This window comes from Zingiber officinale, chromosome 6A, assembly GCF_018446385.1.
Source record: "Zingiber officinale cultivar Zhangliang chromosome 6A, Zo_v1.1, whole genome shotgun sequence".
NCBI classification, from domain to species: Eukaryota; Viridiplantae; Streptophyta; class Magnoliopsida; order Zingiberales; family Zingiberaceae; genus Zingiber; species Zingiber officinale.
Genome location: NC_055997.1, coordinates 35,323,127 through 35,395,215, shown reverse-complemented (window position 1 = coordinate 35,395,215; position 72,089 = coordinate 35,323,127). Strand labels below are relative to the sequence as shown.

At 38.1% G+C, this 72,089-nt stretch overlaps 1 protein-coding gene and 1 pseudogene across 9 annotated transcripts; one reads left to right on the top strand and one right to left on the bottom strand.

Annotated features, from left to right (window-relative positions):
• The first annotated feature begins 35,031 nt into the window (after nt 1-35,031).
• LOC121999042 lies at nt 35,032-35,149 on the top strand (annotated as a pseudogene).
• A 4,367-nt stretch (nt 35,150-39,516) lies between these two features.
• On the bottom strand, nt 39,517-43,197 carry LOC121996274. Of its 9 annotated transcripts, XR_006116010.1 has the most exons (8): nt 43,124-43,192; nt 42,644-43,047; nt 42,493-42,562; nt 41,900-42,313; nt 41,722-41,811; nt 41,325-41,513; nt 41,226-41,257; nt 39,517-41,092 (listed from the first exon to the last, which is right to left on the bottom strand). XR_006116010.1 is itself a non-coding variant. In XM_042550188.1 (5 exons), exons 3-5 carry the CDS (start codon nt 42,069-42,071, stop codon nt 41,425-41,427), a joined length of 351 nt encoding a protein of 116 aa, XP_042406122.1. In that variant the 5' UTR covers nt 42,072-42,313; nt 42,426-42,562; nt 42,644-42,867; the 3' UTR covers nt 41,324-41,424. The 9 variants fall into 9 exon arrangements, 3 of the variants coding, with proteins under 3 accessions (XP_042406122.1, XP_042406121.1, XP_042406120.1); XR_006116011.1 differs by lacking the exon at nt 41,226-41,257 and having other exon boundaries at nt 43,124-43,191; XR_006116008.1 differs by having other exon boundaries at nt 39,517-41,257; nt 43,124-43,190.
• Nucleotides 43,198-72,089: the final 28,892 nt, after the last annotated feature.

Sequence of the window (72,089 nt, the reverse complement as noted above, 5' to 3'; positions counted from 1 at the left end):
TGCCAAAGTATGAATGAGGGTTTCCTTCATTCTCCCCCTTTCGTAGAGGGTAATTCCCTCTTTGGGTAATGAAGGCCTAACTTAACCCTACATTCTCCCCCTATTGGCACACATCAAAAACTCTCTCCCCCTGAAGAGTTACTCACCGTTGTTCACAACTTCACTCGTTGTTCACAGCACCACAATGAATGTCTCATACCCTTCATTATCTTCAATGCTAACTTGTGAGCATTAAATCTCTTCACAAACACAATGAAGGTCTCATAACCTTCATTGCATCCAATGCTCATCCTTGAGCATTTTTTAAGCGAAGGATATACCACCTTCCATGGTTTTGGAAAATAATTTCCATGTCCTCTGTGAGTGACTCCCCCTAAAGACATGCTTCAAACTTCTGTCATTGCACCAACAATGACTTGGGATCCCTAAACCTTTAGGAACCCAAAAATTAGAAGTCTTGAGGTTTAAGTATCAATATTTGAATGCAAATCTCAACCTAAACTTCAACTTAGTCTTCTTTAACCAATCCATCTATGTTTTCATCATGAAAACTTCTCCTAAATGTATACAAATGTGTGTTAAGGGGTTAGGAATGGTTACCTATACTAAAATGGTTTAAAATGTTGAAATCAGACTTTCCCACCCAAAATCAGCATTTTCAATCGATTGAAGTTGGGTCTCAATCGATTGAACCCATTTCAATCAATCCACTGATCGATTCCGTGAGCTTCTGTTCGTGAAAATTACCCTTAAATCGATCGGTTGATTGATCCAGCCTCGGTCAATCGATCGGTGGATCGATTATGCAGCACTCTGTTCACAGAAAAAATCCATTCTCAATCGATCGCCCAATCAATTGGCACACTCCAATTGATAGGGTGATCGATTGAAGCTCTGATTTCCTGAAATTTGATTTCAATGAAATTCAAAAACTCTCTAAAAATTCTATAAAATTCTAAAAATCATGAAAATTATTATAGTCATTATTTAGGGTATTTACTTTCATGGAAAAATAGTTTTTTAAAAAAATACTTCCTATTTTCAAAGATTGACACAAATTTGAAAACTTCTAAAAATTGTAAGGAACTAGAGCGCTCAACACGCTTATGTGCAGCGGAAATTATCTAGTTCCTTCCAGGAGATCCATGCGAAGGGAAAGAAAAATATACTAAATTTTTCATAAGATTATAAGAGGGTTATACCTTTGGTGCATGCTCATAGACTCCAGACAGCTTGGATCTCAGCATGATCACACGTTCGCGCCTCTACAGTATCCACACGAATAAGCATTCGTTTGTCTCACAAACTCACGAAATGGAGATAGGTTGTGCTAGCAACCTAGAGAAAGGATTTCAGCCAAGAGAGGAGAAGAGCAAGGAGAATGAAGAACTCTCTCAAAAAAAAATGAAGAGAAATTGCTTAAGTATTTTCATCCAATGAAAACACTTAATTAGCATTAATAACCTTAATGAGCATTTACACTCCATTAAGGACCACACTTAAACTCCTCATTTCAAGTTCAATTTTGAAAATTGAATGAAATGAATCATCAAATTTTGAAATTCAATAAATCTCTCCATTAATCCTCACTTGAGTCAAACTCAAGTCTCCTTACTTGAGTCTAACTCAAGTCTAATTCATTTGAGTCTAACTCAAGTCTAATTCAATCGAGTCTTACTTAATTAATCTCATGCAATTTTAAATTCAATGAATCACATTTCATTAATTTGAATTGACTCCTTGAGTCTAGTTTGAATTGGACTTAATCCAATAATTAGATCCAATTGAGTCTAACTCAATAAGTCCAATTCGGATAATACTTAATCCAATGATTCATCATATGAACCCATCTTCAAATCTACTTGTTCTTTATGTGTGACTCAATAGGTTCTCGTAATGTTGGCAATGTACCCAAATCAATATTTAGATACATAAGCAATGAGTGGCATCTAGCAAGGCATCATTGCTACCCAAGTGACGAGAAAGTCGAGATCCGACCTAACCTGTTCGTGGTTATTATTTTGTATGACTTTATCACTCTATCCTTGATATCTAGATTGATCAATGAGGCATAGACCGTGTCATTCTCTTATCAACCTTTGTGTTTCTTGATCTCTAATTAGATACACTCAATCAAATAAGCTCAATATCTCATATTGACTCATTTGTGCATGGTCATGCTTTATTGTGTCCTACTAATCAAGGGGCCCACAGATATCGCTTCCGTCATATGGAAGGGATAGATTCTATCTACATCACTCACATCTCCTCATAATTCATTGCATACCCAGTGATCAACTTTATTGCCCACCTTGTTACAGGTGACGTTTGCCTATACCAAAGTACGCAACTCCTTATGTAGGGAACTATAGTGACTTCAGGTCTAAGAACTATTCATACCAATAGTCACATGAGAATGTTTATGACACTCATATAACGATCCATGAAACATTCTCATGGCGGGTCATTCAATATATATTCTCTAATATATACCCATTGTCAATCTGATATCTCATATCCATGACTTGTGAGATTAAGTCATCTGTTGACCTATATGTTAGTCTCAACGCAATAATATTGTCCTTGTATATTAATGCTCGACTAGGAATAGTTAAGAGTAGTATTTTATGTATATCTACAATATCTCACTATTAATTCAACCAATTGATATGCTATAAATAAGAACCTATTACCCAAGGACATTATTATACTTATTCAATCAACACTAAACTGAAATAAATATAATAACCAACTTTGTCTTTTATTGTTACGCCCCTAGAGGAGTCCCTACCGATAAAATTTCGGCAGCATCTCCCCTGTACCGGTGACAATATGAAGCATAAGTACATATAACCACAGACATACTCATCAACAGTATATAACAACCCACACGGCTGGATAAATAACACAACCACGTAGTTTTAATATGCAACCCATACGGCTGAAACATAATACAGTGAAAATCATAACATGAGAAACATAAAACAACAGAACAACTAACTGTGAGCTGGCTTGGCTTGACACAATATTAATAAACCAAATACAAGATACCATAAACGATACTCCAAATAACAAAATACACAAGTACAAGAACAAGTACAAAACTAAATACAAATAGTGTAAGGAATACCAAAATCATAAGATCATCCTCAAATGTGACGTGGGACTGGCGAACAGGTTCTCCAGGTGACTTCATAAATCCTTTACCTGCTACCTGGTGAAATAACCAGTTTACGGGGTGGTGAGTATAAAGACTCAGCGAGTAATAGACAAATAGTGCATGAGTATAGTAAAGAACTAGAGATACAATGATATACAGTCTCATAGGGAAATAGCAGATACTACAGGGATATCATAATAAGCGTTCATACCTGAAACCATATCCTAGGCTAGTAATAGAAGGTCACAAGTAGCAAAGATCTGCTACAGTACTACCCATAACTACAAGGGTAGTATGTGAGGTATATACATAATACCAATAAGTGAGTCAGTGTCTAAATACATACAACAGATGTATATCTCAACATATGTAAACATAACAGTATCAGCAACAGCAGCATAAACTAGCAATAACAGCATAAGTGAGCAGCAACAACATAAGTGAGCAGCAGCAGCATAAGTATAATAATAACAGCGTATGCACAGATAGTCACCCCGCCCACCTCTCCACACCACGACCCCTGTATGGTCGAGAGCCCGGATCAATGGCAACTATACAACACTCCAACTGCCACTACTCTCGAGTGACCAAATGGACAGTTTGCATAGTAGCTATCTAACTACGTAGCAATAGGGTCCTTGCTGCTCACAACTCCAGCCACCACTACCCATGAGTGGCTGAGTATGACACAACAGGACAAGCGACACACTCCAGCCGTCACTACCCATGAGTGGCCGAGCGTGCGGCCCAGACCAATGACCCTCTCAACCACAAGGGAGACATGGTCTCCGACATGCATGCAATGACATGATGCCTAAAATATAGTAGTCATTATATATATATATATATATATATATATATATATATATATATATATATATATATATATATATATATATAAACAAAGAATTAGGTATGCTACATGAAGCCAACATGCTCAATAAGAAACATGTATAAATAGCAGTCAAAGCAAGTAAGCATGGTATTCGATATCTATAAATCCAATAACTAGTATCTGGTGTCTAGTATCTGCTAAATATCATAGATAGCAATGAGAAATTGTATAGATACAGAAATGAGTAGCTCAAAGATTGAGTGGAAGTATCAAATGCAGGAAAAATACAAGTGGAGTCAAGATAAATACAGGAACTATCCGAAGGTATAACTCATGCACTATAAACAATGTACTAAAGAGATAAAGCAAGAAGTACCCGCCTTAAATGTAAATTGTGCCAAATAATTCCACGTACGTCTGTCTTGAATCAAAGTCCTGCACCAAATCATAAGATCACAACCAAATTCCTTCATAGATCAAATAGCTAACCTAAATCCAAATCCAATTAGGTAACCCTAATTGGATCCATCATAAATCCTTCAAATTCCACCAATCACTAATTAACTCCCAACATCAATTTAGTGATTCTGATAATACTCATGAACTCATTTAACTCAATCCATCAACTACCACACTACAACCAAAAATGAAATCCAATCTCATCCTGTATCAACTGATTCCGAATCTGATATAAATCCAAATCAATCGTTAACTAACCTAATAAACCAATCTCCTAACTGGAAATTTAGAATCTGATTAGGCTCATACCTAATCCTTACCTTTACATCAGCGCCGGAATAGCGACGACCCCTCTGGTGAACGAACCATAGTGGATCACATCACTGAAGAGGGTGTCGACTCCCATAGTAATCAACCATGTCACCCCTCCCGATAGCCTTGGTTGCAACATCGTCGAGCTGACCTTACCCCAAGGGTGGCAGCATCAAGCTGGAATCATCCTGTACAAGGACCATTGTGACTCGATCAAGCTAGGGCTCAGGCTAGGGTGATGGCGAAGTCGAGCACAGATCGGACCCGATCGGTGACTTCCAACAGATATCTAGCATGCTCGGCCGGTTGTGAATCGACGGCTAGGGTTCAGTTGAAGCGGTGTAATCAGATGCGATGAAGTGACCTCATAGCTCCTCTTCCCATCGGTGAGCAAGGAGAAAGGACGACAACGACTCCTTGCTTCTAGTCGAAGGCGATGGTGGCAGATCTGGAAGAGAGGAGCGCACCGGCGGTAGTGAATCGGGAGAAGGGATCAGCGAGTCGGCTTGATTGGGACCAAGAGAAGGCGACGGAGAAGGAGGCACGGGAAAGAGGGGAACCGTGTGTGGCTGTGAGAGAGCCCGCGGCAAGGATTCCCGCGCCAACGCCCAGCAATGCGGTCTCAGGTGTGGTAGCCAGCGAGAGAAGGGCGACGTCGACGACATTGTGTAGAGACGAGACGAAGAAGAAATGGGGAGAGGAGATGAATCGGGAGGTGTTCGGCGCATAAGAGGGAGAGGAGGAGAGGAATAATATTATATACCTAGGTTGAGTTAATTAAACCCTAAGTCCATTCCTCAATTAACTCCCACTTTTTGAGTATTCTAAACAGGTTTTTCCTAAGCCTATGAACGTATCCCCTTCAAGTACGTCGTACGAACTCCGATTAAATCCCAAAAAATTTCTAAAAATTCCTGAAAATCTAATAAGACTATTTGTCAAATAACCTTATTTTTTAATTATTATTTGGGTACCATATTTTACATTTATTAATAATGATTTATGATACAAAATGAGCCCTTACAATCATCTCATAATTGGTACTAGGGCTAATACTAATAAAAACTTCAATATTTTCTTCTAGTTTGTGTCTAACTTTTTAATGATGATTACTATTAAAAGATAGTCTTTATCAAGGTTTTCCAAAGTATATTTAAAATTGTAGGACCGTTAGATTCGATAGAGGGGGGGTGAATATCGATTCAAAAACTTAGAGTATAAACGCAGCGGAAAAGTAAAATAGACACAAATGTTTTTTACTTCGTTCGGAGCCTGTGACGACTCCTACTCGAATGCCCGTAGTCCTTGACCACTTTCGTTGGGCAATCACTAACAAATCGAAATATGATTACAGAATGAATACAGGAAATGCTAGTGAAAATAAAGCAATACCGACAAGGAAATTAAATAAAAATTGAAGGAGCACTTTGTCGGAGCGTTGTTGGCGTCGCACTGAACGTCGAGCAGCAAGACCAGTAGTAGAAGAGTTCTCAGATGAATTGTTGATGAAGCTCCTGCCTGGGGCTTCTTTTATATGCTGTTCCGGGCGCCTGGATCCCTTCCGGGCGCCTGGAATGCGACGTAGCTGCACAAACCGTGATGCTCCACGTGGCGACGACTCGGCTGGATATAATTTGCCTTCCGGGCGCCCGGACCTCCGGGCGCCCGGATCCCCTCCGGGCGCCCGGACCACCTTGTTCCAGAAATCTCCTTTTTCCTGCAAAACAAAGTTAGTCCGAGGCAATATATATCCTGCAAAACAGATTATTAGCACATTTATAATAGTATGAATTAGCATAAGTTAGTATGACTTAGATTCCGTCTTTCCGAGACCGGAATCTAGTCACGATCTCGACTTAGACATCCGAAATGGATCTAAGCCGGATCGACGCCTAATGTTCCCTTCCCGGGAACGCGTCCTCGCAGTCACTCCCCTCCAGTGACTTACCTCATACCTGTCGTCAGCCCTTCGACCCATCCGGACTTCTTGCCAGTTAGCCCGTCGACCTAGTGGACTTCTCCTATCAGGCCAGCCCATCGACCTAGCTAGACTTCTTGCTAGCTATCCGGTCACCGTCGACCTAGCTAGACTTCTCGCCAAGCGTCCGGCCAGCCCGTCAACCCGCTGCCAGATATCCGGCCGGCCCGTCGACCTAGCTGGACTTATCCTGCACACTCAATCAGAGTGTTAGATAACGACGAACCTAATTTAACCTGATTTGTCATTCATCAAAACCTGAGTTAGACCGTTAGTGCTAACCGCACCAACAATCTCCCCTTTTTTGATGGAATGACAACATGGTTAAGTTAGTGATAAATATATGCAAAAATCAAGCATGATTTTCGAGGTTTTTAAGTTAGTTTTTCAAGTTTGCATTTAGTTGCTCTAACTTAACCACCTAACCCTCCCCCTTTGACATTCATAAAAAAAAACAAGGGTACACATAGTGTAGAGTTACTGTAAAACAGCTGATCTTGAAAAATATCTGAGTTCGGTTAAAAAATTCAAGAAAAAATCCAAGTAAATTTTTTTTTTAAATCAGGTTTTTTAACTTTTCAACAAAAAATTTTGGTTTAAGTAACATTTACTTTTACTTTTCACTTTTTCAAAACAAAGCAAAAATTAAGTGAGATTAAATTTTGCCAAAAAAACTTTTAAGGCTAATTTGATAAAAGCTAAATTTGTAAAGTTTAATAGTCAACTTTTTAAATCAGGTTTGGAAATTAGGTGGAATTAATCTTCCAAGTTTTTCAAACACTTAGTTAAGTTTAACTTTTTGTAAACATAAAACATTTTTCAAACACACAAATTTTAGTTAACTCCCCCCTGAACTTGATACTTAAATTTAACCAGCTGTCTAACCAATTAGGTACTAACTGACTATCAGAAGATAGTAGCTTTCACTTGGTTAGTCAGATTAAGTTGACTTGACTGATCAACTTAATTTGATTAATATCTGAGTTGTATTTAACGTCCAGACTTATTCTGATGCACTGAAATAAGCATCTTAAGTCCAGACAATTGGCCTATGCATCTCACCCTTTTCTATGTTTGTCAAACACAAGCAAGGTAAACCTAAGGTGTTGGTGAGATGCTCAAAAACTAGTCCTATGGGTACATGCTTTCTAAGGATTCAAAACTAGTCTAAGGCCAAAACTGTTTTTGAAATCTAAAAATGGAAAGTTTTGAAAACTTACAGTTTTAACTTATAAATTAAAAAAAAATTATTTTAAAAGTAGTTTTAAAAAAAATCCTAGTCTATTAGGCACATCCCTAATTGTCGCCGTAAGTTGCTAAATTCACTTTCAGGGAGTGGTTTTGTAAAAATGTCAGCTAAATTTGATTTGGGCTCAATGTATTTGAGTTCAATATCACCTTTAGTAACATGATCCCTGATGAAGTGGTGTCTAATTTCAATATGTTTGGTTCTTGAATGATGCACAGGATTCTTGGTTAAGTTAATTGAACTTATATTGTCAATTAATACTTTTACATTTGTGATATTTAAGTTGAAATCTTTTAGAGTATGCATCATCCATAATAATTGTGCAACACATTCGCCTATAGCTATGTATTCTGACTCAGTTGTAGATAGAGCAACACAATGTTACTTTCTACTAAACCAGCTAACAAGTGATGAACCTAATAATTGGCATCCACCACTTGTGCTTTTGCGGTCTAATTTGCATCCAGCATAATCTGAGTCAGAATACCCTATTAGTTCAAAATTATTTATCCTAGGATACCAGATTCCTACATTTGTTGTTCCTTTAAGATATCTAAAAATTCTTTTGACTTGTGTCAAATGGGATTCCTTAGCACAGGTTTGGTATCTAGCACACATACTAATTGCAAATAAAATATCAGGTCTAAGTACAGTAGGCTACCTATTGCACTTCTATAATGTTTTAAATCAATTGGTTTTCCATTTGGGTCACTGTCTAAGATTGTGTTTACTACCATAGGTGTCTTTATTTCTTTTGTATTTTCCATTCCGAATTTTTTAAGTAATTCTTTGGTGTATTTATGTTGATAAATATAATTTCCTTCATTTGTTTGTTTGATTTGTAATCCTAAGAAATAGGTTAATTTTCCCACTAAGCTCATTTCAAATTCTTTTTCCATTAGATTAATAAATTCTTCTAAAAATTTTGAATTTGTTGAGCCAAATATTATATTATCTACATATATTTGTGCAATAAATATGTCTGTATTTAATGATTTAACAAACAAGGTTGGGTCAATTTGACCTTGTTTAAATCCTTTAGATGTTAAGTAAGATGTTAGCCTCTTATACCATGCCCTGGGTGCTTGTTTAAGTCCATATAGTGCTTTCTTTAATTTAAAAACATAATCAGGATGTTCTACACTTTCAAACCCAGGAGGCTGACCTACATAAACTTCTTCTTTAATTGGTCCATTAAGAAAGGCAGACTTAACATCCATTTGGTATAGTTTGAATCCCTTATGGGCTGCATAACTTAGTAACATTCTGATGGACTCTAATCTGGCTACTGGGGCATATGTTTCATCATAGTCAAGTCCTTCAACTTGACTAAATCCTTTGGCAACCAGCCTAGCCTTATTTCTAGTAATTTCCCCAGTTTCACATAGTTTGTTTCTGAATACCCATTTTGTTTCTATTATTTTCTTATTCTTAGGTGGTGGGACTAGGTCCCAAACCTCATTACGCTCAAATTGGGCTAGTTCTTCTTGTATAGCTATAATCCAATCTGGGTCTAGTAAGGATTCATCCACAGTTTTGGGTTCAATTTTTGAAATTAATGAAATTTGACTTAGGTTTCGAAAAGATGATCTGGTTTGAACTCTTAAGTCTGGGTCACCGATTATTTGATCAAATGGATGATTTGGGTTGACCCTTATTGTTCTAGGGGGTTGACTCTCTTGATGTTGTTCCTCCTCTTCATGACTTAGAGTTTGGTTGGTTTTTGGAACAAACTTAGGTATTTGTGTAGGTTCTATGTCTTGTTTAGTTTCTTCAAATTTTACATTAGTAGTTTCTTCAATTTTTAAGGTAACCTTATTGTAAATTCTGTAGCCTCTACTATTTAGGGAATATCCTACAAAAATTCCATTTTCAATTTTAGAGGTGAATTTTCCTAAGTGTTCTCTTGTATTTAAGATAAAGACTGGGCACCCAAATACTTTAAAATATTTTATATTAGGTTGTTTATTATAAAACATTTCGAAGAATGTTTTGTTAAGAGTTTTATTTATTGTTGTTCTGTTCTGTACATAGCAGGCTGTACTAACGGCTTCTGCCCAAAAGTATTTAGGTAGGTTATACTCATTTAACATTGTTCTAGAAGCTTCAAGTAAGGTTCTATTTTTTCTTTCTACAATTCCATTTTGTTGGGGGGTTTTAGGGCATGAGAACTCATGATAGTAACCGTTTTCTAGACAAAAACTGTTAAGGTTGTGATTTTTAAATTGTTTAGATTTTGAATTTGATTTAGGTTTGTATTTTGGATTTTGGTTTGGTTTATTTGATTTTATATAATGTATTTTTTCTTTAGATATATAATATTGATTGAGTCCTACTTGCGTGGTTAAGCACGCTTTCGAAACCCACGCTTGATTAGTTGATTTGTATTGAGTTATTAATGACTTAAAAGTTTTATTTGAGTTTGACTTGTATCCGAGTCCGGTTTTATTATAACATGCTTTTTGATTGTTCAGGATTAAGTCAAGATTTTTTGATCTTGTTGTGAATTTTTCAAACATTCCTTTTAAACTGTTGATCTCATTTTTTAGTGATAAATTCTCCTCCTCAAGTGTTAGATCTTCAGTTGGATTTGAATTTTTGATTTGTTCCTTGAGGTTTTGATTTTCCTCAAGAAGTGATTTGTTTTCATTTTCTATTTTGGTTAATTTACTATTTAAACAGGAAATAATTCTAAAAAATTTTTTGTTTAAATTAAAATATACCTCATTCAGGCCTTTGAGTATGGACTCGTGGCTTGTTTCGGGTTCAGACCCGTCTTCATCTTCCGACTCGTCTTCTGTTTCGTCTTCGCGAGCCATCAGTACGAGGTGGCTCTGATGTTTCTGCTCTTCTTCCTCTGATTCGTCCGAGGAGTCGTCCCACGTTGCTTTGAGTGCCTTCTTTCTGGTTGGCTTTGGTTTGTCGAACTTCAGTTTTGGGCATTCGTTCTTGTAGTGTCCCTTTTTATTGCAGCCGTAGCAAGTCACGTTCTTTTGTTCTGAAGGAGAACTGATCTTTTGAAGATCCTTTTTGCTGAAGCTCCTCTTTCTCCTGGTGAACATTTTTCTTACCAAGTTCACCAGGTGTTCTTCGTCTTCGGAGTCTTGGTCGGAGTCTTCTTCAAATTCAGGCTTGCTTTTCTTTTCTTTGGAGGAACCTGCAAATAAAGCTACACCTTTCTCGGCTCCAACATTAGTTTGTTCGTGTAATTCTAATTCACAGAAAAGCTCATCTAATTTTAATTTAGAAAGATTCTTAGAAATTTTGTAGGCATCCACTATTGATGCCCACAAACTATAACGTGGAAAGGCGTTTAATGCGTACCTTATTAAGTCTCTATTATCCATCTGGTGGTCTATCGCATGAAGCCCGTTGAGGATATCCTTGATCCTCGCGTGGAGCTGATTCGCCGTTTCACCTTCCTGCATTTTTATATTAAAAATTTTATTCAAGAGCAAGTCTCATTTGGTTACCTTGGCGTCGCTCGTTCCCTCGTGCAGCTCGATCAATTTGTCCCACAGCTCTTTAGCGTTTTTGTGTGGACCGACTCTGTTTAGTTCTTCTCTTGTTAATCCGCACTGTAGAGTGTTGATTGCTTTATTTTCTGTTGATGCTTTCTTCTTCAAATCAGCTGTCCAGTCTTCAGGATCCAGTATATTCCCGGAAGTGTCTGCTGGAATTTTGTCGGGCCTCGTAACGCTCATCCACTGGTCGAAGTATGTTTTGAGGTAGACCTCCATGCGCTTCTTCCAGTACGGAAAATCATCCCCATTGAAAAGTGGAGGTCGTACTGTGCTGAAGCCTTCTTGTTGGGACATCCTGTACACAGATAAATAACCAAAAAAAATCCCAAGACTTGGTCTTGGATTAGTAGTGCGGGAGGAGAAAATAAAAATAAAAAACCTAGATTGGTGTTGCACCAATTTAGCAAGAAAAAATTATAGAAAATTATAAACTAGTTTGGAGTTTTGAGTGTAAAACTGAAGACCGGAAAAAGAAAGAATTTCACCCCCAGTCTGATTGGTGGTTGCACCAAATCAGAGCGGTACCTGCTCTGATACCACTTGTAGGACCGTTAGATTCGATAGAGGGGGGGGGGGTGAATATCGATTCAAAAACTTAGAGTATAAACGCAGCGGAAAAGTAAAATAGACACAAATGTTTTTTACTTCGTTCGGAGCCTGTGACGACTCCTACTCGAAGGTCCGTGGTCCTTGACCACTTTCGTTGGGCAATCACTAACAAATCGAAATATGATTACAGAATGAATATAGGAAATGCTAGTGAAAATAAAGCAATACCGACAAGGAAATTAAATAAAAACTGAAGGAGCACTTTGTCGGAGCGTTGTTGGCGTCGCACTAAACGTCGAGCAGCAAGACCAGTAGTAGAAGAGTTCTCAGATGAATTGTTGATAAAACTCCTGCCTGGGGCTTCTTTTATATGCTGTTCCGGGCGCCTAGAATGCGACGTAGTTGCACAAACCGTGATGCTCCACATGGCGACGACTCGGCTGGATATAATTTACCTTCCGGGCGCCCGGATCCCTTCCGGGCGCTCGGACCTCCGGGCGCCCGGATCCCCTCCGGGCGCCCGGACCACCTTGTTCCAGAAATCTCCTTTTTCCTGCAAAACAAAGTTAGTCCGAGGCAATATATATCCTGCAAAACAGATTATTAGCACATTTATAATAGTATGAATTAGCATAAGTTAGTATGACTTAGATTCCGTCTTTCCGAGACCGGAATCTAGTCACGATCTCGACTTAGACATCCGAAATGGATCTAAGCCGGATCGACGCCTAATGTTCCCTTCCCGGGAACGCGTCCTCGCAGTCACTCCCCTCCAGTGACTTACCTCACTTACCTGCCAGACGTCCGGTCAGCCCTTCGACCCGTCTGGACTTCTTGCCAGCTATCCGGTCAGCCCGTCGACCTAGCTGGACTTCTTGCTAGCTATCCGGTCAGCCCATCGACCTAGCTAGACTTCTTGCTAGCTATCCGGTCAGCCCGTCGACCTAGCTAGACTTCTCGCCAAGCGTCCGGTCAGCCCGTCGACCCGCTTGGACTTCTCGCCAGCTATCCGGTCAGCCCGTCGACCTAGCTGGACTTATCCTGCACACTCGATCAGAGTGTTAGATAACGACGAACCTAACTTAACCTGATTTGTCATTCATCAAAACCTGAGTTAGACCGTTAGTGCTAACCGCATCAACAAAAATCATTGTCAAAGCCAATATCCAACCATGTTCTTTGGGCTCAATGCACATGACTTGTACATTAGCTTTTCCAATGATTGGAAAATACATAACTATGTGTTTTGATGAACCTAAAACTAAAAAAAATTCACTAAATCAATATCTTGAGTTTTGGTCATCATCCTAACATCTCACTTGTATCTAATGTGTACTAAAACATATACAAGTTACCTTATAGTTCTTTGTGAGATGTAAAGTTTGGTTATACCTTAAACTAGGGATCATGCATATCTATTTAGACATTTTAGATTATGAACATCCTCCTAGGATGTTACTTGTTAGTAAATGTCATTATCCTTAATTGCAAGGAATTAAAAATAATGCATGATGAGTTATGACAGACATCAAAATGAATAATTTTCAAAAGAAAATTTACTATAACTACATGATGTATGTATGAGATAACATGGTATTTTTGTATTCTTCATAATAAGCATGAATGCAAAATATGATGTCATGGCATATGATGGGCAAACAATCATGGCAAATTATCATAAATAAAATATACCTAGATTATCTATCTACGTATTCTTAAATCCTAGATTGGCTACTTTTTCTCAAGAAAATGTCAAACCCCCAATTTTAACATTTATTTTACTTTTCTTAATTTGTGTTAATTTAAATTAAGCATAATTCCTCAAGGTTTGACATACTTTACTTTTTCAAAGAATAATCATTTTAAATTAAGGTCTAACTTGCCCTTAACTTCCTAAGAAAATATCAAAATCCCAACTTGGCATTTCTTATCCTTTTCTCAAATGTGTCAAATTAAATTAAGTCCAATTCCTCAAATTTTGACACATTTTACTCTTCCAAAGAGTAAACAATTTATCCTTTACATTTTCAAAGGTTAACAAAAACCTTGAAAATGCCTCCAAGTGTCAACTTTATTAAAGTTGGGTTAACCACCCTTCCAAATAAAGTTGACACTCTCTAACCTATTTAGGGGTAGAAAAAATGCTCCTAGGAACTCAAAACCTATTTGTGCTCCTTGGATGCTCTAGGTATTCACTAGGGATGACTTCCCTAGATACCTTCCTAGTGACCTTGTTAGGCTTCTTAGAAGCCTTGATCACTTTCTCTAGGTCAACTCTAGGGATAGTTTCCCTTGTGACCTTCTTAGTGACTTTGTTAGCCTTCTTAGAAGTCTTAGTCACTTTTGTCTTTTGCAAAAACACTTCTAGGGATAGCTTCCCTTGTGTTTTTGACTTAACCACTAGACCTAGGGTTGGTTCCATAGCTATGTAGAACCTTATGATAAGAAGGAACATCCTTCTTGGCTTGAGGTTTGTATCCCAAACGTCTCCTACCATTGGATGGTCCTTGTCTGACTCTTCCTAACTAGATTATGCTCATTTTGACCCTTAAGAATGTTTTCCATTTTCTTTATGGTCTTTTCCATTTTATCAAGCCTTGACCTCAAGACTTGATTTTCTCTCCATAAATCCCTAGATTTTGGTTTGTTATTAAATCTTTGAACATTTCTATTTTGGGGTTTGTATATATTATCCTTAGTGTTCTTGCCCAAGTAGTTATCTACCTTCCTAACCTTAGGTGAGGTAGTTTTAGCATGAAGAGTTACATGTTTTCCTTAATGCTATCATGCTTTCTATTTGTATGGTAAATGACATTAAAATGATATAAACTAGAATTAGCATGCTCTTTACCATTTTTAAGAGGAATTACATTAATAAATGTTACCTTGGGTTTGCTCTTAAGAGCTCCCCCTTGACTTGTGCTTCCTCTTTTGGGTTTGACCGACTTCTTCCTCTTTGGGCATTGGCTCCGGTAATGCCCTTTTTGATTACACAAGAAGCAAACTATGTGCTCCTCGCTCTTCTTTGTTGTGGGGGCAGACTCCTTGGGCTTCTCCTTGCCCTTTGGTGCCACTTGGCCCTTCTTCTTGGCCAATTTAGGGCACTTACTCTTGTACTGCCCATGTTCCCTACACTCAAAATAGATAAATATGATTTTTATTTTTAATTGAACTAATTATACCTTCACGTGTAGGGATGACACTCGATCCTCCATTTGATTCTTCATGACTTTTGGAGGTTGCATCATCTTCTTCTTCTCTTGACCCGGAAGTAGAAGCTTCTCCTTCTTCTCGATCTGGTGTTAATGAAGGTCGCTCCCCTCAATTCTCGAGGTGGAGGCCTCTTCATCTTCATCCTCTACATGGAACAAAGAGTATGCTCCCTCTTTGCCCTTCTCGTTGCATTCCATTAAAGATGAGGCTTCTTGGACTTTTTCTTTGGGTGTTGAGCATTTCTCAACTTCTGAGTCCTCTTCTTCTTCCTTTTGGTCTTGATCCAATGAATCACACTTTTTTGATTCTTCTTGGTTTGGTATAGTGGAGGGTTCTTCATGAAGCTTGGCCAATTTGTTCCAAAACTCCTTGGCATCCTTAAATTCTTCAATTTACTCCAAGATGTTGCTCAGCAATAGATTGACCAATAGCTTGGTTACTTTATCATTGGCCTCACATCTTTGGATTTGCTTTTGGCTCCACTTGCTCATCTTGAGAATTTTGCCCTTTGAATTTGTTGGAGCTTCAAAGCCTTCCATTAGAGCAAACCATTGCTCTATCTCCATCATAAGAAAATTTTCGATCCATGATTTCCAAGAATCGAAGCTTGTGGGTATGAATGGTGGAGGCATCCTCGTGTCAAATCCGAATCCATCTCCGAATTCCATTTGAAGTTGAGCTTTTTGAATTCTTTGACTTTGATGAACTTGCTTCAACATCTTCACCCTCTAGCCTTGTTGCTCCTTCCAGCGATGATTCCAGTAAAGAGCGACCTCGCGCTCTGATACCAGTTGTTAGGGTTGTTCGGTGCTAAGGGGGGGTGAATAGCTCATCATGCTTGATTGCCTGCTTCTTTGATGATGATATGTAATAGAATGAACTCAAAGCAAACTTACAACTCTAACACAAAGGATTTACTTGGTATCTACCTCAAGAAAAGAAGACTAATCCAAGGATCCACATACGACACACTCTCCACTAACAGAAACACTTCTTCTCAGTCATAGCCGGAGGCAAAGAAGCCTCGTACAAACTCACACAACAATATATAACACCCACAAGAAGAAAATATAAAAGATACAAATGGAAACTCTTTCTTCTTGCTTACTTGTTGCTTGTTATTGCCTCTTGAATCTTGGAAGTGTAACTACACTTGTCTCCAAGAGCCTTCAAGAACTGACTATGAAAGTATGGAGAAGCTCGTGAATCGTCGCTGAGATCGCACTATAGTTGCTGGAGAGAGATCCACGAAGACGACACTCACCAGAAGCTATAACCTGCGCAACGGTCGGATCCCAATCGATTGAATGGGTCTCAATCGATTGGGGAGGTTTTGAATCGATCGACTGATCGATTCAGAGTGCCTCTGTGCTCTCTGGAAAATGCCTGAATCGACTGCCCGATCGATCAATTCAGGCTTTCTTGCGATCGCGCAAGAGCAACCATCTCCCAATCGATCGAGCGATCGATTGGAGGTGCCCAATCGATTAGTGAATCGATTGGGAATCATTTTGTGCCTATGACAAAGGTGCCCAATCGATCGATCGATCAATTGGGCCGCTGCTTGTCATAGCACAGTGACAATCGATCAGCTGATTGATTGAACTACTGATCAATCGATTGGTCTCCCCTTGACTTGCTTAAACTAAGTCTAGGGCCCCCAAATCCAACATCCGGTCAACCGTGACATGTTGAAACCTCATGCGTAGCATCTGTTCAACCTTGACTTACTAGGACTTCTTCACCAAGTGCCCAGTTAATCCCTTTGACCCACTTGGATTTTTCTCCTCGTGCTAAGTGTTCGGTCAACCTTGACCCATTGGACTTACCGTCTCGTGCCAAGTGTTCGGTCCTTTATAACCCACTTGGACTTACTTCCACCAGATGTTCGGTCACCCTTGACCCATCTGAATTTCCTTGTGCCAAGTATCCGGTTAATCCTTTTACCTACTTGGACTTTTAAATATCAGGTGTCTAGTCAATCTTGACCCACCTGGATTTTCACGTGCTTGACTTCACTCACCAGGTCTTTCCATCTGCCTAGCTTCACTCACTAGGACTTCCCATCTGCCTGGCTTAACTCACCAGGTCTTTCACCTAGCTTTACTCATTAGGATTTTCACCTGCCTTTACTCACCAGGATTTTTCTACTGCCCGGCTTCACTCACTGGGACTTGCACCTGTCTGGCTTCACTCACCAGGACTTTCACCTAGCTTAACTCACTAGGATTTTTAAATTGTCTAGCTTCACTCACTAGGTCTTTCACTTGACTTCACTCACTAAGATTTTATAACTACATGGCTTTACTCACCAGGACTTTGAACTGCCTAACCTCCAGTTAGGACTTTACCAGTCAAGTATTCGGCCAACCCTTTGACCTACTTGATTCTTCTTCACATCTAACTAGTCAACCTTGATCAGAGGGGAATTGTATCAACAATCTCCCCAAACGGACGATTGCATCTGTAATTTCCATGTATTGTCAAACATCGAAACCTAAACATCAAGACTCAAGCTTGAGCCAACTTAAGCTTAGTCAACCAGGTCAACCTTGACCTAGGGATATTGCACCAACAACCTCGAACCTTTTGGATCTAGCTTTCTCATCAAATAGCTCATGAAGATGATAGACAATATCATAAACATCCAAATGCTCATGTGGTTTATGTAGTTCAGGAGTCATAGCAACTAGCATGATATAACTTGCAAGTACAAAATCATCCTTATATTTCAAAAGGGTCAACAATTGGTCTACAGTTGTATCGACATCAAGACTTATGGGAAGAGGCTGATCAAGGACATAAGCTAGTTTCTCAACTTTGAGAACAATTCTCAAATTTTGAAACTAGTCCAAGAATTTCGTGTAGGTGCAGCGGAGGCCGGCAAGAGAGGGGGTGAATTGCTTCTGAAAAATTAAAACTATACCCTCCTCATACTTTTAACTCAAATAATGCAATAGTAAATAAAATAATGAAGCGATAAAGAAACAAGAAGACAGGAATTTAACCTGGTTACAACCAAGAGGGTTGTTAATCCAGGACAGTAAGAAAAGCGCAGTAGAAAATCTCCTTTGCTAAAGGCGAAGAAGCTTTTTACACACTAACGGCTCAGAACTATTGCTAGGAAGTTGTTATAGAGTTGAATACTCAATTGATTTCTAATTCCTAGTTCCAGAGGCCTTTATATAGCCTCTGGAAATCCTATCTCGGATGTCGGAGGCGCCTCCAATAGGGGTCTAAGGTGCCTCCATCGAGGGAGTGGATAAAACTTTATCCAAAAAGCCAACGTTCACTTCTGCCAGGTCCGAGGCACCTTCAACAGGGGTTGAAGGCGCCCTCAAGCTGGAGGCACCTCCAAGCCTGATGGAGGCACCTCCAAGCTGGCTGGCAGCTTTTCCAGCTTGCTTTGCTTCTTTGCTTCGTCTTCCGAAGTCTCGTTCTTTTGGGTGATTCCGGCCAACCGAAATAGGGCTCACCCGAACCCAATTTCCGGCCTTCTCCTCGAGCAGTCTTCCTCCCGGCTTAACGTCCCTCGAATGTCGTGCATGTTCTTCTCGCCCACCGGTGTACTCTTCCGCACCTCTCTCGTCCTTCGAACGTACCGATCCCGTCGACTCCCATCCCGTGCCGTCCTTCTAGCTGTGTCTTCCACTCGACTTCCTGCGCTCCTAAGCTCCTGCACACTCAGACACAGGGATCAAACACAAAGCAGGACCTAACCAACTTGGTTGATCACATCAAAACACCCGCGGGGTCCAACAATCTCCCCCTTTTTGATGTGCATCAACCCAAGTTCAAGTTAGGGTAAAAAAAATAGACAAATAGTAATTTTAAAGAAAATTACTAAACTAACATATTTTAGCATAAATTTGCAATAAAAAAAATTGCAACTACTTAATAAAGAGTTAACCAGAATTTATCAAAAAAAAAAATTCTCTCCCCCTTTGATCAAGTCAAAAAAAAAATTGACTTAGAAATTGTTTGCTAAATTATTCTCTCCCCCTTTGATCAAGTTCAAGTTAGAATTTTTTTTTGATAAATTCTAGTTAACTCTTCCTTAGACAAAGCTTTATAAAAAACTTTTAACGTTTAATTTTTCTTCTGAAAGCCTTAATTAAAAGAAAATTAATTTAGCACAGATTTTGGAACCCAATAGAGGTTCCTTCCTACTGGGATATTCAAAAATTTATGGGGTATATAATTTCTGGGGACATTCCTAAGTTGTCCTTGATGTTTTCTAATATACTAATTCAATTTTTCATAAATTCTTAATTTTAATTTTGGAAATTTATTTAAGCATGCATCATTATTCTTCAATTTCTCAATTTCAACTTTTAATTTTTCATTTTCTAATTTTAAATTATCATACATATCTAGAGGGCATGGATTTGCTAGCTTCAATTTCAAATGTTCATTTTCCTTTTCTAATTTATCTAACTCTTTAGAAAGGGCTTTAATAAAGCGAAGAGACTGGGTCGAGGTTAGATTACGTACCATACTTACCTGACTTGGTGAGGCTCCCCCTTCACTGCAGCTTTTCTCTTCTGATGTTCTTCCCCCTTCATCTATGCTCATCTCTGAGCTTGACTCTTCTTCCATCTGATGGTTAGCCATTAGCGCTAACCCCGAGAAAGCTTCGATGTCTGATTCGGAAGACGACGAATCTGATCAAGTGGCCTTCAGGTTTTGTGCTTGGAGGATTCTGGCTTCTTGTACTTGACCTTTTCCTTTTATTTCTGCTTGCTCTTTAATTTTGAGCAGTCATCCTTGATGTGCCCGTCTTCGTTGTAGTTGTAGCAACGAACCGTTCTTCTTTTTTCTCTCATGCTTCTGCGATCTAAATTTGTTAGATTTAAAAAACTTATTAAATCATCTTACCATTAATGCAACTTCGGATTCGTCGATCGAGGCTTCGGAGTCAGAATCGTTTGTTTTTGCCTTTAAGGCAATGTTCTTACTAGTCTTCTCTACTCCATTGAGCTCTGCAACTCAAGATTCGTGAAGTTCAAAAGTAGAAAACAAATTTTCTAAAGTAATTACCTCGAAGTCCTTAGAGATGTAATATGCATCTACTAAGGACGCCCATTCTGGAGTTCTGGGGAAGGCGTTGAGCGCGTACCGGATTGAGTCCCGGTTCATTACTTCTTCTCCAAGATTGGTTAGTTGCGTGATCAGCTCTTTGGTCCTTGCTAGGAGTTGTGCTACCTTCTCGCCTTGGTTCATTCGGAGGTTCGTTAATTGGGTCCGGAGGATGTCGCGCTTCGCTAGCTTAGCTTCCGAGGTACCTTTGTGAAGCTCCAGGAATTTTTCCCAAAGGTCTTTCGTGGAGTCGTAGCTTCCGATTCGACTTACCTCTTGTGGTGGCAGCACGCTAAGCAGGTGGAACTCTACCTTTCCATTGGTGACAAATTCGGCTTGCTCTTTCTTGCTCCACTGATGCTCTTCTTTGTCTTTCGAAACTTCAAAACTATATTTCATAGTTAGTAAAATATCGAAGTCGGTTTTAAAGAATACTGCCAGCCGGCGTTTCCATGTCGCGAAGTCTCCGTCGAACTTCGGGGGATGAATATTCACTCTGGCCATCATCTTGATCGTTGTGCTTCAGTCGGCGGTTAGTCCTTCTGAGGCAAACTTGGCTCTGATACCAATTGTAGGTGCAGCGGAGGCCGGCAAGAGGGGGGGGTGAATTGCTCTGAAAAATTAAAACTATACCCTCCTCGTACTTTCAACTCAAATAGTGCAATAGTAAATAAAATAATGAAGCAATAAAGAAACAAGAAGACAGGAATTTAACCTGGTTACAAACAAGAGGGTTGTTAATCTAGGGCAATAAGAAAAGCGCAGTAGAAGATCTCCTTTGCTGAAGGCGGAGAAGCCTTTTATACACTAATGATTCAGAACTATTGCTAGGAAGTTGTTACAGAGTTGAATACTCAATTGATTTCTAATTCCTAATTTTAGAGGCCTTTATATAGCCTCTGGAAATCCTATCTCGGATGTCTGAGGCACCTCCAATAGGGGTCCAAGGTGCCTCCATCGAGAGAGTGGATAAAACTTTATCCAAAAAGCCAACGTTCACTTCTGCCAGGTCCGAGGCGCCTTCAACAGGGGTTGAAGGCGCCCTCAAGCTGGAGGCGCCTCCAAGACTGATGGAGGCACCTCCAAGCTGGCTGGTAGCTTTTCCAGCTTACTTTGCTTCTTTGCTTCGTCTTCCGAAGTCTCGTTCTTTTGGGTGATTCCGGCCAATCGAAATAGGGCTCACCCGAATCCAATTTCCGTCCTTCTCCTCGAGCAGTCTTCCTCCCAGCTTAACATCCCTCGAACGCCGCGCACGTTCTTCTCGTCCACCGGTGTACTCTTCCGCAGCTCTCTCGTCCTTCGGACGCACCGAGCCCGTCGGCTCCCATCCCGTGCCGTCCTTTTAGCTGCATCTTTCGCTCGACTTCCTGCGCTCCTAAGTTCCTGCACACTCAGACACAGGGGTCAAACACAAAGCAGGACCTGACCAACTTGGTTGATCACATCAAAAAACCCGCGGGGTCCAATAGTTCGGACTAATCAGTTTATTCGAGTCCAAAATCAAATGCAGATTAATAGAAGTCATAATTAAATAATTAACCTAGAAATATAAAAATGAGAATGTATGAGAGACATGATATTATTTATGTAAATAATTTACATAAAATGTCACTTATTTATCAAATTCAATACCCTTATTTTTTAATTCGAAAAATGGTAGGTTTTCTCCAAGTGGGTTGATATCCACTACAAATAAGAATAACCTTGATTTTGGCCAACAAGTCATTCTTAGCTATAGTAGTAGGTAACAAGTTTACCGATTGCATATCACTTATATGCAACTATCACATTATGCTAGCAACTGATTGATCTTCACATAAACATCGTGTTATTAACACATTAACAAGTATACATCAAATGCATATCACCCAACATCACCTCTATCCACATTGATTAGGGCTTTGGCACAACAAATCAATACTTCAAGTTTAAAACCGACCCGTTAATCATGAGATTGCATCTCTATGGTTTGAACATATTTAATTTCAAGTTTGATCTTGAGTTTAGCCAACAACTCAAACAAGAACTTAAACTCTGGTTCTTACCATATTAATGGAAGGTGTATGTTTTAATATTGTGTAAGGGATTTGGTCTCATCTACATCATGTAAATATTCATTCTACATGACATTACATGCATGACATAAATGATGACATGACACGTCGCATGCATGGAATAAGTGATGACATGACACATCGCACGAATGACATAGCATGACACATGACACATATGGTAAGATTTAATCACATCACAAGCATTTCATAATTATCTACATGGCATACAATATGTTATAAATTTACATATATTATAATTCAATTTTAGAAATAAAAATATATTATAAATCTTATTTTAATAAATCAAGATTTATCTAATCAAATTTTGAAATAAATTTTTAAATTTAATTAACATATTGCATCTAGAATCTTTCTATAAATCAAGAATCTTTAATTATTTTGAAAATAAATTTCCAAATTAATTTCCTAACAATTTAGGAAATAAATAATTAATATTTATTAATTTATTGTAGAATAATTTAAATCTGGATTTTTTATGATTTTCTAAATCTTTCCAAATTTGATATTTCCAAACAATTTAGGAAACTTTTTTAAAAAATAATATTTAAATGAATATAAAAATTCTAGAAAAGATTAATCCTATAATTTAATTTAGAATATCTCAAATCTTGATTTTTAATGATTTTTTTAAATCTTTCCAAATTTGGTATTTCCTAACAATTTAGGAAACTTTTCAAAAATAGAATATTTTAATAAATCCAAAAAATTCAGAAAATATTAATTCTATAATTTAATTTAGAATATCTCAGATCTAGATTTTTTTTAAATTTCAGAATCATACCTAACAAATTAGAAAATTTTCTAAAAAATAGAATATTTCTTAAAATTTTAAAAAATTTTAGAAATGATAATTTCTAAATTAAAAAAATCTTTATAAATTTATTTTTCTAGAATTATAGTAGAAACTTTCCAAAAATAGAATTTCTTAACAATTTAGGAAGCTTCCAAAAATAGAAAAATCTTAATAATTCCAAAAAAAACTAAAATTAATTACAACGCTAATTACGAACCATAAAATAATTTTATGCTCATGTTGAAGCACGATCAGACTTTAATGCCACTGATAGATATACCCGATGCGGGTGCGTACTAGAATACGGTTCGCAAACATGCACAACATAAAATAAAATAATAATTCCTAATTATTATTTCACACATGCCACACGTACACAAGGATACAACATGTCAAACATGATCCCATAATTAAAATTTTATGAAAAGTAAATTTACGCTAGGTATACCTTATGGATGACCTCTAATGAGAAGGGCATCAACCGTAGTGATGTTTTTAAACCTTGCCTCTATTCATATCCATGCCGAGCTCCTCAAAACAACTTCTTGAATACAAGCCTCTCCTTCAAAAGTTACTAGCCAGGAGAGAAGAAGAGGAATCAAGAGGAAGAAGAAGAGAAGCACACAAGGGAGAATTTTTCTCCCTTGTGGTGGTCACGGTAACAAGAGGGAGCACCCTCCTGTTGGCGGTGGGAGAGAGAGGAGAGGGAGAGGAGGATTGGGTCTTCAAAAGTCAATTAACAAAATAATGAAACTTGTCATTAATTCTCTCCTAATTACATCTATATATAATCCTCTTCAATGAGTTGTATTAGAAAGCTCAAATCCAACCAATTATTCCTTAACCAAAACTTAGTCCTAACCCCTTGTTTTGGTTCACAATTAAATCTAGTTGGTTCATGACTAATTTATAATTAAACTAAATATGGTTCAACTTTACCATAAGAGATGTAACACATACACACTTCCATCATGATAAATATTTTCATATTTGTCTTATGTATGGTCCAACCAAATATTTATCTCTTGATTTAAGAATCATATTCTTTAACTTATTTTACATTTTTTAGAGACTCGTTAGTACGTGTGACCAAATAGGTACCTAGTTTATCTTGGTCGTCCATAATTAACTACTTAATTATAGAACGATCATGAGTAGCACCTAGTAGTACATTATGATTCTCAATTAGACAAAAAAATCATAGTTGATCTTAGAACTAATTCTAAACCCTTCGGCAGCGACAGTGGGGCGTGCCTTGTTCCTTCCACTCGTCTTATACCACTTGGTTCAGGACATGGTCTATGTGTCTGTCCCCACTAGACTGAGTATGTCACACCTAGTCCAAGTAATACTTCCTCATTCTACGGATTCAAATTACTCGTACATGTGTCTAAGAGTCTCGCATTCTTAACATGTGATGATTTGGCCAAAGACTTTGAGTAATAATCCTAACGAGTGGCCATAGGGTATATGTCTCCTCGCAAGGAGCGGTGAATCCTCTGTGGGCTATCCAAACATCTTCGAGCATTTCAACTTATATCCAATCATCCTGGGTCCACACCTTAATGAGGTGCTTGCTTACGATGTCAAGTATAAGTCTCCATGACCAAGATGACTTGTATGTCTCAAGTCAAAGGAAACTTGCACTCGAGCTGTAGTAAGAGATTCACAGACATATCTATATATATAGATAACCATATGAAGTCTTACAGTGAGTCACTCCAATGAACTAGTTACCATAACTAGCATTCATATTTAACTCTCGGCATCCCAATGTCTCTAACCAGTGAGAAAATAGCTGCTTGGTGAACTAAGGAGTATAACCCTCACTAGGGAAATTCCAATACATTCATAATTGCATATATTGAGATAATCAATAGTTGTGATCCAATCACAATTTCTCTCATGATATGAAATGAATTGCGAACATTCAGTAAATGAGTTTAAGACAATCAAACATATAATATGCACTCAAATAGTGAATCTATATTTAGTAAAAATGGTAAGGTGATTACTTTAGGACATCCCTCAAAATCTAACAAGATCAACTATGATTTTCTGGTTAATTGGGGATCATGATGTACTACTAGGTGTCACTCATGATCATTTTATAATTAAGTAATTAATTATGGATGACCAAGATAAATCAGGAACCTATTGGGTCACACACACTATTTGTGTCTAAAAGATGTAAAATAATTTAGAGATTAGGATTTTTAGATCAAGAGATAAATGTTTGGTTAGACCATACATAAGATAAATATGAAAATATTTATCAGAACATAAGCATGGATGGGCCACGTCTCTTATGAAAGAGTTGAACCTTATTTGGTTTAGTCATGAACCAACTTGATTTAGCTATAAACCAAACCAAGTGGTTAATAGGTTAATTTTTAGTTAAGGCATAGTGGGTTGTATTTGAACTATATATTGATATGGTTAAGAGAGAATTAATACACAATTCATTATTGGCTTGCTTAGATTTTGGAAACCTAAACCCAATGCCTCCCTCTCCCTCTCTCTTGCGGCCGACCACAACAATATGTTCTCCTCTTGTTGCCATGCGCCACCCAAAGAAGAAGATCTTTCTTTTGCTTCTTCTTCCTATTCTTGATCCTTCTCCTTCGCTCGTGGCTAATACCTTCCGAAGGTGAAACTTGTTCTCTTGTAATTGTCTTGAAGAGCTTGGAGTGGATACTAATAGAGGCAAGGTTCGATAATGTCGCAAAAGGTCGATGCCCTTCTTGTTATAGGTCATTCGTAAGGTATACCTAGAATAATTGTTATTCGATTTCATTTTATTTTATGATCTTGTATGTATGATTGTATCTTGCATGCGTATGGTGTGTATGATGCAATAAATTAGTTTATTTATCGTTAAGTCTTCTACTGTGCACATTTATGAAACATGTTTTTAACACACACCGCATCGGGCATATCCCAACAAGACTTCCAACCTTTATTGGACGAGGGCATTTTATCAAAAAATACCACAACCACTCAGACATGGAAGATGAAAAAGCCTGGCTCAGACTTCTTCAGGTAATAAAAATAGTGGAAGACCCAAGGATGTAATAGGACTTAGTATAGATGGAATAGTATGATGACCCCATATAGTAATCTTATAGAGTTATGCGCTAATTATTACAAGAGGATATGAAAATAAGAACAACTTCTGAGAAAAAAGGGTGCAGAGGAAAAATAAGGCTAGTGAGGAATTGGTCCTTGATGAAAGTGAGATAACCGACTAGGGGAAGATGGGGGTGGTCGGGGCTAGAGGCAATGACGAGGCGATGGTTAGGGGGAATGTGATAGGTGAGATGCATTTGGTCCACCTCCTCGCCATTGAAGTCAGAGGAGGTGGGGGTATACTAGATCCCATGAATAGTGAGAGGGGGAGCGGAAGCCATTGAAAAAAGGAGAAGGATGAATGGAGGGAGGAAAGAAAAGGAACCTATGAATAGAGGGTTCAAGCAATCGTCGGTGACAGTAAACCAGAAATAGAGAGGAAGAAGATAAATAGAAGAATGCGAGAACAACGAAGTTCCATCGAACCGTGAACATTAAAAACCCTATTGAGAGTTCGTAAGAGTCATCCGATGAAGGGTATAGAAGAAATAGATTTTATTTGGACCATTGAATTTGAACAGTTATGTGTGACATCAAACCTCAACAGTCGTCTGTCATGTCAGACATTCTTTGAACAGATGCTCGACATATGGCAACACACAAGTAGAGCTGCCAAATGGGCTAACCCGTGGCGGGGCGGCCCACGGCGGATTGGGTTGATAAAATTCCAATCCAGCCCGCTTAAATTGTTTGACTGGGCGGGCCAACCCGACAAACCCAAACTAAATTGACGGCTCTACACACAAGCAACATTTATGAGGGATGGAAGGCAATAAGTAGACATGATAAAAAGGCGTGCTCATCATGTTCAACATTAATGATGAGTGACATGCCCTATTTCCAAGGTGCCATAGTGATGTCAACTCGGTTTGAGTGATGGTTCAATGAATGAATGTCCGGTCAAAAAACAAGGGACCCCAAAATCATCAGTAACAAATTATAACATCCACTTGAACCGAATGGAAGAACGAAAATTAAATGTCCAACTGGAAGAGTTCTTCTTCTGTCTCTTGTTCGGTTCTGCATCTTGGTTTTGGTTCGTGCGTTCTGCTTGTACTTGCAATCAAAGTTATACCTTTCTCGATTGATTGGACGTTAACTTGTTCATGCAATTCAAATTCAGCAAAAAGTTCATCTAGCTTAATTAAGGAGAGATCCTTAGAAGCCTTGTAAGCATCTACCAAGGATGCCCACAAGGTATTCCTTGGAAAGGCATTTAAGGCATACCTTAGGATGTCACAGTTCTCCACTCTTTGTCCGATCACGTGAAGCCCGTTGAGTAGATCTTGTATCCGGGCATGGAGCTAGCTAGCCGTCTCACCTTCCTGCATTTCCCTCGTGCAACTAGATCAGCTTTTGCCATAGTTCTTTAGCACTCGAGAACAGGCCGACGCGGTTCAGGTCCTCCTTCATTAGGCCGCACTGAAGTGTACAGGTTGCTTTGGCGTTTGCTTCTACTTTCTTTATGAGTGCAGCCTCCCAGTTCTCGCACGAAATTGGTTTGCCAACGTTGTCCATTGGAAGGTCCAGACCAGTTTTGATGATCATCCAGACTTCAAAATTTGTTTGGAGGTACGACTCCATCCGACTCTTCCAGTAGCCAAAATTTTCTCCGGTGAAGAGCGGAGGTCGGGCTGTAGTGTAGCCTTCTTGGAGTGCCATAAAATCGACGATAAAACTTGCACACAAAATAAACAAAAAAACTTGTCCCAGGAATAGATCATGGATTAGTAGTGCAATTTAAAATAAGAATAAAATACGATCTCGAGTGGTGTTGCACAAACTTCGAGAAAAATTTGATTACGAAAAATCTGATCGGAAGGTGGACCAACTTCGTCGTGTCAGACGTTCCCTCCAAAAAATTGAAAATTACCACGAAAAATGTGCTTGACTGGTGGTTGCACTAAATCGAAGCGACCCTGCTCTGATACCAATTGTTGGATCGAGATGCGTTAGAGGGGGGTGAATAACGCTCATGGCTTTCACTTAACGTAATCGAAAAACGTTCGAGTAAATACAGCGGAATCAGAAAACAAGCACAAAAGACACCAAGTGTTTACTTGGTTCGGAGCCTAGGGCGACTCCTACTCCAAGGCCCACGCTCGTTGAGCGTTTTGCTTTGGGCAACAACTATATCGCGCAAAAGGTTACAAGAGTATTACAATTTAACAGTATTGAAACAGCTATACCAACAACACGAATTGAAGATTTGTAGTTTCGGGTCGTCGGAGACTTGTTGTAGCTTAGTCGGATCGTCTCGTTAGCAGTGCACAGCTGCAGGATGACTCAGAATACGTTGAATACAAGTGCTGGTCGAGACCCTCTCATATAGCCTGGTGAGGGCGCCCTCAATCCCCTTGAGGGTGCCCTCATTCGCACCAAATCCGCCGCGCGGATGAGCTTTGAAGAAGTCCTCGCTGATTCTCTTGAAAGCGCCTCCATACTCTTTGAGGGCACCTTCAAGGCTGTCCAAGGCGCCTCAAGCCTCCGTGAGGGTGCCTCCAGCCTTGCAGCGCACACTTCTCCTCCTCTGCACTCGAGGCGCCTCCAAGCTCTATGAGGGCACCTCGGGTACTGTTCATCCGAGGCACACTTTGCCTTTTAGTCCCTGTAAACATGTTAATCCACAAAAATACCAACATATCCTGCAAGACAAAGTTAGCACATAATAAACACAATAACATAAATATTTTGACGGTCTCCGGACTGTCCGGTTTTGACTTTAGATTTTCGACTGGAAACCCTAGGTCGAACAGACGCCTACTGTTCCCTCCGCGGGGAACTCGTCCTCACCTACGCCACTCAGGAGAGCATATCTGATGCTAGCGCAATCCTCTAAACCGACTGAACTTTCTACCTAGGGTTACCATCCCCTAAGGTTTTCCGCCACCTATAGTTACCTCCCCCTAGGACCTAAGGTTACCCCCCCCCCCCTTCCTTTAGGATTCCCGCCACCTAGGGTTGCCACCCCCTAGAACCTAAGGTTGCCACCCCTTAGGGTTTTCCTCCACCTAGGGTTACCACCCCCTAGGACCTAAGGTTACCCCCCCCCTCCCCCTCCCTTAGGATTTTCCACCACCTAGGGTTAGCACCCCCTAAGATTTTTCACCAGCCTAACCACAGCTAGAACTTTTGCCTAAGAACACTTAGGACTTTCCTGCAAAGCTTATTCAAGCACATTAGATAACAAAACAACTTAACTTGAACCCTTTGACATAATCAAAACATAGGTTCAATCGTCGGATGCTTCCTGCACCAACAACAGCCTCCTTCAAGTCTCGTAGACTTGAAGGGGAGGCATTTGATATGGAAAATAAGGCAGGGCCTCTAAGTCAAGTTGAAGTCAAGAAAGTCAACTAACATGATAGTCAAAGTCAAGGTAGGGTCAACACTCAGGGACAGCGAGCCCTCAGTATTGATGAAACTCTAAGCCGAGTCAGTGCCATCTAGAGCAAGGTCCTCTTCATCACATGAGGTTAGCGCAGTTAACTATTTTGGTCGAGTAAGCTAGCCGATTGGACCTATAGTTTGGTCGGGCAGACTAGGCACTCAGTCCGACCAAACTCTGGGGTAAAAGGGAGAGGGCGAGCGAAGGACGAGTCCTTGACAATAGCATTCCTCAAATTTGACCTAGTTGCTCGTGCAATCGACAGTCGATCGGACTATAGGAGGAATTTGGTCGATTTGCTAGCTATGCATATTAAGAGTCCCTCAACCCAATGGTCTCACATTTCTTTTTAGCATTTTGTGCCAAGGACGACAAAGAATATTCCATATGCAAACGGTACATTAGAAGCTTCCATTATTCCAAACACAGAGATTACATGTCCATTTTGGGAAAGGTGTCAAAGCACCTTTATGGTCTGTCCTTTATTGAAAATGCTTTGAGATTCATGCACAAACCAACAATATCACTATAAAAGAGAATCTCCATCTACATATGCAGGTATGCTTATATTATACAAGGCTACGCAATTCTACTCATCTATTACTACTGTTCATTGCCTTTAGCTCGATCATTAACTTGAGCGTCGAAGTGTCTGCCGGGAACCCCTTCCCTGGCCCAATTGTTGACGTTCCTTTTGACACACAGGATCATTTAGAGTCATTTTTGCTAACGAAGAGTCTTCAATCAGTCAGCCTTTGATGATATATACATTATAAGCATTTTCTATTTGTACCTAAATTGACAAGCTTCAATTGTCATAAGAATAAAAAAAAACAACCATACAGGACAACCAAAATATATAATAATTTCTAATAGAATTTTTAAAATCTTTTAAATTACACATCATATTTAATTTAAATCTAAACAAACAAATTAATTGGTCTAAGAATTTTCTAATGGGCAATAGCCCACTATTGCTCCAAAATAGTTACCTCTATGGTTTAAGAAAACACATGATATTCCATCTCAAAAGATTGTTTCAATGTAATGAAAGAAAATATAAAAAATAACCAAAATTTTCATCATTTGTTTCATTGTTCACATCCGAACGAATATCAACTATTGAGTCATCTACATCTGTTCTAATTAATTATTTTCATCAATTCCAACCCTCACGCCCCCCCCCCCCCCTCCGAGAAGTTTTGTAATAATGTATTTCAACTTCTCACTTATTAATCTTGAAAATTGTAGGGGAGTTAATATACCATATTAACCTTAAAAAGCTTGGGAGGGAAAGGTATTTTACAATATTTGAATTCTTGTATACGAGCTTAGATATATACAAAGTTTAATGCAAACTTGAATGCATGATCTACAAATGAAGAGTTGTTGAATTTTTAAGGTGTAGATTTTATAGTACTCTTAATGCAATAATAAATGTTCTTAAGTTCCATTATATTTTTATAGTTTCTATATTTTTTCTAGAAGGTTTATTTTCAGCAATGTAACATGTAATATTGTTTATGGCATGTCAGTATAAAAATTATTTAAAATATGAGAAAAATGTTAGGACTGAAGAAATTTAGATATCTCCACAATTATATAATATTATCTACTTTGAGCCTAAACCCTCATAGTTTATTTTTTAGTTTTATCTAAAATGTCTCATATCAATGGAGATATCTTTCCCTTAGAACCCTATAGAACCCTATGACCTTGCCCATGTGTTTATGGGACTTTATTTGTAACATTGCGACCTTTTAACCCTAATAATCCCCCTCAAACGAAGGACTACAGGCTCCCTTAAGTGAAAATCCTATCCATTTGATCTCTGATCCTTGACCCAGCAGATTTTCTTATCCCTCGATCTAACAACTGACCTACTAGGTCTTCCTACCTCTTTGTCTACCTAATCTACTAGGATTTCTTTAACGTTTAGTCCAACTGATTTACTAAATACTTCTTTCATAACCTATAAACGAACAGTGAAAAAAAAAATCTAGGATGAATATAATTAACTTTGCTATAAAAGGAGACATAAGAGGCCATCATGATATATGTTTGCCATTCATGGCGTGTTAATTGTAGCAAACATGTAATGAAACAACATTTTAAGCCTTAATAGTTTTACAATCGTCATTCATAACATTCAAACACTTCATAACATTCAAACACACAGGTATACAAAATAATATTTATGATTTATTGACAAATTCAATTCTTATATAAACAATAGGTAGTCAATAGTTTGATAAAAGTTAAAATAATTTAGACATTGACGTAATTTAATTTTAGGGTTCATCAAAATTAATTATTAAAGGGTCCAAATTTTAATAAAATTAGTTATATATCAAACTTGACCTTAGCCAAAAAACTTACAAAGGTATGATTTCTAATGTTGTCGATCAAACTTCTCTGCTCGCGATGTTGTTAATCCGAAGATGTGAAATTAGAAAGAATCATAACAGTATTAAAAAAATATTTTAAAATTACTAATAAATTTTAAAATTATTTTAAATATAAAAAAATATTAATATAATTTTATTTTATTTTATTAAAATTAATTATTAAAGATCCCTATTCTAAATAAAATAATTAAAATTGACATTTTATAAAAACAAAATAGCACGGTTAGATGCACATGTATCAAAAAATGCTGGAGAAGCTTTTTGATAAAATATGATAATGTGTTTTATTATAATCAGAGCATGCAGTTTATCCGTGGAGTTGGAGTTGTAGGTAAGAGTCAATTCATATAATATTGGTAAATAACTTATATGGATGGACAATAGAGGCATGAAATATCCACGAACAGAGAATATAGATAAAATCCCACAAAAATTATTCCATTATCAATCATTCTACTATTTTTTTAGATTTAGTAAAAAAAATAAAATCTAAATTTTAATTCCTCTAAAACGACTATTCCACTAGTAAATTAAATGTCTCGAAGAGTTGCATCCAAGAATAAATCACCCAACTAATTTGGTAGTAAATCGAAAACGCACAAGGATATGGATATGATCGAATATTATAAAATATATCCTGAATCTTCATTATTTAGAAAATCCGTGTCACCTCTCACCATACCTTATATACCCTTAATTTCCATGGAGAGCTGGTGCAAATCTAATCCGTGGACACCACGATTTAGGACATATTATAATAATATGTCCTAAATCTTCATTATTTAGAAAATTCGTGTCACCTCTCACCATACCTTATATACCCTTAATTTCCATGGAGAGCTGGCGCAAAGCTAATCCGTGCACACCACGATTCCTATAAATAGGGGCTCGATTCTTCCACTTTGTCACCCGTCCAAAAAATAAGAAAGATAAAAAGATTGGCTTCTTGAGGGAGATCAACAATGGCGGTGCGTCCAAGCTCCTAGTTGACTTCTATTCCCAAACCTATCCTACCGACAAAACCCTCATCAGGCAAGCCTTCAATGCCGATGTCCTGAAGACTGACGACATCCGGAGAAGGTCAGCGCCGATGTCGTCAGTCTTCCGGACAGCGTCATTGAAGGTTTACCTTATGAGGGTCTCGGCGGTAGGGTAGGTTTGGGAGTAGAAGCCAATGCGGAGCTTAGCTGCTACCACAGAGCCATGCAGAATAAATAGTTAAGGGCGCTAACACCGCCATTGTTGATCTCCCAAAAGCAACCATTATTTTTTTTAATTATTTTTTATGGAATGGGTGGCAAGTAGAAAGAAACGAGAGAATATTTGTCTCAGCTAACTTCGATTATCAGTATCGTTTATTGTTTTCAGCTCTCCTCTATTTTATGATTAGCTGTGGAGATGAATTTTCTGCTTCCAATTAATTTAAAGTAAAAGAAAAAAACAATCTACAATAGAAAGTTGTTAATTATAGAAATTCCTTTCGAAGCTTGTTCCTATTCAACTTCATTACAAAAACGATGACGAACACAAGAGTGGAAAAATGAACGGTAGATGATTCGATATCGTGAGCGTGATATAATCACAACCCTCAATCAGAGACAATCTCTCAGTCACACGCAAAGCATATGAGAAACAACTTTAAAATACCCTCGCTTGGGTCGAATGAAATTGATCGATGCACTCGAGCGCTCTCATGGCCAGCGGAGCTTGCCGCCATCACTTACGACAAGCAGAGGAGTGTCTCCATGGTCACCACAAATCCCTCCAATTTTAGGCAATACTCAAAAATTAAAACTATTTTCTATAGGCAAATTCTTCTTCCCTCGGATCTCTACCTGCATTGTCCCACCTGGTATAAGGGACCTAGCTCATGCAATGCGTGTGCACAATCACTCGCTAGTGTGTATGTGTGTGTGTATATGTTCCTATTTAAGAGAGTCACACCTTACAAATTCTAGCTAGCTAGTGATTAAAATCAAAGGCAACCATCATTCACAATATGAGGCTACTCTGTCTACATTTAAATTGAGCGATCAATTAGCTTGGCGTCGAGCGCTCTCATGGCCAGCGGAGCTTGCCGCCATCGCTTACGACAAGCAGAGGAGTGTCTCCATGGTCACCACAAATCCCTCCAATTTTAGCGACTCCAGGCAGAGAAGGTCAAGCGAATCCATGTCTCATCCTCGTCTTGGGACAGTTAGAGCATATTGTTAAGAAACTAATGGATACGGTGGAGGTTACATGGAAGGATCATAACAATGAATACCTCAGTCCAACACAAGTCCCTCGACTTTTAATTGAAAGAGTAATTAACTTTTCGAGAACAATTGAAGAATATTATAAATACAAACGATTCATACACTAATTCTAAAACTATGATGAAATATATATATATATATATATATATATATATATATATATATATATATATATATATATATATATATATATATATATATATATATATATATATATATATATATAGTTTATAAGTAATTTTTATAAATATATCAATCAGGGATGTAAAGTTAACTGTGCTGTATTATTATAAAATTTTCTCACTAATCAATCAGTGATCTAGATTATTTTTCTCATTAATCAATCAGGGATCTAGAGTTCGAGACTCAAATGTAGCATATTATTAATAATTTTTCTCATTAATTAATTAGAAATCTAGAGTTCTCTTTAGTCCCACATTTTAGAATTGGAAACACTACGAGCAGAGAAGCTTCTATAAATATCTTGGGTCGACGATGTTAGAAAACATACTTTTCTTCACTTTTTGACTAAAGATCAAGTATGATATTAAATTAATTTTAAAAGGGGGGGGGGGGTCTGTTACAATATCTTACTGTTGGAATTCTCAAGCGACACACCCTTACCCAATTTATGGGCGGCCTTTTGGCTAAAATTAAGTGTAGTATTTGTTCTTATCAGTTTAATATTCTGTTACCTACACACGCTCATGTATTATATTATATATAGAGTATTATCCCACTAAAAAAAATAAAAGTAGACGCAATACACAAAAATTAAAACTATTTTCTATAGGCAAATTCTTCTTCCCTCGGATCTCTACCTGCATTGTCCCACCTGGTATAAGGGACCTAGCTCATGCAATGCGTTTGCATAATCACTCGCTAGTGTGTATGTGTGTGTGTATATGTTCCTATTTAAGAGAGTCACACCCTACAAATTCTAGCTAGCTAGTGATTAAAATCAAATGCAACCATCATTCACAATATGAGGCTACTCTGTCTACATTTAAATTGAGTGATCAATTAGCTTGGCGTTGTTTAGTTACATTAGCGTCATTTAGTTATCTTGGCGTCGTTTGTTCCTTCATGTATCTCAATTAGCTTGTCCTACAACTCTTTTGAATTTTTGAACGGTCCGATCTGATTGAGTTCTTCCTTTTGTCAACCCACATTAAAGGGTGTTCAGTGCCTCCGAGTCAACTTGGGCCAACTTCTTCATTTATGGGTTCCATTTTTCTAGATCAAGAGCCAAATAGGTTATATCATTAATCGGAGCTGTGTAACCTCATCGAATACTAAACTACTGGTCGATGTTGGTCTTCAAGTAAATATTCATTCTCTTCTTCTACTATGGAAAATTGAGTTTTTTTTTTTTTGGTGTGGGGGGGGGGGGGGGGCAACCAGTACAGTATCCTTCATTTTAGGTCACACGCAAAGCATATGAGAAATAGCTTTAAAATCCCCTCGCTTGGGTCGAATGAAATTACGCACTCGAGCACTCTCATGGCCAGTGGAGCTTGCCGCCATCGCTTACGACAAGCAGAGGAGTGTCTCCACGGCCACCGTAAATCCCTCCAATTTTAACAACTCCGGGTAGAGGAGGTCAAGCGATATGAACCAATGTATAATAATATTTCAAATTATATTCTCATTAGATAATAATGTATATGAACAAACCTTAGATGTACAATCGAATAGAAAATGGATTTATCGGAAATGATTTTATTATTGAAGTTAAACAGTTTGTGAACTTTGCTATAAGTCATCCAGAATGTATGAATGGTGCTGAGTTACGATATCCGTACAATCATAAAAATGTCAAAATAGAGCTTTCCATGATGAAGATACTGTTAAAATGCATATATGTAGAAATAATTTTGTGTCAAATTACTACAATTGGTACTATCACGGAGAGCCTTATTTATATGAATCAATTGGGCCTTCTGGTGGTTCGTCTTCTGGGAATACTGTTACCGCTCCTGAAACATCAAATAATATTGATATTTCAATGCAATCAATGGTTCATGATGCGATGAATGCAGTTGGTTATTCCAATATAGATGAAATACCAACACCTGAATATCAGTAACTATATGAAATGTTAAATGCTAGTCAAAGAGAAGTGTGGGAAGACATTCCTTCTGGTCATTCTCAACTATCAGCTATTGCAAGGTTATTGAATATGAAAGCAGAACATCATTTTTCTGAAATATGTTACGATGACATCTGTTAATTGATGTCAGAGTTGCTCCCTGTTGATAACATAATGACTGATAGCTTCTATGAAACAAAAAAAATTGGTCAGGGGTTTAGGTTTACCTATAGAGAAGATTGATTATTGTATAAACAACTGCATGATATTTTGGAATGAAGACAGTGATCTGAATGAATGTAAAATTTGTACTTACCCTCGTTTTAAGTATCGTATTCCCATACCAAGGAAGAAGAGGAAAAATATTACTTAGAAAGTGATGTATTATTTTTCATTAACTGCTAGAGTTCAACGCTTGTATGCATCTACAACTATAGCTTGCCAAATGATGTGACATCATGAGCATGAGCACGAAGGAGGTATAATGTGTCTTCCTTGTGATTCTCCTGCATGGAAACATTTTGATACTATGTTTCCCTCCTTTGCAATGGAACCACGTAATGTGCGATTTGGACTTTCTGCAGATGGATTTCAACCATTTGGTCAGTCGGGACAACAATATTCATCTTGGTCAGTTATATTTACACCGTACAACTTACCGCCATGGATGTGCATGAAACATGAATTTATGTTCCTGACAGTGCTTATTCCTAGTCCAACCAATCCCAAAGATAAGATAGATGTTTTCTTGCAACTTTTAATTGCCTAGCTGAATGAATTATGGAATGAAGGGTCGGTGACTTATGATGTTGTAAGAAAAACTAATTTTACATTGCATGCTGCCTTATTATAGACGATCAGTGATTTTCTAGCATACTCAATGTTGTCGGGATGGAGCACGGCTGGTAAATTAGCATGGCCACATTGCATGACAGAGTCTGATGCATTTTTATTACGTTGCAGTGGGAAGGTATCTTGGTTTGATAATCACCATAAATTTTTACCAGTTGATCACCCTTTTAGGCGAAATAAGAAAATTTTTCTAAAGAATGTTGTAGTAAAAAAACCTCCCCCAACAGTCCATGCTTCAGGTGAAAAAAATCATTGAACAAATAGATAGTTATGGATTTCTCCCTGTATCTCAGTCTAATTCTGATGAGATAAATAAATATCTTGTTAGGAAGTGCAAGTGTGGTTGGAAGAAAAAGAGCATTTTTTTTAGCTGCCTTATTGGAAGTATCTACTCATTCGACATAACATAGATATGATGCATGTTGAGAAAATTTTCTTTGATAATATCTTCAACACTGTGATGAATGTACCTGAAAGAACTAAGGACACTGCAAAATCACGTGAGGAATTAAAAGAACTAGTCAACAGGCCAGAGTTACATCAGAATGAAACAACCAATAAGTTTCCAAAAGCTTATTATACATTGAACAAAGATGGTAAACAAGCTTTATGTAGTTGGTTAAAAGAAATCTAATTCTCATATGGATATGCTTCGAATATGGCTCGATGCGTTGATATGAACCAATTAAAGATGCGTTGAAATCAAATTCCCTTGTGGATTGCCTTAAAGGCACTTGTGTTTGAGGTGGTTGAGGTACTTGCTCATCAATATGAGGCAATAATACTTCAATTTGAGTGGCAGGTTCCTCCAATTGCATTGGAGATGTCATGGGAATATCTTGGTTCACTACGTTCACTGGATGTGTGATACCCATAATGTTTGGTATGGTAACCATACCGCTACTGATCGCACTAGTAGTAACAATAGAAGGATCGCCAATGCTTTCCTTAAAAGATACTTCCCTGATTTTATTACTCCCACTGCCCTCAATAAACTTGGCATTTCCCATTTCGAAGAAGGTTTTATTAGAGGGATCATAAAATTTATACCCTCTTGACTTCTCAGAGTATCCTATAAAATTTCAGCTAACCGTTCTTAAGTCCAGTTTCCTTTCATTAGGCTTGTAAGGCCTAGCTTCAGCTGGACAACCCCAGACGTGTAAGTGCCTAATGCTAGGTTTCTTACCCGTCCACATCTCGAACGGGGTTTTAGTTACTGCCTTACTAGGTACTCTATTAAGTAGGTAAACTGCAGTCTTTAGTGCTTCACCCCACAAGGACTCTGGTAGAGAAGTTAAAGTCATCATACTTCTTACCATGTCTTTTAGGATTCGATTGCGACGCTCAGCTACACCATTCTGACTGGGTGTACCAAGCATGGTCTACTGAGGTACAATTCCACACTCAACAAGGTAGTTCGCAAAAGGTCTTGGACGTTGTTCACCCGATCCATCATATCGATCGTAATATTCACCTCCACGGTCGGATCAGATAGTTTTAATTTTCTTACCTAGTTGAAGTTCAACTTCGACTTTGAAAATTTTGAACATGTCCAAAGATTGGAATTTCTCATAAATAAGGTACAGATAGCCAAATCTGGAATAGTCATCTATGAAGCTAATAAAATATGTGTGTCTATTCCAAGATGCCTTAGGGAATGTCTTATAAATATCTGTATGTACACTACAACAAAAACCCTCATAGACATCGGTTTTCCACCGATGTCTATTACATTTTCGACCGATGTCTATGAAGGCGATGTAAAAGGTCTGCCATTTTAGACATCGGGTTAAAACCGATATAGTATCACTTAATGACATCGGGTGTAAACCCGATGTAATATTATATATTAATAACACCAGTTTAGACAGCAGTATACGACCGATGTAATATTAGTTAATGACACCGGTTTTGCAGCGGTGAAAAACTGATGTAATATCAGTATTGTTTAATGACACAAATTTGATTTCCGAAATAATAAAAATCCAATATTATCACCAAGCAAATCATAAAATTAAGTTAATATTATTAATTCACTAAGAAAATCACAAATAAAAATGCACCGATGTATCTAAACACACCAAGTCAATATCCATATAACCAACACATAAATATTCTTCTTACAACATAAAAAGATAATAGATATTGTGCACATCAAGTCAGTATTCACAAATTACACATAACTATTCTTCTTACAACATCAAAAGGTAATAGATAGTATACAAATATTCTTCTTGGTTGTCCTTCTTGGTTGTCCTCTCACCATTTAATTAATTATCCAGTTCTCTTACCTGAATAGAATAAAATAGTCAATATGGATATAAAGCAGCTTGTTGCTTACATAAGGGAAATTAAAGATACTATAAATTACTCAAATAGAGATTGAAAATGAGATAAGTAATCTTTTGTTGGTAATTTTTACTTGTTTGCTCAGCTTCTTTGATCTGCACATTTGAAATAATCTGTTATAAGACAACTGATTTGATCTACACATTTGAAACATCTTCTGCTGATGTTTCCAATTGCATGATGTAACTAACTTGTTTATGTCCGTATCAATTAAGCGTACAGAAAATTTTACTTCCTCTGGCTATATGAGTGTTTAATGCAGTATGAAGAATTAGAGGTTTAGCATTCATATACTTGAATTATTCACAAAACAAACAATAAGTATAATTTCTATTGGAACTTACCCTATCAACAGATGGAACCATACATACTTCAATCCCCTATACAATAACAACTGGAGTTACCAAAAATAAAGTGTTATCTCTCAGATTGTCATCTATTATTAACAACATATAGAAAAGGTAAAAAATGCATGAAAACAAAGTCACTAGATTATCCCATTTATGAGAATGAGCTATGGTAATTTCAAATAAAAAAAAAAACCATCAATGAAGGTTAAGAAAGGATTAGTAATGCAAGCAGTAAGTTAAGAGTAAACTCTGGAAGAAGTAAATGGAAGAGAAAAATATGGTGTATGTGGTAAAGCATTTTACAGAAGCAAAATTCAGTAAAAAGAATAAAATATCTAAGAAACTGCAACTTTTTTTTTCATAAACAACAAATTTACATGACTGATCAGCAACTAGAAACCAATAATAGCAACATTTAAAAAAAATAGCCAAGGCAGATCTCAAAATTTTTGGAGGTAGATTCTATGAATCATTTCTTCCACTATAATTTTATCTTGGATATATCTTCCGCAAACACAACTTTAGTTCCGGTTAATATGAGTGCCTACTATTGTAACGGAAGCAAAAAATTGGGAAAAATATGAGGAAGCAAAGAAGTTAAGCAGGAAAACCATTGCGGTTAAATGGTAGAGTTCATAAAGCTTCAATTGCAGAAAGTGAAGCCTCTGTAAGCCTGATTCCTCCTACAATCAGGACAGTTACGATGTGCAGCAACTACTAGTCAAATGCAACTATTACTGCAGCACATCTAGCTGCTGCATTTGAGATTTCTCATTGTAAAGATCGTAGTCTCTACTACAAATATGATTGTAAACTAGTCTCTGTAGCAACTTGTTAAGGAAATATGATGTGGTGATTACCTGAGCTTCTGTAGTAGTTTCCGGTTAAATGTTTGGCTCCGGTGGCTGATACGGGGTTCCTGGAGTTCTTTGATTATTTTCAGCTATCAACTTGAAGATGCCAGTGTACTTCTCACTGGACACTAGATCATTCTCATCCCACTCAGCAAAAGGTGGCACTGCTACATCATCATGAGAAGGCTGCCATCCAGATAAGCACCATTAGCATAACTGGTTTTTCACTTCCAAATTGGAAATCATGCCAGTCATTTGCAAGCCTTGCACAATGTTTGAACATGACTTATCGATGAAGAGGTTGACAGTGAAATCTTACAAGTTTAGGGTATTTCAGTTGATTTTTTTGTCCTGTACATGATTCAGTGAGTATAATAATACATTGCTGAGAATAACAGCATTTCCTTTTGTTTGATACCTGCACTAACTAAATCTCTAACAGTAGAACATAGTTGCAGTTTAAGCTCTCTGATTATGGAAAAGGCAATGAAATTGTATGAACTATTACTGGAGGTCCACTAATTTGTTTCCTCAGCCCTGTTTATATATGCTTTATCTTCACCTGACTGCAAGCTCGAGCCACTTATTTGATCAGCAAAATACTCAACTGAAACATAAACGAAAAAAAATCAAAAGCATGTCAGTCAATTCTTGTGTTTGAGACTTTGAGTGAATTAAATTTTTGTTTTGGAATTAATCCTCTTTATCAGTATTTGCTCAAGTGGAATTCAAAGCATTCTTAAAACTTGAAGATCCAACTAGAATTTTCAGAACTTGTGATGTTATGGTTTTGAGTCTAAAACTAAGTTAATTACCTACATCATCCTCAACTGGCAAATCGAGCAAGAGATCTGAACCAAATGAAAGGAATAGGGAGCCACTGTAGCCGCCAATTGCTCCAAGATCTTCCATAAAGCAAACAGCAATAGGAGATCAATGTGTTAGTCATCGATTAATAAATAATTCTGCTTGTGACATCATATCATTGATTACCTAAGTTTTCGCAGTCGGTTGTTAGATCTGAAAGGCTGAAGTTCCAAATATGGCTTAACGACCTGGTAGAGTCTCTTGAAGATGCAAAATCAACATCTAGTCGGGTTTCCAATTCTCCGACATGTACATCAGATGTGAATGTTGAACCAAGAGCTGGAACATGCAACTGCATAATAAAGTTCTAAAGAATATCTTTCTGTTGTATTGGCCTTTGATCTAATTCTTCCAGGAGTACCTTCCGATGCCAACCTCCTGTCTGATGTAGGATTTCTCACAGCTCTTTCAGCAGGTTTACTCTCACGGTTGCTGTCGTTGGATCTTGTCGATCTTTGCTTGTCGTCATTATATTTCTCTGGATCTTCATTTCTCTGACGACGTGGATTTTTCGAGCTTTTACTGGTTCATTCACTCGTTCTAATCAAAGATATCAAGAAACAAATGCCCAAATCATGTCTCGATCACAAAACAAAACAGGTTTTTGCACAGGAAAACATAAAGCATAGCAACCGATTGGAAGCTTTGGAACCTTAGCTATTTACCAATAAACATCACAGATACACATTCGAACGACGATCTGATGATAAATTAGGTACCTCCATAGTCCCCCTTCCTTGAGACGATCCATCGACCATCAAAAGGTTCATCAAACGACTCGTAGAACAGCTGAATCAGAAGCCATAAATAATTAGTTAAGGCTAAAAAAACATATTTAGCAGATTAGGGTTATAAATACAACGAGCCTACCACATCCGATGCCCAAATCTGTAGAAACCAAGACGCGATTGGCAAGAAGAGGAGGAAGGGTTGGCCATCTTGCGCTTAGCCGAAGGAGCGGATCGCAGGAACTCTAACAAAAGAGGGAGAGTGAAGAGCGGAGGGGTGCGGGTTGGACAATGAGAGCGCGGAAGTAGGGTGGAGTGAAAAGACGACATCCGACGCTGTGGAGCGCATTGTAGATTACATACCCTGAAAGGAATCCGATTCCAATTAGGGCCAAAAAAAAAAAAAAAAAAAAAAGAACGATAATAACTCAAATACGGGGGTCTTCGATTATTCTCATATTTGATATAGTCAAGGCAGAAGGGGATTGAGAGAGTTAAGCGGTCGGAGTATCGAGCGTTCTTGGATCCGGACCATATCCGCTCGACCTACATCAAAAACATCGCCGTGAGATCGAGAGAAAACGAGGCACACGGAGAGGATTGAAGGGTTTGGGGAGAATACCTTGACGGAGAGGGGAGAGTATGTGAGAAGATGGTTGAGCACATCTGAGTGCAATGTGAGAAGATGGTCGCCTCAACCTTCTTATTATGTTGCTGCTCTGATACTCCCCAAATCGCCGTAGACCGCTACAGCGCCGACGACCGCCGCCATCCACATCACCGTCGAGAGATCCATTGCGGAGGATTAGGGTTTCGATTTATGGTTGGCGAGGAGAAGCCCAAAAAAAAGCGCGCTAAGAAAGTCCGCCAAAATTTTGGTTCATAGACACCGGGTTTTAAAAACCGCAGTTAAAATCGGTGTCTATTAATGAAAAAGGCGCTCATAGACATCGGCTAAAAAAACCGATGTCTATGAGCTAAAATCTGCGCTCATAGACATCGGTTTTTGGAAAAACTGGTGTAAAATACTCAAAGACATCGGTTTTTGCTTAAAACCGTTGTTGTTCCACCGATGTCTATGAGGGTTTTTCTTGTATTGGTATTAGCTCCAAAACATCACTACAACGGTTAGACCCCTTATTCCTTTTGATAGTGGTCTTCCCCTTGATACACTCTATGTAGACATCAAAGTTTGACATATCAAGGGAATCGAGAATTCCCTGTGATATTAACCTTTCTAGGTGTTGATTGGATATATATCCTAAACGCCTATGCCACAACATGGAAGAATTCTCGTTAGTTAATTTACGTTTTGTACCTATACTATGCATTATCACGTTGTCAACTGTAGGAGTAAAGGTGTTCAATTTATAAAGCTTATCAACCAAGGAACCATAGCCAACCAACACTGAATTAAAGAAAATACTGAAAAATTCATTTCTAAATGAACAAGAATAACCTGATTTATCTAAATATGAAATTGAAATTAAATTTCGTCGAAAAGGCGGTACAATAAATATCTTTTCTAAATCCAGAAAGACATTGGTTCTTAAACAAAGCCTAAAAACACCAATCGATTCAACTTTAGCCTTCTTTCCATTTCCTGTATAGATGTATCTTTCACCATCAAGCGGAAGTCGGCTCCTGAGAGAACCCTGCATAGTGACACTTATGTGAGTAGTAGCACCGGTATCTATCCAACAAGTGTCAGTGGGTACTATAGCTAGATTGACTTTCGAACTAACAAAGTTGAGAAGTTTACCTTTCTTTACACACCAGTTAGCGTACTTGAGACAGTCTTTCTTCATATGACCTTTCTTCTTGCAAAAGAAACAGGTGGATTTCTTATCCTGCTTCTTGTGCTCCTTATGACCATTGCCTCCAGAATTTGTAGTTTATTTTCCTTTTCCTTTCTTATTGATCCTCTTTTATTTCTTGCTCGTACTTTGAGAACCAGATGCTAAGTGAGGACTCTCAGATGTCTCAATCTTTAGTCTCTCCTCCTCTTGCACGCATTGGGTAATAAGCTCATTCAATGTCGACTTTTCCTTTTGAGTATTATATGATATCTTAAAAGGAGTGAACCGTGCAGGTAGAGACATCAAGACGAAATGCACTAACATACCCTCAGACATATCGAGTTTTAGTGCTTTCAGACTTGTCGCTATATTGGACATCTCCATAATGTACTCCTTTATGTTTCCTTTACCATTATATCACATGGTTACCAACTTCGTAAGAAGTGTGGTAGTCTCGACCTTTTCATTTGAGGTGAATCGGTTTGCTAATTGGTCCAGGAAACTCTTAGCATCTTCTCCCTCTATTATTGAGCCTTTTATTGGTGCTGGTATGGAAAGCTTCATGATACTTAGACACATACGATTTGATTTCTTCCACAGCTGAAATTTAGCCCTATGCTCTATAGTGCTAGCACTTGTCAAAGGTGTGGGGCGATCATTCCTTAATGTATAGTCTAAGTCCATGCAGCCTAAGACTACGGTCATATATTCTTTCAATTCAGCAAAATTTGAACCAGCTAGTGTTGGGATGTTATTAATGCTAGCAGTTACAGATTGCACTGAAATTAAAAAGAGAAATTTATTTAAGTTCACAATTTAACTAAAGCCAAGAACATATAAGTAATATAAAATTATGCAAATAAAATAAAATTTTAAATGCATATAAATGGGCTCTTTTATGAGATACCAAGTACAACATAATGTGTCTTCCTTTGGGCCGACACATTATTTGTTAGCGATACTCTCTAATATAACTCAAACTTTAATTGGTCACACAATGTGCCTTCCTTTGGGCCGACCCATTGTGCGCATAATATGATCCTTTATATGAGTTATATTTTGGTCCATAGCTTACAACAACCTTAATCGACCACAAAATATGTCTTCCTTTGGACCGACATATTTTGTGCATGATCTGAACAAAATAAAATTTTGTTCTATAGTTGTAAGTTACTTTATGCATATATCTGGCATAAAAGTAACCTTCCTTTGGGCCGATTACTTTTAGCATAGATATATGTCTACGAATACAAAATGCACTAAACCTACCTATGGTGCCTTCCTTTGGGCTAGCACATTAGTTCAACTTAGTAGCACATTGTGTAGATAGACCCAAGAAAATACTAGAAACTTAATTTAAACAGAAATTACTTAATCAGCCTTAACAATACAAAATTAGACTTATTAATCAATTGATACCTTATGGTAATCGATTGGTATGATCCAATCGATTATCCCAATCGATTCGAAAGTCTACTATATGCGACTACATGATTATACATAGAACCCTTCCTTAAAAAGCTAAAGCTTCGAGTTCTATAATTAAATAGTATTATTTAATAATATTTAATCCCTTAATTATTTCTTTAAAAAAAATATTAATTTTTTTCCTTTCTTTTACTGTTTCAATGAAACAGTAGCATTTTTCTTTTGTTTTTTTTTTTAAATTTTTTTTCTCAAATTCTGTTTCAACGAAACAGAATTTTTTTCCCCTCGAATTCTATTTCAACGAAACAGATTAAACATTAAAAAAAAACTTAACTAATAAAAAAAATAATATTAATCGATTAAAATAAAACTTAATCGATTTAAATTGACAAAGTCGCGAGTTTAAGACTATTAATTATTTATATTTCAAATATTTCTATTTAAAATTTTAGACTCGGCAATCAATTGCTTGGCTAAAACAATCGATTTTTTTTGCTCGTACTTTGAGAAAAATAAGAAAGGATCAATAAGAAAGGAAAAGGAAGGATTGTTGGGTTTGCAAGGTTGCAAACATAGTTCCACATTGTAAACACATGGGAAAGATCATGGTTTATAAAAAGAAAAGATATCTCCATTGGCACGAGGTCTTTTGGATAGAACCCAAGAGCAAAACCATGAGGGCTTAGGTCCAAAGTGGACAATATCATGTAAATATGTAGATATCTAAATTCTTTTCGATCCTACAAATTCGTGTCACCTCTCACCATACCTTATATACCCTTAATTTCCATGGAGAGCTGGTGCAAATCTAATCCGTGGACACCACGATTTAGGACATATTATAATAATATGTCCACAATGGCGGTGCGTCCAAGCTCCTAGTTGGCTTCTATTCCCAAACCTACCCTACCGACAAAACCCTCATCAGGCAAGCCTTCAATGCCGATGTCCTGAAGACTGACGACATCGGCGCTCACCTTCTCCGGATGCATTTCCACGACTTCTTTGTCAATAGGAATATATATCGATATGAGTAGGTATATATATCGATTGCATGCATATCGATCGAAACTTCGTTGCTACGTCTTAATGTTTTCCTATTCAACTTCATTAGCCGTGGAGATGAATTTTCTGCTGTCAATTAATTTAAAGTAAAAAAAAACAATCTACAATAGAAAGTTATAATTATAGAAATTACTTTTGTAGCTTGTTCCTATTCAACTTCATTACAAAAACGATGACAACAAAAGAGTGGAAAAATGAATGATAGATGATTCGGTATCACGAGCGTGATATAATCACAACCCTCAATCAGAGACAATCTCCCAGTCACACGCAAAGCATATGAGAAATAGCTTTAAAATCCCCTCGCTTGGGTCGAATGAAATTAGGCACTCGAGCGCTCTCATAGCCAGCGGAGCTTGCCTCCATCGCTTACGACAAGCAGAGGAGTGTATCCACGTGAATCCATGTCTCATCCTCGTCTTGGGACAGTTAGAGCATATTGTTAAGAAACTGATGGATACGGTGGAGGTTGCATGGAAGGATCATAACAACGAATACCTCAGTCCAACACAAGTCCCTCGACTTTAAATTGAAAGAGTAATTAAATTTTTGAGAACAATGGAAGAATATTATAAAATTTACTCATTTATCAGAGTATTTATTTTTTTCATTAATCAATCGTGGATCTACAATTCGAGACTCAACTGTAGCATATTATTGATAATTTTTCTCATTAATCAATTAGAAATCAAGAGTTTTCTTTAGTCCCATATTTTAGAATTGATAATATTACGAGCATAGAAGCTTTTATAAATACCTTAGGACGGTGATGTTAGAAAGCATATTTTTTTCGCTTTTTGGCTAAAGATCAAGTATGATATTAAATTAATTTTTTATAAAGGGGGGGAGGGGATTCGTTACAATATCTTACTGTTGGAATTCTCAAGCGACACACCCTTACCCAATTTATGGGCGGTCTTTTGGCTAAAATTAAGTGTAGTATTTGTTCTTATCAGTTTAATATTCCGTTACCTACACGCGTTCATGTATTATATTATACATAGAGTATTACCCCACTAAAAAAAATAAAAGTAGAGGCAATACTCAAAAATTAAAACTATTTTCTATAGGCAAATTCTTCTTCCCTCATATCTCTACCTGCATTGCCCCACCTGGTATAAGGGACCTAGCTCATGCAATGCGTGTGCACGATCACTCGCTAGTGTGTATGTGTGTGTGTATATGTTCCTATTTAAGAGAGTCACACCCTACAAATTCTAGCTAGCTAGTGATTAAAATCAAAGGCAACCATCATTCACAATATGAGGCTACTCTGTCTACATTTAAATTGAGTGATCAATTAGCTTGGCGTCGTTTAGTTACATTAGCGTCATTTAGTTATCTTGGCCTCATTTGTTCCTTCATGTATCTCAATTAGCTTGTCCTACAACTCTTTTGAATTTTTGAACGGTCCGATCTGATTGAGTTCTTCCTTTTGTCAACCCACATTAAAGAGTGGTCAGTGCCTCCGAGTCAACTTGGGCCAACTTCTTCATTTCTGGGTTCCATTTTTCTAGATCAAGAGCCAAATAGGTTATATCATTAATCGGAGCTGTGTAACCTCATCGAATACTAAACTACTAGTCGATGTTAGTCTTCAAGTAAACCTTCATTCTCTTCTTCTAGTATGAAAAATTGTCTCCGTTGAAATTTGGGTTGGGAGGGGGGGGGGGGGGGGGGCAAGGTCACACACAAAGCATATGAGAAATAGCTTTAAAATCCCCTCGCTTGGGTCGAATGAAATTATGCACTCGCGCGCTCTCATGGCAAGTGGAGCTTGCCGCCATCGCTTACGACAAGCAGAGGAGTGTCTCCATGGCCACCGTAAATCCCTCCAATTTTAACGACTCCGGGTAGAGGAGGTCAAGCGATATGAACCAATGTATAATAATATTTCAAATTATATTCTCATTAGGTAACAATGTATATGAACAAAGTTTGGATGTACAATCGATTAGAGAATGGATTTATCAGAAATGATTTTATTACTGAAGTTAAACAGTTTGTGAACTTTGCTATAAGTCTTCCAGAATGTATGAATGGTGCTGAATTACGATGTCCGTACAATCATAAAAAAATGTCAAAATAGAGCTTTCCGTGATGAGGATACTGTAAAAATGCATATATGTAGAAATAATTTTGTGTCAAATTACTACAATTGGTACTGTCACGGAGAGCCTTATTTATATGAATCAATTGGTCCTTCTGGTGGTTCGTCTTCTGGGAATACTGTTACCGCTCCTGAAGCATCAAATAATATTGATATTTCAATGCAATCAATGGTTCATGATGCGATGAATGCAGTTGGTTATTCCAATATATATGAAATACCAACACCTGAATATCAGTAACTATATGAAATGTTAAATGCTAGTCAAAGAGAAGTGTGGGAAGACATTCCTTCTGGTCATTCTCAACTATCAGCTATTGCAAGGTTATTGAATATGAAAGTAGAACATCATTTTTCTGAAATATGTTACGATGACATCTGTTAATTGATGTCAGAGTTGCTCCCTGTTGATAACATAATGACTGATAGCTTCTATGAAACAAAAAAAATTGGTCAGGGGTTTAGGTTTGCCTATAGAGAAGATTGATTATTGTATAAACAACTGCATGATATTTTGGAATGAAGACAGTGATCTGAATGAACGTAAAATTTGTACTTACCCTCATTTTAAGTATCGTATTCCCATACCAAGGAAGAAGAGGAAAAATATTACTTAGAAAGTGATGTATTATTTTTCATTACCTGCTAGAGTTCAACACTTGTATGCATCTACAGCTATAGCTTGCCAAATGATGTGGCATCATGAGCATGAGCATGAGCACGAAGGAGGTATAATGTGTCTTCCTTGTGATTCTCCTGCATGGAAACATCTTGATACTGTGTTTCCCTCCTTTGCAATGGAACCACGTAATGTGAGATTTGGACTTTCTGCAGATGGATTTCAACCATTTGGTCAGTCGAGACAACAATATTCATCTTGGCCAGTTATATTAACACCGTACAACTTACCGCCATGGATGTGCATGAAAGATGAATTTATGTTCTTGACAGTACTTATTCCTAGTCCAACCAAATCAAAGATAAGATAGATGTTTTCTTGCAACTTTTAATTGCCTAGCTGAATGAATTATGGAATGTAGGGTCGGTGACTTATGATGTTGCAAGTAAAACTAATTTTACATTGCATGCTGCCTTATTATGGACGATCAGTGATTTTCTAGCATACTCAATGTTGTCGGGATGGAGCACGGCTGGTAAATTAGCATGGCCACATTGCATGACAGAGTCTGATGCATTTTTATTACATTGTAGTGGGAAGGTATCTTGGTTTGATAATCATTGTAAATTTTTACCAGTTGATCACCCTTTTAGGCGAAATAAGAAAAATTTTCTAAAGAATATTGTAGTCAGAAAACCTCCCCCAACAGTCCATGCTTCAGGTGAAAAAATCATTGAACAAATAGATAGTTATGGATTTCTCCCTGTATCTCAGCCTAATTTTGATGAGATAAATAAATATCTTGTTAGGAAGTGTAAGTGTGGTTGGAAGAAAAAGAGCATTTTTTTTAGCTGCCTTATTGGAAGTATCTACTCATTCGACATAATATAGATGTGATGCATGTTGAGAAAATTTTCTTTGATAATATCTTCAACACTATGATGAATGTACCTGAAAGAACTAAGGACACTACAAAATCACGTGAGGAATTAAAAGAACTAGTCAACAGACCAGAGTTACATCAGAATGAAACAATCAATAAGTTTCCAAAAGCTTGTTATACATTGGACAAAGATGGTAAACAAGCTTTATGTAGTTGGTTAAAAGAAATCAAATTCCCATATGAATATGCTTTGAATATGGCTTGATGCATTGATATGAACAAATTAAAGATGCGTTGAAATCAAATTCCCTTGTGGATCACCTTAAAGGCACTTGTGTTTGAGGTGGTTGAGGTACTTGCTCATCAATATGAGACAATACTTCAGGTCCAAGGACTATTCATACCAATAGTCACATGAGAATGTTTATGACACTCATATAATGATCCATGAAACATTCTCATGACGGACCATTCAGTATATATTCTCTAATATATACCCATGTGTCAACCTGATATCTCATATCCATGACTTGTGAGATCAAGTCATCCGTTGACCTACATGCTAGTCTCAATGCATTAATATTGTCCTTGTATATTAATGCTCGACTAGGAATAATTAAGAGTAGTGTTCTCTATAACATCTCACTATCAATTCAACCAATTGATATACTGTAGATACCCAAGGACATTATTATATTTATTCAATCGGCACTGAACTGAAATAAATATAATAACCAACTTTGCCTTTTATTTATAATGAAATATGATACAATAATGTGCCCTTTACAATCATCTCATAATTGGTACTAGGGCTAATACTAACATATATGTCATTACATATATGTGAGACACACATAGTATCCAATATCCAAGTGTCTGAGGAAATAGCATGACAATCAATAATGAAATATCTAAAGAGGATGCGGTATCGGATGCCTTATTTTGCTTCATGGACTCAAGATAGATCTTGCAGTTTCTTCGCCAGTGTCCTATCTTGCCACAATGATGGTATGGGCCCTTTTGTGTCGGTTCTACTGTTTTGGCCATTGCTCTCTTCCCCTTTGCATAATGTTTTGGTATTCTCTTAGAAATTTTCATGAAGGAGTCTACTAACATCACAACTTTCTGTTCACCTTTAACAGAAGACTCTACAGTCTTGAGCATATTAATCATCTCGGGAATGGTCAATTCCGAATTGTTCATCCGATAGTTCATCACAAATTGTAAATGACTTTTCGGTAAACTATGTAGAATTAAGTCAATTCTTAACTCATGATCCATTATAAAACTGAGTGATGCTAAACGTTCTATGTAATCATTCATCTTTAGTACATATTGTACTGCGGACGAACCCTCCTGCATCTTTGAGCAAACGAACCTTTCGAAACTAGATTGCTCATCATATAGCTCATGAAGATGATAGATAATATCATAAGAATCTAAATAATCATACTATTTCTGTAGTTTAGGTGTAAAATACCGAAAAAGGGCGAATAACCATTTATGGAATTTTCCTGAATTTTTAGCAATTTTTCAGGAATTTTTCAGAGCTCGTATGACGAGTTTACGGGGATAAATATTGGACCCCGGGAAAGCCTGTTTAGGCTACCCCATTTAAGCGAGGAAATGTTTGATTTTCCTCTTTTTTTCCTTGTCTTTTTCTTTCTCCCCGACACCATTCCTCGCGCTGAGCCTCCTCTCACGCCGATCCTTGCCCTAACCGCACCGACAGTTTCTTCTTCCCGCGTACAAAAGCCTCGACAGAAGAAAAGTCGGGCATCTCTTCCTCTTCTCTCCCGATCTCTGCCCTAGCCGTCTCCACCGCCGCATGCCGCCACCCCTCTTCGATCTCTTCTGTGCTTCACCGACCACCCCAACCGTCGGCTTCCTCTTCTTTTCTTTGCGCCACCACCCGAAGCATACCTCGATGCCAACCGATCGCGACCATTTTCCCTCCACCCTAGCGTCGGCAGATGGCCGCCCCCTGTGCTCTAGCATCACTGCCGACCACCGCGGACCCACGACGGGTCGTTGGAGCCTGAGGTTGTGCCCTATCATCGATCTCCTCTTGCGATCGGTCCAGCCCTAATCTTGCGCATAGCCCGATCTGGTTAGCACTGTCGGTTCCTCTTTGCGTGTCTAGGTTCACCGAGATTGGAGGAGTGCCAAAGCATACTGGCCGAGTTCTTCCCTTCGGCCACTCATCTACTTCCAGGACCAGTGCTAGGCCTCACATCCAAAATTTACGAGAATATTTCAGTCTGAGCCTCCCGGACAGTTCGGTGTCGTCTCGTTGTCAAGGCTCGATGAAGGTAGGTTGATTTAGTATTTGATGGTGGAGATCTTGATTCAACCTCAGATTAGGATGGTATGTGCTAACTGTTTCAGATTCCAGCAGCGTCTCCTTTCCGGCCAGCAACTTAGGGTTATCTAGTTTTCTGAACAGTAGCCTTACTCAGTTGCGACCACCGTCTTACGGCTGTGGACTTCTCCGATCGAGAGCCCTATTAGCTACCACGTATTTGGTGAGTATGTAGGATGAATAGGTTAAGCAATTAGGGTTTCCTAACCCTAATTGAGATTTCGTTTAGTTATGTAAATTGTAGTAGGAATATGATTTGAGTTTTATGGGGTAGTGTGACGCAGCGTTATAGAAGGACATAGATCCCTCCTCTGGACTTGCTTAGGGAGATGAGAGCATTGCGCTCCCCCACTTATGATTTGGGGTAGGAGGATAGGTGTACTCCGACAGCATCCCATCCACTCGGTCACTCATTAGGAGCAGTGATGGTAGAGTGCACGGTTGTTACAGCCCTACCCACTCGGTCTCACCATCATGTGTGAGATGGCTGACTAGCAGTAGGAGTGACCAGGACATGGCATTGGTATCGTATGCATTGATGCATTTATAGCTTATGTTTGCTGCACTTATATGCTGCATATTTGGTGGATGCATATGTTTGACATGCATACAGGATTTCTATATCTCTCGGTCTATTATCCATACACCAGGTCCTGGTTAGTACAGTTTTTCTCTTATATATCTCAGTTTACATTTATCATTCCTATATCAAGAGACTGTACGCATAATTATTGCTATTGGTTATTTCTTACTATGCATGTCAGTAGTTACCCGTTGAGGAGTTGACTCACCCCGTTGTTATTACTATTTTCAGGTTGAGGCTGTCTGGAGAGTTCCAATCTTTAGCCCCCTTGCAGATCGCAAGGATGTGTGTTTCTATCTTTCAGTTTTCTTATTATACTATACTAGTCTATGTTTTCAGACTTGTTCCGGATTTGGCACTTGGATCTTGTACGATCCCTTATTTGTCGATGGATTTTCTTTTTATATATATTTGGATATGTTCTGCTACATGCCTGCCTGGGCGGCAGAAGAGGTGAGTTGCTTTTATTTGCATCGTTGTGATTTGAGCTTTATTGGTGTAGTTGAGTAGAATTTTTGAGATGGTTTTCCTTATCGTTGCATTAGTTTAGTTTTACTATTAAATTGCGTGCGTCTTTACCTTATTTTTTATTATTTTTGTTTCGGCCATGTTGGCCAAGGTATATGTGGCCCTGAGGGCATTGTAGAAAGTTTCAGATTGTCACCCATACAGGGGAGATGCTGCTGAAATTTCTTCTGGCAGGGTCTACCTGGGGCGTGACAATTTATTTGGTATCAGAGCGCAGTTATATGATCCTTTGTTTTCGTGTTTCGAATATTTGAGTTAACCTGATACCAATTTATTTGGTATCAGAGTCAAGTTTTGGATACTTGGTTTTCATATTTTGGTTTTGCATGTTAATCTGTTACAAATATTTTTGGTATCAAAGCCTGATTTACGAGTCAAATTGGGTACTTTCGGATTTGTACAGATTTCCGTTATGTTCATGTTTTGGAATTCCATTTTTGATTTGTACGGATTTCTGTCGATTTTCTTGTACGGGATTCTGAGATCATAAAGGGGGACTGGACAACGACGGAACGTCTCCAGACAGCAAATAGGTATAAAGGTAATTTTATAATTTTTATACTTGTAGTAATATCTAAGTTATAACTTAACAGATATGAGGAGATCTACACGAGTAGCTGCAAGACGTGGCACTGGACGACCACGTAAAAGGACTTTGGAATCTCTAGAAACAGACTCGCCAGAGATCCCTACTGGGTTTGAGCCTTCGGTCAGGGACAGACTCAAGATACTGTGCGTGCATCGGGCTCTCAGACTCCGATGGCATCGTTGGAGGTACCCACCCATACCGTATACACTGTACCACCTGTAGCAAAACTTGATAACTCCACCAGTAGAGCTTGCGCCATACCCAGCACCACTGCCACCTGGACCTATTGTGTACCTGGCACCCGCGCCCCCAGTGCCTACAGTGTACCCAGCACCTACATCAGCGGTACCGGTTGCTCCATTTTCGGTACCACCACCTACCGTACCTCCAGCCGAGGCCACCCATATCGACACCGTATTACCACCAGTGGTATATGCCCCAGCTTATGCAGCAGTACCAGGAGTACCTCCCCCGATCTATCTAGCAGTAATACCTGTACCACCAGCTCCGGGGATTCCACCAGTTCCCGCGATGATCCCTACCCACCTCACTAATATTGTTGCAGCATGAGCCCGGATCCCAATATTGGCAGAGTCGATGAAGAGTCGATTCACACTCTTCCGAGGAGAGATTGATCCGAGTGTGGTCGAGTCCTGGATAGAGACCATGGAGCGGACCTTCTTCTACATGGCTTGCTCTGAGTGGGAGAAAGCAGAGTTGGCTGCTTTCCATTTACGAGATGCGGTCGACACCTGGTGGGTTTTGCAGCGTTCCATCATAGGCGAGCAGAACATCACCTGGGCCAGATTTAGAGAGGCTTTTGAGAGCCTCTATTTCCCATGGGCATATCAGATGACTCGCCGACAGGATTTTCTGAGTCTGCGACAGAACAACCGCTTGGTAACAGAGTACAATGCCGAGTTTAATTGGTTGGCCAGATTTTGTCCAGAACTAGTTGCTGAGGGCAGTTCCCGTATACAGTAGTTTATTCAGGGACTGGATGGACATCTACAAGTAAAGCTTACCGATTTTGGCAACTCATCTTACATAGAGACACTAGACAGAGCCCTGATGATAGAGTCAACTCACCAGAGAGCGTATCTGGACAAGAAAAGGAATCAGACGGGTCAGGCATCAGGGTAGATCCAGCAGGCACAGGAGATCGGACAACAGTAGAGTGGTCGTAGTCGGCCAGGTCAGGGTACTTCTGGGGCTTTTGGTCAACCTCAGAAGTTGAGGCGGTCTTTATCTAGACGTTTCCGGCCTCCTCAGCAGACCCGGAAACAAACCACCAGTGACATCCAGTACGCCCGGTGTGGGTCCAGAGAGCACACCACATCAGGCTGCACTTTGGGGCAGTCAGTTTGTTATTATTGCAAACTGCCTGGCACATGAGTCGAGATTGTTCGTTGAAGGCTTAGCATATTGCTTCCGGAGTTTCTGGTCACGGAGTTCAGTTTAGTCAGTCAGGGACTCAGCGAGGAGGGCACAGAGCCGAATCTTCACATCGTCAGTAGAGGACAGCTCCCCCTGTAGCTGCTGCTTATGGAATGTATGGACAGGAGCACCCCAGTCCCCTCATGGTACCACAAAGTTCTGTCGTGGGACCCCAGTATCAGCTACAACCTCACCCCCCTAGTCCAGTATCTACCAACCCAGCCGTTGCTTCAGTACCAGACGTAATCCCAGCTACCAGTACAGTATCAGTCACAGTCCTCTCTTCCACCTCTGGCCATGTATCTAGCACTGCCTCAATGGCTGGCTCCTGCACAAATGCAACCACCGCTGGCAGCGCTACCACCTCCACCTCCGCCAGAGACTGGATGTATTCATACGGTCACCAGAGAGGATGTGCAGCGGGCCGACGGATCCATTTTCTGTGGTACGATTACCATTTATGTCTTATCTGCTGATATGCTGATAGATACTGGTAGCTCGCATTCTTTTATATCTCATACCTTTATGAGGGAGATTGGTAGATTACCCACTATTAGACCGCAGCGACTGACTGTCTCTCTACCATCCGGTGATGCTTTGGACATCACCAGGAGGTCAGAGGTTGCCCGTTAGATTTTGGCAACATGATACTTACAATACATCTTTTAGTACTGGAAATGGTCGACTTTGATATTATTCTTGGCATGGATTGTTTGTTAGCATATCATTCCACTATTGATTGCCAGACGAGGGTGATCACATTCCGGCCTCCGAACCAACCCTCGTGGGATTTCACTGGCATTCGAGACGACAGCATATCAACTATTTTGATGATTCATGCTCAGAAGCTGCTGTCACATGGTTGTTAGGGTTTTCTGTTATCTTTGATTCATACTGAAGATGACAGTAGTTCTCAACTCTCCGACGTTCCAGTAGTCTGAGAGTATCTGGATGTATTTCCAGAGGAGCTACCAGGTTTGCCTCCCAAAAGGCAAGTGGAGTTTGTTATTGAGTTGATTCTGAGAACTGCGCCAACATCAAAAGCTTCTTATCGTATGACACCAAAAGAGTTGAACGAACTGAAGGTTCAACTCTAGGAGCTTTTAGACAAGGGATTTATATGCCCTAGTGCTTCTTCGTGGGGTTCTTTGGTATTATTTGTCAAGAAAAAGGATGGTACTCTGAGGTTGTGCATTGATTACAAATAGCTGAATGCTGTGACCATCAGAAATAAGAACCCCTTACCACAAATCGAGGATTTGTTTGATCAGCTCAGAGGTACCTCAGTGTATTCTAAGATTGATCTACGGTCCGGATATCATCAGTTGAGAGTCAAAGAATTTGATATTCAGAAGACAGCATTCCGTACCAGGTACGACCATTACGAGTTTTTGGTAATGCCATTTGGGCTTACCAATGCTACAGCAGTATTTATGGATTTGATGAACCGCGTCTTCCTGGAGTATCTTGATCAGTTTGTTATCATTTTCATCGATGACATATTGGTCTACTCATGTTTCGAGGAGGAACATGCACAGTATCTTCGCACAGTCTTGGAGACTCTTTGATAACATCAGCTATATGCGATGTTTAGTAAGTGTGCCTTCTGGCTACCTTCAGTCAGTTTTCTGGGACACGTGGTCTCTACTAGAGGTATTTCAGTAGACCCTCAGAAGATCGAGGCTGTCACCGGTTGGTGTTAGAGTGTATACTAAAAGCTTAGCTTTTGTAAACATTTATTTATGAAATTAAAGAATCACATTGGTCAAATGTCTGTATTTTATTTGTTAAGTGTAGTTGTTCAATTAATTTATATTGTAGATAACATGGTGTGTGGTGTCACACACAGAAGATCATGTTATTAGATCTTTATAAATTATAAACAGTTGCTCACGACTTAGATGGAAAGGAACAAACCATTGGAATAGTCGCAGTGTAATTAGGTATTAGTTTATCTTGACTAATAAATTACACAAGTACACTCTAAGTATATTGAGTATGACCATTTTAGGTAAGTTTTTTTTATACTGACTTAATAAAATAACTAGACCTTAGTTATTATGGAACTGTGTGATCTTAATCCTAATATAATAACAAACACATATATTTAGTATTTATTTCTTTAACTTATCAAAGGGTGAGATTTAGTTTGATAAATCAATAGGCCCGATAAGTTGGGAAATGATATTACTTATAGTGTGTGTAGTTGATTATAGAAGAAAACTGTGTCCTAGTTATCTAGGTTGAGAATGTCCCCAAGAGGAGCTCATAAGGATTGTCATGTTAAACCCTGCAGGTGGACTTAGTCCAACATGACAATGAAGTTGAGTGGTACTACTCTTGGAGCTAGATATTAATTAAGTGAAGTTGTCAATAACTTACTTAATTAGTGACATTCGTTATCTTAAACACAGGGAGACTAACACACTCATATATGAAGGAGCCCATAATGTAATTTGGGATTGGTGCGGTAGTGCAATAATAACTCTCTAGTGGAATGAGTTATTATTGATGAACTTGAGTTGTGTGTTCGGGGTGAACATGAGATACTCAAGCTCATCGGAATGCCAAAACCAATTTCTCATCTAGGTCCCTATCGTAGCCTCATTAAAGTCTCAAGTCCACCTATATAAAGCCCTTCTTGGTGTCCAAGAAGAGGCCGGCCCATGGCTTGGTGACCAAGCCAAATGGGCGAGCCAATCTCCTTCACAAAGGGGCCGACCCTTTGCTTGGTGTCCAAGCAAAGAGGGGTCGGCCATAATATGTTAAATAAGGAGGGGTGTTTTGAATTTTTAAAATCTTCTCTTTGTAGAAAACTACAAGTTTTAAAAGAGAGTTTTTAAAATATAAAACTTTCCTTATTTGAATTAGGCCACATGGTTTAATAGAAAGTTTAAAAGTTTTAAAACTTTCCTTTTTTAACCATCCTCATGGTTTCTAGAAAAAAGGAAGAAAAATTTTAAAATTAAATTTTTCTATTTTTGTAACCATGTTAAAAAAGGAAATTTTAGAAGAGAAGTTTTAAATTTTAAAAACTTGGTTTTAATTTTTTAAAACTTTCCTTTTTTAACATTCACATTGGGAAATTAAAAAGAGAGCTTGTAAAATTTTATAAGAGATTTTCTTCTTTGCTTATAAAATTTTTACAAAAGTATTTCCTTCCTTTTTAAGTGGTCGTCCAGCCGGCCAATCAAAGATCATCCAATCATTTATTTGGTGATTGATTCAATCAAGAGGAAAAAAAAGGAAAAATAAAAAGGGAAAAGGAAAAACAAGAGGAAGATTTTAGTTTTTGTAAAAAGTCTTTCCTTATTTGCCTTGGGCAAGTAATATAAAAGAAGGGGAGGAGAGGCCTCATGAGATAACAATTCTTATTCTCTTGTTGGTGCTCCTCTTGTGGCCGGCCCTCTCCCCTCTTCATTTCCCTTTGCTCTCTTGTTCTCTTAAGGTGGTGGTGGCCAAAACATAGAGAAGGAGAAGAAAGCTTTTGGGTGGTGTTCATCTTGGAGGATCATCGCCCACATGACATCCAAGGCGAGGCGAGGAATACGGCAGAAGATCTCGAGGTCATTAGCATACAAAGAGAAGGTATAAGTAGTAATTTTCTTCTGCATCATGCTAGTTATTTTTCTATGTAAGAATTTCAAACACAAGAGTCAATAGATTCTAGTTTTTCGGATTTGTTATTCGAGTTTGTGTTTTTTGTTTTTCAAATTTGTGATTCGATTGTTCTTTTTGGTTAAACCTAGAGTTATATAAGGAAATTAAATATTAGTTTTCCTTAAAAGGCTTTGTCTATGAAGTGGTGGTTGCTCCCATATCTAAGAAGGCCTAGTGCCTCGCCATGTTTAACCTGGAAGCCAATTTTGGAAATTAATATTTAATTGAATTTATAACATAGATGGTTTTGGATCAATAGTGTTAAGTTCCGCTTACGATCAAGTCTAAACCATTAAGAACAAATAAGTTAAATTTGGAGTCAATAATGTTAAGTTTCGTTTGCGATTCCTAATTTAACTTCTAAAGAACACAATAGGTTATTAGGAAAGGTTAAACACTTGTACAAAATTATGTACAGTGGTAGCGGTACGATCTTCCTAGGACTAACCAACAATTGGTTTCAGAGCTAGGGTTTGCCTCTGTGTGTTTTGGTTTTCAAATAGATTATGCACATGTCATACATAATTTAGGCAGGATAATAGTAGGATGTGCTAACTTTGTGGTTGCAGGCTCCAACTATTATAGCATATAGATATTGTATGTGATTGGACCCTTGGACATGTCAAGGGCATTATTTTATGTGCGCATAATTGTATGTATTAAATACAGCAAGAGCTGTATTAGTTTTAGAATTTTACTTTTTTGTTCGATCTAGAATACATGTACATTCCTTTATGGAATATAGGATCAATATATGTAAAATTCTATTTTTGTCGCGGATCGTATCTTTGCGAGGCATGGTGCTATTGGAGGACCAGAGGCGCAACGGAATAAGAAGCAAGATAGATGCGACAACTCGACCCGATGGCGGTGGCTAAAAATGACAGCAGCTAGGGTTGGAGCACATGGAGAACAGTGACAAAAAAGGCCATAATAGTTGGAAAATTAATTTCTATATTTATTGCTTTTATTTACTGTGATGTATATGTGCATGTGATGTATGCTAGCATAGGTTAAAATTCCTCACCTTAAATAACTAAGTGGGAGAAGGATTTTTAAATAAATTCCATGGTCTCCATTACTGGTTTGTAAGTGATGCAACAAGCTTGTGTGTTGGCTCTGAGTGCCTCCCTCTACAACGGATGGGTTTGTTGTGGATCACTAGATCAAACTTTCTTTATGGATGGTTATAGGAAATTATTTAGGAGCGTGTGATCTTCTCCAACTGAAGGGGCACAATCCTATTTAATGGACTAAGTATCAAGTAATGGTATACACTTAAACACATTCAATAGTATCCTCCCAACGGAATCACTGCTATTGTTTTGCGTGACCAAAGTAAAACCAACTATTAATTTTATTTGTCATAAATTTAAAATGATAAGATAATAAAATTAATGGGTTACACCCTCCTCTTACAAATGTTGAATTTGTATACGTCCACACTAATGTGGCATGCAATATTCACGGTGTTTTGAGGTGTTGGTAAAGTTAAATAGTATTGTTTGAGGAATTAATATTATTTTAAATTTAGAGTCCTGACCAAAGTTTATTTTGTGATTCTTAGGATGTCTTTCAACCCATTGGCTATTATACTGAAAGAGAATAAACTTACTGGTCCCAACTATATAGATTGGAAAAGAAACCTGGATATTATCTTTATCTTAACTGCTGAAAGCTATAAGTTTGTACTGTCAGAGGTATGCCCAGATACACCTAATGGTGATTCTACCCCAGAGGAGATTGAGTATCATATGAAATGGGTAAAAGCATATGAGATGGTGCGGTGTTACATTTTGGCTTCAATGCCAAATGTATTGCAACATCAGCATCAAGATTTATCAATTGCTTATGATATAATGAACAATCTCAAAGAACTCTTTGGGCACCAGAGTCGGACTGCTAGGCACGAGGCAATGAGAAAGTTAATGACAGCCACCAAGTCTGAGGGGACACCCGTAAGGGATCATATCCTCAAAATGATGGCTTATCTGAACGAAATACATGTTCTTAAAGGAGAAATCGATGGGGAAACCCAGGTCGATATAATTCTCCAAAGGCTACCCAGAAGTTTTAAGCAATTTCGCCTGAACTATAATATGAATAAAAGGGAGTATACGTTGGCGGAACTTCTGACACAACTACAGGCGGCAGAAGGTATATTTCGTCACAGTTCTCAGATTCACTATGCTGGAAATGGTTCTACTTCTAAGTCGAAAGGCAAGAAGAAGAAGAAACAAGTCTTTTCAGCAAAGAAGGTGAATAAACCTCAGGGTACAGGATAAAAAGCTGGAATGAAGAAGCCGAAGGGCAAGTGCTTCATCTGCAAGCAGTCAGGACATTAGAAGGCGAACTGTCCTCGTAGGAATCAGAACAATAAAGGTATATCTCATTCTCTAGTAGTTGAAACATGTTTAGCGGTGTTATTTACCAGCACCTGGTGTGTAGATACAGGAGCCACTGATCATGTCTGCAACTCTTTGCAGGGGTTCCAGGAAACCGGACGACTATTTAAAGGAGAGATAACTGTCTACATGGGCAATGCTTCTAAGGTGGCGGTTGTTGCAGTGGGAGACGTCTACTTATTTTTTGATAGGAATAGAAGTTTGGTTTTAAGAAATTGTGTTTATGTACCCAATTTTAGAAAGAATTTAGTTTTAGTTTCTAAACTGTATTTGGATGGATATTATGTTTCTTTTAGTAACAATGTGGTTATAAAAAGAAATAAGGTTATTATCTGTTCTGGTGCATTGATTGGCAATTTATATACTTTAAATCCAATTTCTCCCACAATACAAAATATGGAAATTAATAACACATCTTCTAACTCTAATAAGAGAAAAGAACATTCGAAAATGAACCAAACATATCTTTGGCATCTAAGGCTTGGTCATATTAACTTAAGTAGGATTCAAAGGCTTGTAGCCGATGGACTCTTGGGTTCATTAGAGTTGGAAAACTTTCCAACCTGTGAATCTTACTTGGAAGGTAAAATGACCAAGAGACCTTTTAAGGATAAGGGGTATAGAGCCAAAGATGTGTTAGAACTGGTTCATTCTGATTTGTGTGGTCCTATGTCTATCCAGGCAAGAGGTGGTTATGAATATTTCGTCTCCTTTATAGATGATTATTCAAGATACGGATACATTTACTTGATGCGCCACAAGTCTGAATGCTTTGATAAGTTCAAAGAATATAGGGCTGATGTGGATAAACGTCTTAGTAAAAGTATCAAGACACTACGGTCTGACCGTGGTGGCGAATACCTCTTTGGAGAGTTTAGGAATTACTTATCAGAAGCCGGGATTCAATCCCAATTGTCTTCACCTGGTATACCCCAACAGAATGGTGTGGCAGAACGAAGGAATAGGACTCTTATGGAAATGGTTAGATCGATGATGAGTTATTTAGAATTACCAAATTCGTTTTGGGGATATGCTTTAGAAACAACAGTGTACATTATGAATATGGTACCTTCTAAAATAGTTCCTTCTACACCCATGGAATTATGGAATGAGCGTAAGCCTAGTCTAAATCATATCCAGATATGGGGTAATCCAGCACATATGCTGAAGGGAGATACTGACAAGTTGGAATCACGTACAGAAATTTGTTTGTTTGTGGGATATCCTAAAGGAACAAAAGGTGGTTTATTTTATAATCCTAAAAATCAAAAGATCATTGTTAGCACCAATGCTCGATTTTTAGAAGATGATTATGTAATGAACCATAAGCCCATGAGTAAAATTGTTTTAGAAGAGATGAGAGAGGACATGTCTACTTCAGTACCAACAGTACAAGATGAAGTATCACAAGAGACTGCAACACGTGTCACACATGATACACAACCACAGACAGTGCCTCATCGTAATGGGAGGGTTGTGAGGAAACCTGAGAGATTCATGTTTTTGAGAGAGTCTTTGGACTTGATCCCGGGTAAACATGAACCTGATCCCCGGACATATGACGAAGCACTCCAAGATATAGATGCAGTATCTTGGCAAATGGTAATGAAATCTGAAATAGAGTCTATGTATTCTAATAAGATCTGGGAGCTTGTAGAAACCAGATGGTGTAAAAGCCGTTGGATGCAAGTGGATCTACAAAAGGAAAAGAGGGACAGATGGGAAGGTAGAAACCTTCAAGGCAAGACTTGTTGCGAAAGAGTATACTCAGAAAGAGGGAATCAATTATGAGGAGACTTTTTCTCCCGTAGCTATGCTAAAGTCTATCCGGATACTCTTATCCATTGTCGCTCATATGGATTATGAGATTTGACAAATGGATGTCAAGATAGCTTTCCTTAATGGAAGTCTTGAAGAAAACATCCATATGAAGCAACCAGAGGGGTTCATTGAAAAGGACAAAGAGTATCTAGTGTGCAAGCTGGATCTGTCTATTTATGAACTGAAGCAAGCTTCAAGATCTTGGAACCTCCGGTTTAACTAAGTGATCCAGTCATATGGATTCATACAGTGTCCAGATGAGTCTTGTGTAAACAAGAAGTGTAACAGAAACGTGGTGATATTTCTTGTACTATACGTAGATGATATTTTGTTAATTGGCAACAATGCCAAAGTGTTATTGGACGTAAGGGTATGGTTATCTAAACAATTTGATATGAAGGACTTAGGAGAATGTGCACACATTCTTGGGATCAAAGTCATAAGGGATCGCAAGAAAAGGATGTTGTGTCTATCTCAAGCTTCATATATAGATACAATCCTTGCTCATTTTAACATGCAAAACTCTAAAAAGGGTTTCTTACCTTTTAGGCATGGAGTAGCATTTTCTAAAGAGATGTCTCCGAAGACATCAAAAGAGATAGAGGACATGAAGGCAGTTCCTTATGCTTCAACTATCCTTATGCTTCAACTATGAGAAGCCTAATGTATGCAATGTTGTGTATGAGACCTGATATCTATTTTATCGTGGGCATGGTAAGAAGATATCAGAGTAACCCTGGACAAGGACATTAGACTGTTGTAAAGTATATATTAAAGTATCTGAGAAGGACTCGAGATTATATGCTAATTTACCAAGCAGACGATTTGTTCCCTGTGGGTTACACGGATTCAGACTTCCAATCAGATAGGGACAACAGTAAGTCTACATCAGGCTATGTGTTTACTTTAGGAGGTGGAGCCATTGCATGGAGGAGTGTTAAACAGAAATGCGTTTCAGACTCAACCATGGAAGCTGAGTATGTGGCAGCCTCTGAGGCAGCCAAAGAAGCTGTATTGCTCAGGAACTTCTTAATGGACTTAGATGTGATTCTTGGTTTGCCCAAAATCATCACAATTTATTGTGATAATAGCGGTGCAGTTACAAACTCGAAGGAACCACGAGCCCATAAGGCGAGTAAACATATAGAGCGCAAGTTCCACCTGATACGAGACATCATCAAGCGAGGAGAAGTTGTCGTCGCCAAGATTGCATCAGCAGATAACCTGGCAGATCCTTTCACTAAGGCCCTTCCGGCGAAAGCTTTTGATCGGCATGTGGAGGGGATGAGAATCAGATGTATGACAGTAGATATGGCAGCTTAGTCTTTTAGTATAAGTGGGAGATTGTTAGAGTGTATACTAAAAGCTTAGCTTTTATAAACATTTATTTATGAAATAAAAGAATCACATTAGTCAAATGTCTACATTTTATTTGATAAGTGTAGTTGTTCAATTAATTTATATTGTAGATAACATGGTATGTGGTGTCACACACAGAAGATCATGTTATCAGATCTTTATAAATTATAAACAGTTGCTCACGACTAAGATGGAAAGGAACAAACCATTGGAATAGTCATAGTGTAATTAAGTATTAGTTTATCTTAACTAATAAATTACACTATTATACCCTAAGTGTATTGAGTAGGACCATTTTAAGTAAGTTCTTTTTATACTGACTTAATAAAATAACTAGACCTTAGTTATTATAGAACTGTGTGCTCTTAATCATAATATAATAACAAGCACATATATGTTGGTGTGGGAAGCATCCGACGATCGAACTCGTGTTTTGATAATAGCAAAGGATACAAAGTTAAGATGTTTAGTGATCTAACAAGTCTACTTGAGTATTTCAGGAAAGTCCTAGCTGCGGTTAGGTAAAGGGAAACCCCTAGGGGGTGGTAACCCTAGGTCATAGGGGGTGGTAACCCTATGCGGAAAGTCTTGGTAGGTCGATGGCTTCAGGCAAAAGTCCTAGGGGGTGGTAACCCTAGGTGGAAAGTCCTGATGTCGCGAACCAGGTGGAAGACTGGACTAGCCGGGAAGCGGATGTCCAGCAGAAAGTCCGGAATCGTAGGTGAGGATGCGTTCCCCGTAGAGGGAACAGTAGGCGTCGGGTCGACCTAGGTTTCCGGTAAGAAACTCGAAGTCAGACTCGGACAGTCCGGAGACTATCATTATCACTTCTATTATGCTTTATGTGCTAACTTTGTGTTGCAGGGTATATTTGGGATTAATGTATCTTGCAGGGACCAAAGTGCAAAGATTAACCTCGGATGAACAGTGTCCGAGGCGCCTCCATGGAGCTTGGAGGCACCTCGGGTGAAAAACCTAAGCTGGCTGCAAAGCAAGCTTCAAGGTCCCTTGGAGAGGCTGAAGGCACCTTGAACAAGTTGATGAAGGTGCCTTGGAGAGGTTGAAGGCACCTTGAACAAGATAAAGTATGACCAGGTCAGTTCTGATCCATGCGGGTGACGCGGCCAGCCTGGAGGCGCCTTGGAGGGGTTCGAGCAGCAGCAATTGACAACGAAAGAAAAAGCTTCCTCGTGCTGTGTTCTTCTCAAGTATTGCTTCCGAAGTGCTGCTGCAACATTCCGACGACCCAGAGCTCAGATTTTTCTACCACTGTTGTCGGTATAACTTTAATTACAGTTACATTTGTAATTAGTTTGTAATAATTATACGAGCTTATAGTTGTTGCCCACGGAAAGTGATCAAGGATCGCGGGCCTTCGAGTAGGAGTCGATCTAGGCTCCGAACGAAGTAAACGATTGTGTTCTTGTGTGTTTGTTTTTTTATTCCGCTGCTTTAATTACTCGATGAATGTTTTACGATTCCGATAATCGAACGAAATAGCCGCGAGCGCTATTCACCCCCCCTCTAGCGCATCTCGATCCAACAATTGGTATCAGAGCGGGGTCGCGTTGATCTGGTGCAACCACCAATCACGCATTTTTCGTGGTTATTTTCTGTTTTGTCAGAGTCAATTAGAATTAGCTAATTAGCTACATTCTAATTATTTTATGAATCAGGTTTTACTCGAAGCTGGTGCAACACCACTCGAGTTCATTATTTCTTATCCTTATCCTCCCGCACTGCTAATCCAAGACCTAGTCTTGGCACATTTCTTTTGTTTTTGTTTTACATATATTGTCGATATTACAAATGACCCAACAAGAAGGGTTCAGCACTGTTCGCCCCCCACTTTTCTCCGGAGAAGACTTCGGATATTGGAAGGGGCAAATGGAAACCTTCCTGAAGACACAATTCGATACGTGGATGATAATCAAGACCGGACTACAACTCCCATCCGACGAAGACGGCAAGGCGACACCCTGCGAAAAATGGGAATCTACCACTATCAAGAAAGTGGAAGCTGATACCAAAGCGACCTGCATCCTCCAATGTGGGCTGACCAAGGAGGAGCTCAACAGAGCTGGTCCATTCTCAACGGCAAAGGAGCTATGGGAGAAATTAATCGAACTCCACGAGGGCACCTCGGAAACTAAGGTAAGTAAGCGTGACTTATTATTTAATAAACTGTACAATCCACAAATGCATGAGAATCGGGACGTCATAAGGTACGCTCTAAACTCATTTCCAAGGAGTACATTGTGGGCATCAATGGTAGATGCCTACAAAGTCTCCAAGGACTTGTCTTGTTTAAAATTAAATGAGTTATTTTCTGAGTTTGAACTTCACGAGCAGACTAATGCACAGCCAACCGAGGATGAAGAAGACGAACTGACCAGCGAACTCGTGAACCTCGTGAAGAAGCTCTACAAGAAGAAGAAGGGCTTCAACAAGAAAGACTTGAAGAAGGTGGTACAATCCAAGGAGGCCCAACCGAGTTCTAAGGTAAAATTTGAAGTAATCTAAGAAGGCCTCGAATCTTCTTAGACGACGAACTCACATGATGCACGACTTTCGAAACTCGCAGAGAGAGAGTCTCCTTTATATCTTAAAGTCATTAAATTTTAAAATTCAAAATTTGAAATTAAATTAAAAATTCAAAATTCAAAATTTGAAATTAAAAAATCAAAATTCAAAATCAAAATTCAAAATTAAATTAAAATTTTGAAATTAAAATTCAAAATTCAAAATTCTAAATTAAAATTCAAAATTAAAATTCAAAATTCAAAATTCAAAATTAAATTAAAAATTAAAATTCAAAATTCAATTCATCTCACAAAAATTATAGGATAACCTGATTGAAAATTTAGATCGGGTAAGATGACTAAGAAATTTAAAATTCAAGATTAGACTCATAACTATAATTAATTCAAATTCTATAATCAATTATTTTAAAACTTAATTTCAAAATCTTCTTAAAAATTAATTTCAAAATCTTTTTAAAACTGAATTTCAAAATTATTTTAAAACTTAATTTCAAAATTATTTTAAAACTTAATTTCAAGATTGTCTTAAAACTTAATTTCAACATCATTTTAAAAATTAATTTCAAAATCTTTTTAAAACTTAATTTCAAAATCTTTTTAAAAATTAATTTCAAAATTATTTTAAAAAGTTAATTTCAAAATATTTTTAAAAATTAATTTTAAAAATCTTTTTAAAACTTAATTTCAAAATCTTTTTAAAACTTAATTTCAAGATTATTTTAAAACTTAATTTCAAAATATTTTTAAAACTTAATTTCAAAATATTTTTAAAAAATTAATTTCAAAATCATTTTAAAACTTAATTTCAAAATATTTTTAAAAAATTAATTTCAAAATCTTTTTAAAACTTAATTTAAAAATCTTTTTAACTTAATTTCAAAATCTTTTTAAAACTTAATTTATAAATCGTTTAAAACTTATTTAAAATCAATTTCAAAATTAATTAACCTAAAATTATTTTCAAAATTAATTAACTTTGAAATTATTTTCAAATTTAATTAATTTTAAAATTATTTTCAAAATTAATTAACCTAAAATTATTTTAAAAATTAATAAACTTTAAAATAATTCTCAAAATTAATTAACTTCAAAATTAAATAAAATTTATCTTCAAAATTTTTTATCATCTTCAAAATTTAATTAAACTTAATTATTTAATAAAAACAAAAATATATATAAAAATATATTTGGACACATGTCGCCTCATGGAGGCGCCTCCCACATGGGAAGGCGCCCCCAAGAGCGGCGGGAAAATTCCCGCCGTATCATCTTAAGGTGCCTCGGATCAATCCGAGGCGCCTCCAAAAACTTACTTAAGGCGCCTTAATGCACTTAAGGCGCCTTCGATCCCCGACTTCAGAAAACGAACAGATTCTTTCTGTTCATTTTCTGCCGACGCCGAGCACGTCTTCCGCGTGCGATTCCTAGCAACCAAGGCGCCTTCAACCCGTTGATCTTCCCTCAACACCTAGCAATGCCTCCTAGGTATAATCTCAACCCTTCCCGATCAAGTTTTACATAAGATTCATGCTTATTTTTGCCAATTTTGGTAATATCGTTGAAAATAGGAAGAGCTGTCACGTTGATCCTACTCCAGCTAAACTTCCATCAGCAGATATCAGATTCCCTACCGTACATCTTATGGATACCTTTGCTAGTTACACTTTTGAACCTATAAAACCTAGATATGTGAATAGGTCCTTTTTTACCCGGTTTTGCCAGCCATCTATCCAGATGATAGAGCACTATCAGCTGGACCAACTGGTTTACTGCACTGATTCAATAAATCAGGAACTATGTGCACAGTTCTATCACAACCATGAAAGGGTTGATGATAGAACGTACACCACCAGAGTTGCTGACACTGACATTGAGCTTACTCCCACGTTGTTACGCACCACCCTAGGACTTAGGGCTTCAGAGTCTACTTTCCTATGCTATCCCAGTAGGGACCTGCCATTTGGCGATCCCTACTCCCATATTACGTTAGATACTATCTATACGTATTTCTTCGGGGAAGAGAGACCTCTTGGTCTGACTGAGTTCAGGTCAGTCTCTCTTCGGGTTCAGGACTATATGATGTATAAGGTCCTGACAGCATGTATTTTGTCGATCTCATCTTGGGATGTCCCGAAGATGAGGTCTTCACACTCATTTTTCTTGTACGCCTTGTGTCATCGATTAGATATCGATATAGCCTTGCATATGTTCCAGAACATCATTTGTGCATCTGGGACAGTCACTGTAACGACCCAACTTTTCCTATTTTGAGTTCTAAATGTCTTTAAAAATATTTAGAAATACTTTTAAAATATTCTAGAGATTTTTAGAAATTTTTAGAGTATTTTTATGTAATTTTTGGAGGTCGTTTGATATTTTTACTAAACGAAGGAAGTTTCGACAAAAAAATGTACAAGTCGAGATTCGAACCGTGGACCTCGGACCTGAACCGAGCCTTAATCGAAACCAGCCAGCCAACTGTTCCAGCGGGCGTTTGTTATTAAAGAAGGAGAAATATTCTATTTAAGCAGTAGTTAATGAATAGGAAATAAATGGGAAGAAAAATGGTTACAACCGAGATTCGAACCCACGAGCCAAGTCCTAAGCAACGCGCGCGCTGACCAAGTGTTCATGCGACCGTTGCTGAACAAGGAAAGAGCGACAAATATTTAAGGTATAGCAGTTAATAAAAAAAACCCTAGTTACAAAAGAGGGCTTAATTTTCTCCCGAAACCTAATTCCGTTTCTCCCTTCTCTCGCGCGGCGATTCCTCTCGGGCGAAAATCAACGTCGGCGTTAGGGCTTCTCCTCCGGTGGCCGGCCAAGGGGTTCCTTTGTGAGATCTTCACACCTACGAATCCCTCTCGTCGAAGAGGACACGTGGACGCGAAGGAGTCGTCGAGGAGGCACTTCTCCGGAAACCCTAGAATTTTTTTTCGTCGGCTGTGAGTCCAAGGAACCGAGGTAAGTACTACTCACCTGTGGTAGGTGTTGCTTCGAGCTTCGATTTGTTTCTCTGCTTTTGGATTATAGTGTATAGAATTGGGATAGCTGGAAGTTTAAGAGTAGCATGCGTTCTTGGGCTTTTCCTCTTAAGTTCTGTTGTAGCAAAAATTTAAGATCATGTTGCTCTATAAAAGTATAAGTATTGAAGTCATTTTAGCTTGTCTTCTGTTGTTGTTGCTGGACATCAGATCTGCTTTAGAAGGGAATGCACGATTCATGCTGGGTTTCGGGAATTTGAAAGGATAGTAAGGTTGCTTGAACTTTTCATTGTAGGTGTTGAGCCCTTCTCCTGTTGGACATGGCATGGGTAGTTAGGTTTATGGATTGAAGTTAGATTCCTTGTGAATTCATTTGGATTTCCGAACAGTGGATGTTTCCACAAGAAATTTGTGTAGAGTTCTAATATAGCATGTTTAAAGATTTCAGTTTTATGCATTATCCAGATTGCAAATCAGAATGTGTAAACAACCTCATTAATTAGTATGCAGTTTTTGGTTTTTCTTTGCTACCTCCATGAACATGAACAGTCCTGTTATCCTAGCATACAGTTTAGATTTCTTAGTTGTATGTTTCTTGCGTAGTTGAACAAGCATGAGCAACCACTTAAAATGAGTAAGTAGTATCAGAATTTGATTGACATTCAACGAGCATGAAATGGGTTGCATAATGAGCTTGAAGTGGTTCATATTTTGAGTATACTGTTAGTCTTCTTGCTATAGTCTTGGCTGTATTGTTTGATTTAAACTATGTTCCCGTTTAGTGCATGATCAATTCTGATGTTAAGCATTTAGTTTTGGATTTCTTGAGTTTCAATGAACATGAACAACCATTAACTTGAGCATGCACGGTTTAGCTTTCCTTACTACTTAATGAGCATGTACAATTTGGTGCACTAGTATGTTTGGATAGATCTTTTGTTGCTATTTTAAGGGCAAGAACAACCTTTATCTAGTTGGAATGGGATTAGCATTTTTCCTTGCAACTCAAAGGGCAAGAACAACCCTTTCTTTAATTAGAATGGATTTAGCATTTTCCTTACTACTCAAAAAGGCAAGAACAACCTTTATCTAAAGTATGTAGTGTTAGTTTCTTGGTTTTCTTGATCATGAACAGTTTCCTTTGTTTTGCTGTTTACAAGCATGAGAAATTCACGAGCAGTATTAGTTCTTAATTCAGTTTCTAGTTTCTTGTTTTGATACATATGCATATATGTGTTAGTTAGATTTTAATAGCTCTTTAATCTAAAGCATATAGTTAGTTGTTTTTGCTATTTTAATAAGATGAATAGCCATGTATTTTAGTGGAATGATTATGTGCCCTATTAAACCTTTTGAGAATTATGGGTAACTACAAGTAAGAGAAGGACCAAGGTCTAGTTAGAAAAGATAACA

Coding starts and splice junctions, on each gene's coding strand:
- LOC121996274 (XM_042550188.1), bottom strand. CDS start 42,071: ATGCAGTTGCATGTTCCAGCTCTTGGTTCAACATTCACATCTGATGTA. Junction 41,812..41,899: donor AACCGACTGCGAAAACTTAG/GTAATCAATGAT, acceptor GCTTTATGGAAG/ATCTTGGAGCAATTGGCGGC. Junction 41,514..41,721: donor GCCAGTTGAGGATGATGTAG/GTAATTAACTTA, acceptor TTTATGTTTCAG/TTGAGTATTTTGCTGATCAA.